Genomic DNA, 70,875 nt, shown 5'->3' with positions numbered 1-70,875 from the left:
CACGGCTAGTGAGTGCCATGCAGACTGTGAGAAGTCATGTTATAAGTTCCTCTGACCAGAGGAATAGCCCAGAGAGGAGAACAAGGTTAATTTAGGGTTTAGGAAGGTGGATTTGAGAGCCAAGAGACAAAGGAAAGGCTTGGACAAAGTTCCCAGAGAGATGTGGGAAGACTTTGCGGCCACACTTGTGGCCATAGTGGATAGAACGTTAGAGTATGTGTGTGTGTGTGTGTGTGTGTGTCCCATACAGGAAATAGTGAAAAGGATTTGATTTATTATTGTGAAGGGTCTAAATGATATGAGACTTTGAACGAGGAGCCACAAGGTTAGTTCCTGTACTACAGGTACCAGGAAATTAAGGAAGGACTTTTCAAAATACTATGTACTCCGATCAGGGTCCTACAGCCAGGAACAAAACCCGACTTTCTTTGAGGCTGTATTCTGGCCCCAGTGTTGTTCCCTTCCCTGCCCCCTCCTCCCTCCACACGGGTGGTTAGGAGAGCTACCTGCCCCTCCCTCAGCCTGACAAGTACACGCTCAGAAGGTTTCAAAATGTTCAACACGTCTCCCTCTTTGATTCAGACAATATTTAACTACACTGAGTCTCTTGGGTGGTGAGCCTCCAAATTTCCCTTGTCTTGCAGGCCAGGGTAATCATTTCGGAAGTTTGGTGCTCGAAGGGCCAAGAGGGTGAAAAAAAGAGAGGAAGGTGAAGGCCCAAGGTATAGTTCTGAACGCACGGGGTCCTGGCTTGGCTGCCCAGAGGAGTCACCATAGAATCAGAGAACTGGTTGCCAGGGGAAGGAAAGAGGTCCAGCCGGCAGAGGACAATGGTGGCAGTGGTTGGCGGGGGGCAGTTTAGGAAGTTTTCCTGGGGTGCAAAAATTGCTAGTTCCGTTTGTGGCTGCTCCTAATATAGCAGTCTGCTTTCCCCTCTAATCTCGGTGTGGCCACCACAGCCTTCCAGCCGCCGTGTCCCAAGGGCCCATAGGAGCTGCTGTTGAGACAGACAGACACCCCCTGCGCCCCTACTGGTTTTGCTGGGCATTGCAGTTTGGACACCCCCCCCCCCCCCCCCCCCCCCACACACACCAACCGCCTCTTTTTTTGTCCCCAGAAGACAAGTTTTCATGAGCCCTGGCTTGTATTCTGTCCTCCTCAACTTGAAATTCTTCCACTCCTGGCTGGAGAGCTAATCCTGAAGCCTGAGAAGACACTGAAGAGGTGTGGGCTGAGGGCTTCAAGCTGGCCTTCCTGGGAAAGGAAGGAGCGATTTCCAGGCTCGGGACCTGGTCCCCGCTGTCACACTGCAAGAGGGCCTTCATGCGGGTGGACAGGAGCAGAGTTGAGGGCGGGGAAGAGGGGACGATGGCGTCCAGTCTGCACGGGCCCTCCAGGCCTGGGGCCCATCACCAGTCTGAGTGATGGCTGAAAGCAAATAAGCTGCCATTACCCACTTTTTTCACAACACCAAGAAACTGGAAGAAACTGAGTCAGTCCCTATGTGTGTATTTCCACTTAACCCGCCAGGAATCTTCTGCCTCGCTTTATGCAAGAAGCTATCATCGTCGTAATCAGGAATGATGGGTAGGAAAACCATGCTAATTACGTCAAAACAAAACCCACATTTTTCAGATTTTCCTCTTCTCATTCAGCAACCTCTTCTAAAAAGAATCAGAGAGTCAAATAACATTAGCTGGTTCTTCCTCATTTTTTAGGACCCCTCGACAGTTGGGGGATGCCTGGAGACCAGCCCCGGGGTCCTCTTCTAATCACCGTGTAGCCCCTCCCGAGGGGGCCATGGATCCAGCCCCCTGACTTTCCGGCTCGTCCTGTGATTGTTCCCAAATGCCTCTCCCAGATCCAGACCACCAAGTACCACTGACATCCATCACCACATGCACGTCTAAGAAGCAAGCCCTCCCTCACATTTCCCTCACCTTCCCTTCTTCAAAGCCTTTCCTCCTAGCCTCTTCATCACCCTAAGTCAGAACTATTTCCAGCTGCTCAGGCCTCACACCCTGAATTCATCCTACATCCTTCTTCCGCCCTCACTTCGTATCTAAACCATCAGCAAATCTTAACTTGTTCTATTTCCAAAATATACATTCCTCTCCCCTCCCCCCTCTACCATCCTGGGGCCAGACGTCATTATCTCGATTCTGGAGGGTTATGGGAGGCCCTGAGCTCACCTCCTCAAGTCTATGGGGATCCTTTTGTGACATGAGTCAGATCAGGGGGCTTCCCCTCCCCTGACCCTGGCCTTCTCCCTCTGCCCTGCCAGCCGGACCCTATCCCTAACTCTGCTCCAGCAGCTCTGGCCTCTTCTTGAACAAGGCGGGCACATTCCAGCCTTGGCAGATAACTGCTGGGCTGGAGCCCTTCACTTTCTTTCTCAGTGTCTCCACTGAGTATCACCTTATCAGAAAGACCTCCTGGTAAACCACAAAGCCCACACCCTTCAGATGTCTCCTGCTGCTTATCCTGTCATCCCTCAGCATTTTATCTATTCCTTTGTTTGCTGATTGTCTGTCAACGAAAAACCCCAGCCCCAGCCCCAGCCCCAGAATATAAGCTCAGTGAGAGGGAGGTCTTTGTTTGCTGCTAAATCCCCAGAGCTTGGCACTTAGTAGGTGCTCAATAAACATGTGTTAAGGGGGATGGAAAGGCCCTGAGGTCACTGGGGCCAAATGGATCACTTTACACATGAAGATACCAAGACCAGAGAGGACACGTGTCTAGAGAAGGCCACTTAAGGAGATTAATAGCTGTGTTGGAACAAAGGCCCAAGTGTCCTAACGAGGAGTCAGCTCTAGTATATTGAAGCCCACAGCCAAGAGGCATTCCTACACGAATAGCCAATACACGTTTGTCTGTGTGTATAGTGCACTAGTTAACTTGATTGTATAATAGACTCCCATGCTCATATTCTGTCTTACTCCATTTTGTGAAATTTTGTGAAAAATGCTGACCATTAATTGAACTCCATGAACTATTTCTGGGTTGTGACCTGGACTTTGAAACTAGTACTCCATGCTACAGAGTTTAAAAAAAAAAAAAAAAAGAAAAAGAAAAAAAAATCTTTCTACACCTTCTCCCATTTTTATAGTACTAAGAGACATGGCCAATGCACACACTCATTAGTTTTAAAACTTTTAAAAGTGCTGTAGGAAAATGATCTGACAGTAATTCCATAGTGGATGTGGCCATGCAAAGCCGTAAAAGAAACACCTAAGGTCTGGTGTCCTGGCTCTCCCAGCTCATGTATATTAATCTCAAAATGTCATCTGATTCCTGATTCTATCGCTGTCAGTTTACAGTTCTGAATTTCATGCTATGCTGTGTCATATTCATTTGCTTGGTTTTGTGTCTTGTTTTCCGCGGCAACTCAGGCTTGTAAATTGCTGCTTTGTGCTTACAGTCAGAACAGTGCATTCCAAAAGGGGGCAGGCGGAATGGCGAGGGTTTTCACATAGCTGACTTTGTTTTGACAGTGATGGTATCTGACGGAGCGGGAACTGATTACAGCCCGACACCCAGTCGCATTGTACACGCCGACTAGTCACAGCTGCTGGGGGTGGGAGGTACACAGGAGTGTGGGGGCAAAAGACTGAGAAGCTGGTCAAGCCCAGGACAGGGAATACGCAGTTATGCAAGGCATGGAGGTCAAGGTCATGTTTAAAATCAAGTCTTTAAAATAATTGGCTCCGGCATAATAACCCTCTGGTCTAAATTTATCCCCCTCCTAGCTCTCACAGGACTGACAGCAGCTACTGTCACCAGTCAGGAAAAGTGGAGAACAGGGTCCAAATCTGTGTCTAAAGGAAATGTCAAATGAAAGATGGAGAAGATTTGACCTGGCTCCTTCCATGTTGTGGGATGCCCCCTGTCATGGGATCTTACTGCAGGAGAACATGGTTATAGAAGACTCAAGATAAAGTCATCACCTTCATATTTATTGCTGTCGTCAGCCACGTGGCTGGGAATTTCCTTGGGAGTGTGCCCCCCTCCCACTCTGCTCCAGGCTCTTCTCACATTGTTGGGGAGAAAGACCGGGTGAGATATGAGACCGGAGTCCTCGATATTCTCCACCTGTCTCCCCATCCATTCTCTGCCCTGCTCTGTGCCCTCTGTTTGCTGTGCCCTCTGTTAACTGTCACACCGGGCTCCCTGTTCCTCTGGCTTCCTGTTGGGCTCAACCAATGGGAGGCACTGGCAAGACATTCCAGGTCGACTTGCTTCCCCCGCTGCCTCCCACCACATCCACACTGCTTTGCTCCCCACTGGACTGCTCTTCCAACAACGGTCACGGCCTTTGCTGCTCTGGCTTCTGTGGGGAAGCCCTTCTGTCATGGCTAAAGCTGTCAAGGCCTCAGGCACACCATCAGCTCCCCTGATCCTCTGGGTCTGGTCCTATTTCTGGGCACCTGGCCATTCTGTGTTAGTTCCTTCACTCTAGCCATACCTTTGTAAACAGTTCCTTCATGAAGCCCTTATTCTCCCCACTTCCTCCAGTTAAACACGTCTGAGTAGGCACCTGCTGCCTGCTGGGACCCTGATAGGATGGGCTCGCTCTCATATCCATGGATGCTCTGGGCCTTGCTCGTGCTCTGAATCTCACCGAGGTCCAAGCAGGCAGAACACTTTGCGACCTTGAAATCTGACCTATGCTCCCAGCACAGGCCTGTGGTTCTCCCTCTGTATCTATTCAGGTCCTGCTTTTTTTCTCTTTCTTTCTTTCTTTTTTGGATAGTTATCAGCTACTAAACACCCAGCTGAAGGAATCTCTTGATTTTGTTACACAACTTTGGGCAGGATCCGGTTGGGTCAAAGCTCACGTTGGTCATTCCAAGTTTTTCAGGCCTCGTTCCTTTCCAAGGGCTGGGGAGAGCTGGAAATGTGCTGGGTGCCAGCTACTCCCTAAGGAGAAGTAGATTCTCAGGTCTGGAAAGAACAGGAAAGGTCATCTGGGCCAATCCACTCCCTCTGCAGCTGGGAAAGTAAGATCCAGGAAGAAGAGACACCCTTGAGAGAGACAGGATGGGAATTCAAAGGCCCTGAATATTCGTCATCAGATCTCAGAGTTGGAAGGAGGACTAAAGGTTGCACCACCTGGCCACAGTCAACAGCGAAGTTCAGGGCTCTGCTGGTTACAAAGGGGCACTGCCAGAGCCACAGTGGCCCCTGGCAGCCTCCCAGGCTGTCCCTAACCAAGGACAGTTCAGACAGCGCTCTGGGGTGCGATCTGCAGTGAAGACACACCAACCATGTCCCCTCTTCTGGCAGGGCATGCTCCCTGCCCGCAGATCGGCCCCCCCAGCGCAGCTCAGGTGTGGGTGGGCGGCACAACCTTCCAGTTTCGGGGACTCAACCCCAGGCTGCGCACTGGCTATGTTCCCGACCCAGACTCACTTCCTAGGTCCACGTCTAAACCAGCTTTCCCAGCCCCTGGGGGCTAGATGGGGCCTTGTAAATCATCCTTACCCACAGAAACAAGTGAAAGTGATGGATCACTGCCATCCGTGGTGGTGGGGACAAAGCTTCACTTTCTCTTCTGTCCATCTGGCTGGAAGCAAAGGATTCCAAGATGGTGAAGTTAGCAGAGGGGTCCAGCCAGGATGCCGATCGAAGTCTCTGGAAGAGAGCTGTGTGGGAATCCTGCCGCACCAGCGCCACCTACATCTTACTGTTAGAGGAGTGGGAAATAAATAAGTCTTTGTCGCCCCTAATATTGAGATGAGGGGTGGAGGAAGGGGGGAGCGGCAGCTACTGCCAAGAGCCCCGGCTAATACAGAAATTGAGTCACTTTTCTGGTAACCCCTCAGTTCCTCAGGCTTGATCTTTGAGAGACATCTTCAAACCCTCCTGTCTGCCCCTCATGGAAGTCTCATTCCGCAGTGTCTCCCTCCCACCCCTCCTCTCCCGGCTTCCCCTCTCCCCTGCCGCTACCACCTGGATGGCTCAAAGGGCCTTCTAGAGGGTAGTTTGCTTCCCTTGGAAGCTCCCGCCAACTCTGCCAGAACCATTTCTTTATGGGGCCCTCTGACCCTCTTCGGTCCTCAAACAACACACCTAGTTTGCTCTGGGAATTGCCTGGATCCCCATGGTCATCTCTCGGCCAATTTTCTTAAAGCAAAGTTGCTAGTGAACAGCAGTATTCTCTCGGCAAAAGCACACAGAAGGCTCCATTAGCTCCTTTATTGTTTTAAAGGGACAATCATTTAGGAGCACTATTTACAAGTTTTTGATAACAACAACAATAATAGCAGTGACAGAGATGATAACCCCACCTTTTTTTTTCCATTGTAGAAACTTCCAGTCATTCACCCTATCAACCCCTTAAAATAGTCCTTCCTATCTCCACTCTTCCCTTTTGGGACATGACCTGGGTTTCTATGTCTAATCTCCAAGATCCTAGGGTGGTACCCATGTAGAGATTTTTTTTTTAATTGCTTCAGGCCATAGGGGAATTTTCTGCTGAGAAGACAATGAAATTTGTGCTTTTTCCCACCCTTCTGGAGGAAGAAACATTTCAGGGGGCACCCCACCTAAACATCCTGAGCATTTCCAGCAAATCTCAGCAGATGATGAGATGGGGCAGGGGGAGAAAATAGGACGGTTGAACCTGTAATATGGTAGGGTTTTGTTTTTTTTTTTTCAGTCATTGTAGGTGGCCAATTACAATAGATTAGCCTAGTCTTTTACTAGTTTCTCTTGACTAGCTCTTGAGTTCTTAAAAGGGCAAAAATCTTTAGCGAGATGATTATATATGACTATGGGATGGTGCCTTAGTGATGAGAGAGGGAAGGATGGAGTCAATTATTGACTAATTATCCACTGGCCTCATGGTCAGGTTAGGGTCATGGAAAGCGGGCTGCCAGAGTCAACAGACCCGGGCCTAAGCCTCAGCCCTGACACGTGGTGTTATCACTCATAAAATGAGGAGGTTGGTCTACACCGGGGCTTTTCACGCTTCTGTGTGGACATAGATGGCCTGGGGATCTTCTTGTTTGTTTTGTTTTGTTTTTTTAATTAAAAAAATTTTTTTAAGATTCTATTTATTTATTTGATAGAGAGACAGCAAGAGAGTGAACACAAGCACAGGGAGTGGGAGAGGGAGAAGCAGGCTCCCCACTGAGCAGGGAGCTCGATGCAGGGCTCAATGCCATGACCCCGGGGTCATGACCTGAGGTGGAGGCAGACGCTTAACCACTGAGCCACCCAGGTGCCCTGAGATCTTGTTTTAAATGCAGACTCTGATTCAGGAGGCCTGGGATGAAGTCCAGGTTTCTTCACGTCTAACAAGCTCCATGTGACACCAGTTCTTCTGGCCTGCAGGTCACACTTTGAGTAACAGAGGTCTCAATGGCCAAGGTCCGTTTCCTCATGTTCTGTTTTTGACACACGAGTAATCAGTTTGTTCACCACTCAGCTGCCAAACTCCTTATAAAAGGTAAGTTTATTTGACCCTTCAGTGGCTTCCATATAATTCAGAAAAAATCCAATTTTGGCAATGTAGGCCTACAAAGCCCTAGATGATCTGATTCCCCCCACCTCATGACTTCTCTGACCCCATTTCCTATCACATCTTCCCTTCGTTTATATATATATATATATAGGCCAGCCACACTGGCTTCTTTGCTGGTCTGCTCTAGACTCAGAGTTATTGTTTTTTTCCCCAATATATTTAGAGAGAGAGGGACAGAGAGAGCGACAGTGGGCACAAGCAGGGAGGAAAGGGAGAAGGAGACTCACCACTGAGAGGGAGCCCCATGTGGGGCTTGATCCCAGGATCCTGGGATAATGACCGGAGCCAAAGGCAGACACGTAACCAACTGAGCCACCCAGGCACTGGGACTCAGAGCCTTTGCATGTACTGTTCCTTCCACCTGGAATACGTTTCCCCCAGTATCTGTATAGTCTGATCTTTGCTCAAATGTTGCCTTATTAGAAAGACCTTCCTGATCCCCCTATAAAAATTATTCCCCCCACCCTACCATTCTGTAACTCCTTACCTCACTTAATTTTTATTCATAGCAAATATGGCCATCTAATATCTTGCATATAGGTTTTGCAGTCAGTCATTGTCTTATTTATTCATTGGCATATTTGCTTTGATTTTTGTGTATTTATTGGGCTATATGTCTATTGTTTTCCTCTCCCACTAGAATGTGAACTCCATGAGAGCAGGAATTTTATCTACTTTGCTCACTGCTGTCCCCCAGGACCTGAACAGACCCAACCATCACTTTTAAATAAGTAAATGAATAGATGAAAAGTGGGATAAGGATAGGCTATTAAAAAAACTAGGGTCCTATGCTGTCATTTGATCCATCGGCCCCCTCTTTGTTTGCAAGAAAAGCTGTGAGTCCCCAAGACCCTGGAGACTGCCAGAAAGAAGAGAGCCGTCTGTAAGGAGAAGGGCTTGGGGTTCACCTTAGCCACAGAGCTGTCTCTCACCTGACTTCCCTTTGCAACCCCTGTCACCTGAGACGTGTCCAGACCCTGGTGTGGGAGTGACTGCAGCGGGCCCCCATTCAGATCACCAAACTAACTCTCATTACTCTATTCTAGGGGCACCATTAGCCTCCTGATTTCCATTTGACTTTGCAAGCGGTCTCCCCACGGTGAGAAAGAGCAGGCTGGTCAGGCTGACCCAAATGCCCGCTTCACCTGGCATTTATACGTCTCATTATAAATTAATCATTTGGCATTCTGCTTGATCCCCTCCGGTCTCCTCTGAGTGAGTCAGCTTTCCGAGTCCCATGAACATTGGGGCCCTGAAGAGATCAAGTTTCTGAACCTTCAAGGCCAGACCCTGGACAGCGGTTACTTCTACACTGGGTTTCTACCCTGTGAAGGTGCTCAGCAGTGGGCCAGCTGGGCCTTCCCAGGCACCACCCACTATTCCCACAAGATCTGTTTAGCATTTTTCCACAGACCCAGCAACTCCACCTAGAGGAGTTTGTGCCAAGGAGAGAGTTGGATAAGCTGGAAAAGGCATACACAGAAAAATTGTATTGCCATCCGTCTTCTTCCTCAGCTACCGGTGATGGTGGTGGTGGTGGTGATGGTGGTGGTGGTACATTTGCAGGCCACGCGGTCCCCAGAGTGCGGGTGGGTGCTGGAGCCCCCCAGTGCCTGCCTCAGAGAGCACCTGTGGGAGTTAGTGGATGTGGTAGTATCTCTCACTATAATTGTGAGGGGAAGAGTTCGTGACAGGGTGGCAGTTGTTTAAGTAATCCGTACCCCAAACCGGAGTCCCGATCATGCAACAACAGCTGGCCTGCCTGAGCTGAGTCCTGGGCCAGGCACTGGCACCATCCTTGGTTCTGGCTGTGGCTTTGGGCATGGCGGGGGTGGGTTAGCAAGGTCAGATGGGCTCCAATCACTGCCCTTTCCTTGAGGCCTCCACCTGGAGCATGGTAGCTTCTCCAGCAGACCAAAAGCCCCCTTCTATTCCCCTTCCCAGTGGGGGGCTGAGGGGGAGACAGTAGCACCTCTCCCCCCTCACCCCCACCCCCGCCCTCACTCTCTGAGGAGCCTTCGTCCCACACTCACTCTCCTCACCACTAGAGAGGAAGCAAGCTACTTTTAGTTTCCAAACATGATTCACCCCCAAGGGTGACCAAGATGACCTCTCTCCCTGAAGGAGGAAATAACCCCCAAGTTAGCAAAAACCTGGGAACCACTAATCCCTCAGGCAGGGTCTGGCTCACTGTATTAAGGTGTATTCATACAGCATATTAAGGTTTATCATGAAACCGTTAAAGTGAAAATAGAGATCTATACAAATCATGAACAAAAAAAGAATGTGACAAAACTGCACATTCTTAGACTCTCGTCCCAATTTTACAAAACCATGGATATACAAGTGTAAACAGACGTGCTGGAGAAGTAATTGAATGATGCTTCTTAAAATGCTGACAATGGTTATCTCTGGGTGGTGAGATTTCTGCTAAGTCTTTTTTTATTCATCTGCATTATTTAAAATTTCTTAATGAGCATGTTTATTTTATAAATAGGAAAAAACCGACTCTCAGTTCATAAGAAAAAGCTTCCGTTCAATCTGGAATACTGTAACATTCAAAATGCTGGAGCAGCAGCTGGTATGTGGTACCCCGGAAACGGGGTTGAGGATGGCATTCGCCCTGCCCCATATTTGCAGGATCAGCGTGCCCTGATCAGATGACCTCCATGGTAGGTCTTCCTATTTCAGGAATCTGTGATTTGAAGACGCCAAATAGTATCTCTAGATCAAAACTATTTATAAGAATCATTTCCTTCATAATGAGCTGGAACTTCCACAAACTGCTTGTATGTTTAGATGACATCATCTCTGAGATTTATGTGAAATGACTCTTTTTCCTTGATGTTATCAAGGAGCTTCAGCAGTTGAGTTCCTTATATTTCTTTGTGTTTAAATGATATCCGAAGTAGCTGTCATTTGTCAGGGTTTAATTGTTTCCATGATTTTTTTTTCCTGGTAAGTTTCCAGATATTGCTGAAGAGATATTATGAGACCAGCAAAGATGTTGAGAGGTGGAACCTCCCTCCAAGTTCCAGGTTCCAGCCCAGCTCTTCCACTTTATTTATTTATTTTTTAAAAGATTTTATTTATTTATTTCACAGAGAGAGAGAGATCGCAAGTAGGCAGAGAGGCAGGCGTGGGGGGTGGGGGTGGAGCAGGCTCCCCGCTGAGCAGAGAGCCTGATGTGGGGCTCGATCCCAGGACCCTGGGCTCATGACCTGAGCCGAAGGCAGAGGTTTAACCCACTGAGCCACCCAGGCACCTCAAGTTTATCCTTTCCTAGAAGGGACGCATCAGCTGAAACCTTCAAAGCAAGCCACACAAAGCCACTTTCCTGGGCTGGACAAACTCTTTGCTTGCTACATGTCTACCAGAGGCGCGGCGGCCGGATGTACTCTGTGACTTTAAATGAATTTCGAGCTGAGTGGGAAGGGGTCGTGAAATCACAGAATGATTCTCCACTGAGCAAAGCTAAAAAGAAATCTACATGGCATCGTGGAGTGGGACGGAAATAGTCTTCTCGCTCTTTGTAAACAGCCATAAGTACGCATGCGTGGTGATACGCCGAGGTCTGCAGGAGCCAGCATGACTTTGGAGGGTGGCAGGCTACAGTTCAATGCCAGGGCACCTCGCAGCTGTTCTCCTGACCTACAGGACAACTGAAGACCTTAACGGTTTTCCTTCTCATCCCCTCCTACGCACCCCCCACCCAGAGGGAATGATGCGGGCGGGGGGCAGCTGGGAGAGCTCACATCTGAACACGGGGAAGGAGGCGCTCTCTCTTCTTCCTGGGACATCCAGGGGGCAGGAGCCACGCAGGCAGGCATGCCTCTGTTCTCAGTGGAGCTCACAGCACCTGAGCCCTGCTGCTTCTCAACAGCTCAGTCAAGGTGAAAAGGAAAGAAACAAGGGCTTCTGTTTCATTGACACAACCTTTGTTCTCATGGTGCCATATGACCAAGTCTACTTTCCACCTGTAGCTTGTTCCTCTGTGATGATAACATCCAGCTTCTCTGGGGATTGGAAACATGGTTATTAAGTGCAGGAGTCTGTGGGCAAAAGTGTTATTTTAAAAGTGATGTCCCCTGGCTTCCTCCAGCATTGTGTGGCATTAAGGCAGGGTCAATGGCTTAGGGGCGGGACGCCTGGACATCTGTTTCCTTGGCCTGGCTGTGTGTCTGGACCCATTGCTCCCCAGGGGCTCTGCCCTTTAAAATAAGGGACTTGACCTCTGTACAGTGCTGTCTGCTCTTGTCTTTCATGACTGAGTCCAAAGGCTGGAGTGGCCCCGTGATGCATTGCAGAAAGTGAACCAAATGGACACCTGAGTTTTTACCCAGCTCTTCAGGGGAGCTCAGAAATGAACCTGTCCTCCTTCTTCACCCTGACTATACTATAGATCTCCTGGGGGACCTTGTAAACCATACCACTTCTCAACCTCATGTGGACCCATTGATTAAGAATCTGAGGGTGAGGTCCCTGCTTAGGTATTGCTTAAAAAACTCCCCAGTTGATTTGAATGTCCATAGGAGCCTGAAACCACTTAACCCTTCATGACAACAGGCCTCAGCAGAGAGACCCAGTTCCCAGCACTGGCCTGTTAGTTGGCAACAGAGCTGGGACTGGAGCTCGAAGCTTGCGAACCCCAATCCTTGAAAAGGACCGAGAAGTGATCAATGGAAATTTTTATATTCCCCATCTATGAAAACTCTTGGGTATCCTCAATAAACATCACTCCTAATCCTAAAGGTAGTGATGCAGGGACATCTTCACAGGGGGAGGGCAGCTGGACTAATTTTCTGAGTCACCTTACCTTTGGTGACCTCAGTAATCACAGGTGCTACTATCTCGATGGACAGAGGAGCCCTAATTCCCAGTGAAGTACAGCCCAGCTAAAAGCTGAGGGACAACGGATAGGAATTAGCCACGAGAAGCCACATCTTTTAAGAAAATCTGCTCCCGCTTCAGCGCACTTTTTTTCTGAGAGGGATGTTGCTTGCTTCCCTGCCTTAGGCCCAGGTGGAAGGCCAGCAAGTTTCTGAGGCCTGTGGGCAGTCGGTGGAGCTCAGAATCAGAGAGAAAGGCCAGCAGGCAGTGTAATGTCCATCCCCTACATTCGAGCTGCTTCTCCTGCTAGCTGACACATGGAAGGGCCACCCAGCCTCCAGCCCCTCATCTCCCACAGCTGTGAGGCCTCACCAGGGCCCCTCCTCCCTGTCAGGAATAAGAAGCTGTGGGGTGGTTTTGATATCCTGCTTCATCTTTTCCAAGCTAAGAGACCCAAGATCCTGTCACAACAGAAAGAACGGCTGGACCTATAGTCAGCAGGTCTGGTTGGGGTTTTGCGTATTTACTTTACCTGCTAAGACCTTGGGTTGACCCCTTCATTCTTCTGAGCTTTTGGCAACTCAACTTAAAAATGGTGGTCTAGAGGAGCGGCGGGAGGAGGGGGAGGAGGAAGCGCACGGAGGAGGTGGGCAAAACGTGACAGGGGAGGGTCAATAAAAAAAATGGGGACCTGGGGCGCCTAAGGGGCTCTGTTGGTTAAATGTCTGCCTTTGGCTCAGGGGCTCAGGTCATCATCCTGGGGTCCTGAGATCAAGCCCAGCAGTTAGCTCCCTGCTATGCGGGGAGTCTGCTTCTCCCTCTCCCTTTGCCCCTCTCCCTGCCCTCTGCTCCTGCCCATTGTGCATGCCCCCTCTCTGTCTCTCTCAAATAAATAGATAAATAAATAAATAAATAAATAAATAATCTTTTTAAAAAAATGGGTATCAAACTCTGCCCGACTTACCCCTCAGAATCAAGACAAAGATCAGCAACATCTTTAAGCTACAAAGACTGCTTGAGTGGGGGGCCTTTATTTGGGGGGAATCAAGGCTTGGATGGGAGTACAAATACTCAGAAGGGCTAATGTTGCAGAGAATGAGGCATTTCTGCCCAAACATCTGCAGTTGGAAAATGGCTTCAAGGGATCCTTGTTTAGGTCTGACCCCATCATCGTATTTATGGGCTCCCTGAGGGCACACCATGGGACTGACTGAGAGAGGCCCAGCACAGGCCCTGTTTTCTCCTAAGTGGCAGAAGCTGTCCTAGGGCCAAGGCCCTCCAAAGGAAGGCTACATGCCCCTGTGCTGTTGCTAAGCAAATGTGATGCTCTTCACCCTATCATTATTGTGCTTGGTACATGGAAGATGCCAGACATATTCATTGAGTGAACTGATCCCAATATAAGGTAAAGCCCATGCTCCTCCAATACTCTCTTGAGATCTGCAGCTTGTTAGGGCAGAAGTCACAGATATGACTGAAGATTAAATTAATTGGGGGGAAAAAAAGATAGCCAGGGGTGCCTGGGTGGCTCAGTGGGTTGAAGCCTCTGCCTTCGGCTCAGGTCATGATCCCAGGGTCCTGGGATCGAGCCCCACATCGGGCTCTCTGTTTAGTGGGGAGCCTGCTTCCCCCCGACTCTCTCTCTGCCTACCTCTCTGCCTACTTGTGATCTCTGTCAGATAAATAAAAAAATAATCTTAAAAAAAATTAAATTAAAAAAAAGAGAAATAACCAAGCAAACTGCTCCAATTATAGAATAATACGTATGTATCTATTGTGGCGAAGAAGTAGGTATTACAGGTATGTACTACACATGCACAACCAAAAGAAATAAGAACACAATTCTGTTGCAGAAGACTTTGCTAGTGACAGTTATTAATATGTGCCTCAGACCACGCTGGCCTCGGCTGTAGGCAGGACAGAGAAAGAAATCATCCACAGTGTTACAATTGGGGTGAAAGACAGGATGGTACCTGGGGAGACCGGAAAGGACTGGAGGAGGGGGAGGTGTTGGAGGAGGGAACTGGGAGAACAAGCAGGGAATCACGGGACAAATGGAAACTCTAGGGCACATATGATTAAGTCCCGAGAGCCGCTGCTTAGCGAGACTTTGCTCTGTGTAAGGGCTAAACGCTCTGTATACACCATCTTATTTGCTCCTCATGGTAACTCCATGAGGAAGATATTTTTATTCCCATTGTACATGTGAAGGAACTGGAATTCAAGTGGTCACAAAGCTAGTAAATGGCAGGAACAGGATTCAGACTGGCCTGACTCCCCCCAGTCCTTGCCCTTCTGTAATCCAGCAAGAAGGAAGGAACTGCTATTGCAACAACATAACGGGAGAAAAGACAGGATGAAAACAAATCAATGAACGTTTTGTTTATGGATTCTGAGGTGTCATGAATTAACATAGAAGCTCAGGTGGGGGTGGGAGGGATAGAAGGAGTAAGAACGGAATTAGAATTGTGTCATTCTGGTGGCCGTCGGGAGGGTGGACAAGAGATCAGTCAGGAGGCTGTGGCCATGATCCGGGCTCAGAGCGAGAGGCCCACTGAGGGCCCTCAGGCTTTGCCACTTAGTCATGTGGTCCGGGGGCCAGCAAACTCTGAGTCACATAGAGATGGTCAGAAATGCAGACTCTGAGCCCCACCCAGACCTACTGGTTTAACTATGTTTTAACCTGATACCCAGCCAATTTTAACGCACATTGGAATCTGACCAGCATTGCCATGAAGGACAGGAGCTCCGCCCGGCCCTCACGCTCCTCCTAGAGGTACACATCTTTTTTGGATGATAGATCCCTTTGAGAATCAGAGGAAAGTCAAGGATCCTCACCCTTGAAAAAAGTGCTGATGCATACCAACTGTAACCTACAACTTTAGTGGTGTCACAGAGCCTGGAAGAGAATGAGGACAGCTGCTGGTTTGTAAGGAATCTCTGAATCTTAATTCATTGATAATTTAGTTGGGTAGCCATGGTGAGGAGTTTGCAGCTAAAAAAAATTCAAGTCTGAAGTCATGGGTTGTCATCTTAAGAGACCTCTCCAGAGCCTGGACCAGACTTCCGGCTCCACGGCTGGGGCAGAGACTGTTCCCATCGTACCCACCTCCCTGGCATTGTTCTCCAAATCCCCCGGGTGATCTGAGCAGATACCCTGGAGCAATGAAACCAGGTCCACCCCGGCTTCCTCGAGCTGGATGGGGCCTGCCTGCCTCCTTTTCTTAAGTCCCAGAAAAGACAAAATTAGCCTCACTTTTGTTTCTTTTCTCAGGAGACTCTACATTGTATCTCAGGAAAGGATTATTGTGCTCTGGGGACCCTATCTTATCGTGGGGTGTGGGGGAGGTGATGAGTGAAAGGAAAATGGTCTTTGACAAATTGGTTCAGTGTGGCCAATCACGTGACTTTCTAGCACTACTGCTCCAGTGAGGGTATTGTTTTGGCTCCCAAATATTTAGCCAAGCAGGAGCCCGGGAAGGTTGGGGAGCGGTCAGAGGCTTGAGAGCATGATAATGCGGGGAAAGGACTGATTTGGGTGACCCTCTGGCATTATGTGGAGAACGGTGATACCCGGGAGGCTCTGGTCCCACAGCCCGAGTGCCTTATCACTCCCTGAGTTCTTTGGAAAGGTCACTGAGGGTCACTGCCTGAATGCAGAGAGCTGGGCGAGACCCCTTCCGAGGAATCGGGCTCTGGAGGCTCCTCTGATTCAGTAATTACCTGCTTCCTGGCTGGACAGGCTGCCCGGCTGACTCCTCTGGGGCCTGAGGAAAATACTCTTTTACCTCTCACAGTGCACAGGGCTCAGAAAAACAAAACCATGCCCAGCAAGGCAAGGAGCAAATGTGACTTGAGCTGTCAGAGCTAAAGGCTTCACACAGAGAATTCAAGGCCTGACCAGGCATTTGCCCTTGTACGACTTTTCCCCCAAAATGCCTGCGTCTCCAGGGAGAGAACGTTCCCGCTGACCTCACTCAGGCTCACTCAGCCTGACATCACGGGACTTTCAGGAGATGAGGCCACAGCAGCACGTGACAATGTGTGTTATCGATGGGGAACACTTTTCCCCCGTGCTCATGTGGTCATCTGTTTGATATGCCTGTGGGTGGAGGTGGGCAGAGGGGAAGGGAGTGTCCGGTCACCGGCGACAGAAAAGAGCCATGAGGTCATCGGAGCCCAAGGCTTTCCTCACTGACCAGCGGCAGCAATTGTCTTCCTGGCTTGCTTTCCCAGGGGCTCACCTCCGCTCTCATAGAGGGTGCTGATATTGGGGTTCCTGCTTTGGACATACATTGTCTTCCATCTGAAAATATGTTCCAAAAGCCAGATAGGAGAGATATTATTTGGCAAGAGATTTAAAATTTAGCTTGGAGAATTGCACTGTTGTTTCTAGATCCTGATGCCCATACTCTGTTGGATTCTCCCTGGGATGCCCCACTCCGGGGCCTCGCACAGCTCCCTGCTTAGGCATGGCTGAGTGGGCAGCCTTCCACCCACTTTGTCCACACCCTCCTCTCACTAGGGGCCTCTCACTAGTTTGGGATTTCCCCCCAACTCCTCCACTCCCAGAGCCACAGACTCAGCAGAATGTGAGAATGTGTATGATAAGCAGACCCCCCCACCCCCGGTGATTCTGCTGTGCACTGAGTTTGGCGATCATGGAGTCGGCTGATCTCAAAGGTCGGATTTAGCTCCAATATTTTAGTATCAAAATGTTCTGAGGAATGGCAGCCTTCAGGGAATAAGCACACAGCCATTGGCACGGGTGAGTTTTAATAACCATTAGGTGTCAGTCTTCCTATTTCAATGGTTCTCTACCTTGGCCGCATATTAGAAATACATGTGGGGTTTTTAAAAACTACACATAATATGATTTCGAAGAAGAGATTCTTTTCTCTTCTCTAAGAAGCAAAAAAGCGCCTCAGGATCCCTGGCAGTATTTCCGGTAAAAGGGGGCCTGTTGGGCACCTGGTAATCTCTTGGGGAATCTTCCTCATGAGGGTGAATAGCTTGGGGCCACAGAGAACAGACAGGCTTCTGAACAAAATGGGGTGTGGGGACCCCAAGACTCACTCTAGTAACTTCTTTTGAAAGAGTAGCCTCAGGGGGCGCCTGGGTGGCTCAGTGGGTTAAAGCCTCTGCCTTCAGCTCAGGTCATGATCCTGGATCAAGCCCCACATCAGGCTCTCTGCTCAGCAGGGAGCCTGCTTCCTCCTCTCTCTCTTCCTGCTTCTCTGCCTACTTGTGATCTCTGTCTGCCAAATTAATAAATAAAATCTTAAAAAAAAAATAAAGAGTAACCTCGGGGCACTTGGGTGGCACAGTCAGTTGAACATCGGACTCCCGGTGTCAGCTCAGTGTGTGATTTCATGGTCGTGAGATCAAGCCCCTCGTTGGGCTCATGCTCAGCACGGACTCTGCTTAAGATTCTCTCCCTCTGCCCCTCCTGCTCATGCGCATCCATTCTCTCTTTCTGATAAATAATTTATATATATATTTTTAAAGATTTTATTTATTTACTTATCAGAGAGAGAAAGAGGGAGAGAGAGCACAGCAGGGGAAGCAGCAGGCAGAGGGAGAAACAGGCTCCCCGCTGAGCAAGGAGCCCAATTTGGGACTCGATCCCAGGACCCCGGGATCATGACCTGAGCCGAAGGTAGATTCCCAACTGACTGAGCCACCTAGGCATCCCTAAATAAATATTTAAAGAAAAAAAAAAAAAGAGAGTAGCTTCATTGGGGAAGGGGATAGGTTCGGATCCTTAGAGTCCAGGATGGTCACAGAAAAGCTGTGGGTGCAGATGGGTCTCCGTGGGGAAGAGGGTGGGAGAATGGAGAATCTGGAGCTGCCAGCTGCAGGGGCTGGATCCGGGTCTGACTCAGCACCATGAGGCCAGCCGGTCTCCTGGGAGGAGGCTATGTAGGTGAGCTATTTTAGGAGACCCAGTCAGGGTACCCTCGGCCACTGGTAGCAAAGGGGGAGGCAGCTGACCCTTCTGGAAGGGCCGCAGCTGGGCCTGAAAGGCTGCCAGGACCAGGGGCAATGAGGGCAGTGAGAGGCTCGGTGTCCAACACTGACACCACGAGGCAGCAAGAGGTCACGGCAGAAGTCACGACAACGGCTAGTTTTGTCTTTGCTGCTGTTTGCCCAGTGTTAATCTCACTGCCTTGCGCTTATTCATTCATTTAATAATAGCCAGGAACAGTTCTGGGAGAGAGTCACAACCACCCCTATTGTACAGAGAAGGAAACTGAGGCACGGAGGTTATACAGAGAGTAGCTGGCAGGCTGCGAACCCAAGAGTCTGGCTCCAGAGCCCACTCTCCTAACCGCAGGCGGCCATCATCACCGAGCCCTCACTGTGTGCCCTTATGTTCTCTGAGCTTCTTTAGCCTGGCTTACAAGGGAAGAACTGTTTTTATTCCCATTTCACAAATGAGGTAAGTGAGGCACAGGAAAGTTAAGTGGTGGACAGTTCATTGCCCATCCTCTCCCTTCTGGGAATGAGGCCCGACTAGTGCCACCTAACCCTATCACAGCTCCTTCACTTTGGGGACCAGCTAAGCCTTTAGGGTTCTCGGCACCCCCAAGTGAGGTGGGAATCTTTTATAGGCGATGCTGAGCTTCCCGCAATACAACGTGTGCGGTCCTTAGGGAGAGAGTGGAAAAGCAAAGTGGATGTGACGACATTTCTACCTCAGTTTTGTGAGAGCAGACTGTACCAATCTCAGGGCTCCTGTCCCGGATTTACTGAATCAAAAGACACGAAAGGTGGGGCCAGTAAACCTGGATTAAAAGAAAACCCAAACCAAACCCCAGGTGATTCTGGTGCATGTCCAGGGTTGAGATTTACTGCCTTGATTTCACAGTAATATTTTACAACCCCTGGCAGCAGTGATTCTAGGATACGCTGCTAGCTTTCAGATCGTCTGGCTAGAAAGAAGCTGCCTGTAGAAACTGAAGAGAGGGGAGGAGCTGGTGAAGGATGGGGGAGCAGAGAATCAAAGTCCACGGGCCTCCAGACTCACCCACACAAGCGTGAGGTGGAAATCATCTGTTCTTCAAACACAGCCTCAAATACCTGGTTCTCAGTGAACACTTCCCCTGTCTGGGCCCCACTCTTCCAGCCTTGTCCCCAGCCAAAGGACTGCCACCCTGTGAGCCCACAGCGCAAGCTTCCCTGAGACCACTGCTTGCCTCATCCCTGTCCCTGCTCTGGGTTCTCCAGCCCCAGGCAAGACACACAGTCTCATGGCATGGGGTTCGCGCACTCCCCCAGCCGCCTGGCAAGATATCTGGGATGCAGAATCTCTCAGAAAGTGCTAGCTGAGGGAACACAAGGGAAGGAAGAAGGGCAGAGTAAAGACAGGAGATAGAAAAGACTCAAAGAGCCATAAGGGTCACCATAGAGGGACGATGGCTGGTGAAATCTGATTTAGTGTGCATCCCTTGAGCACGTGTGACCTTCGCTCTGACCCACTGCAGGCACTCAGCCTCTCCAGGCATTCGTCAGCCCAGAACTGGGGATAGAGTACACAGAGAGAGGGGAGTACATTTATGATTTCACCAGGAACCTCATCTTAGGTCTGCAGATGCTTATAACAACTCTGTGGTAAGTTGGGTAAATGTTAATAATCCCATTTTACAGCTGAGAAAACTAAGGCTCACAAGGCTAACAAACATGTCCAAGGTCACATGGCTAGTGAGCAGAGGACGGGTTAGTAGATTCTTAAGTCTGGAAGAGCCCTGGCATATCTCCCAATCCAAATCTCTGGGCAACGGTGCATCTTCCCCAAAACCTCTTCGAGGAGGGGTTGGAGTGGTGGTGGTGGAACTGGGTTGTAGTCATTCTGGTGTCTGGGAGCTCTGCACGTACACGACTCACTCAGTTCAATCCTTTCCCCCTTAAGCCCAGTCAAAGGCTCTGCTCTCCCTGTTCTGCTCTACCTCACCCAAGAAGCCAAGGCCACATCTCTGACTGAGAGAAGGCCCACTTGCCCTCCCTTGTAGCTCACAGAACCAGGGTCAGCTCAGCAGCTCCCTCTCTCCTCTCCCTCCCTCAGGCCAGCATGGGAGAGTCACCACTTGCCTGCAGGGATCTATTTTCTGGTGAAGGGGTATCAAAGGGGTGACATCTTCTGCTCCTCTTGGTTTGCTCTGGAGAAAGGGAGCATCTCAGAGTATCTCAATCCAGCCTCTGCAGAAGTTCAAAGAAACTTTACTCATACAATCTCAGAATAAAAGTGCAGTCAAGGCCTAAAAGACATCCAGGTGAGGTGGACTCAAAAGGCAGTGGGGGAGCGACAAAATGAATTGCTTCATGCCTACAAAGTCATGATGATAACTGATACTTCACTGGCCTTTAGGAGCTGAAAAGGCCATTCATGGTCAGTTTGCAGTGTGTGGCACCCAACGAGGAGGCAGGTCAGAGAGGAGTGAACTTTCTTAAGTAGGAGAAGAGCAGGAATCAGTCTCACTGATGAAGGTTTAGAATATAGGTGTGAGGTTCAGTGGGGTGAGGTCCAGAGCCGATGACCAAGAAAATTCCTGAGACAGCTTTGGTGCAAGACAATGGATTATTAAAGCACGGGGACAGGACCCGTGGGCAGAAAGAGTTGCTGCTCAGGGGTTGGGAGGGGTGGCAGGTTATATACAACAGAGTTGGGGGAGGTAAGAAAAAAGGGAGGTTTCAATAGAACATTCATACGAGGACCTACAAGATACCCAAGGCCTTCAGACCTTGCCATTGTCAGATTAAGGTTGTTTTCCCCTCTAGCAAGGTATTAACGTTAAGATAGTTGGGAGATTCCTAAGGAATGTCCCACTCAGGAGTGGGGGTGGGGAAGGTTGCAGGGTATCCGCTTCTGCTTTGTCCTCAGCCAGCCTTCTGTTCCCTCATCATCACAGCCGGGGAGCGGTGGGACCAGGACGTGCCCGCGGGCCTTCTGCATCCGAGGTCAATGACTTTGCCCTGTGGCAGGCCAGGGCAAGCCCTACTGGGGACCTCCGCTCAGGCTGCTCCCGCTGGGATCGGGCGGCAGCACTTCTAAGCCTGGTCCTTTATTGTGTATTATCTTATCTCAATAGGAAAAGGCAATTCAGGGGAAGAATTTCCTTGTCATGGTGCTCAGGGCTTTCCATTGTCCAGCTTTCTTAGCTCTGGTTCATCCCCAGGGTCTGACAATTACTCATGTCCCTGGAGGCGCCTTATCAGGGGTGTCGAAGATAGAAGACTTATTTTTTTTCTCAGGACCAGACAAACTGGAATCTGTCCATCCCCTGTGTCAGGACATCATCCCACAATTAGCGGGCTGTGACTCCAGCCACACAGGGAAGCTGCTTGAAAAACAGTCCCTAGGAATCCACCTGGTTGCTTTGCAAAGCCCGGAGGCTTCAGGGTCCTCCACTGACTGGCAAGTGGGATGGACAGCTGGACAGCCGGACAGCCGGACAGCCGGACAGCCGGAGAGCCATCTCTTGGTGGGGCTACCTATGAAAGGCTTTACTCCTGTACCCTCCCCGCCCAACTTTTGACGCAGGAAGACTTCAAACCTACAGAAAAGTTGAAAGAATCATACAACAAACATAAACACTGTTCACCCCTATTCACTCGTTGTTCAGTTTATCTCCTTTACTGTATCTCTCTCTTTCCATATACATATACACCTGGAAATACATACTCCTCACTCCCCTCAAGCCATTGAAAAGTTGTTGTGTAAGGGCCTGCCCCTCCCAGAGGAACTAGCATGTGGACCCTGGAAGTAGGGGCGGGGCAGGCCGGGTGGAGACGTCCAATCGGTGTGGCATGGGTATATCCACTGGGTGAATTAGGATTCAATTGGCTACCTGTGTAGGGGCGGGGCTCAACCACCCCCATAAAGGTTGGTCTGCGAGGCTGGTGGAGGAGAGAAGAAGGAGAGCTGTCAGAAGAAGAAGAAGGAAGGAGAAGCAGGGGAAGAGTCGGCGGGAGCAGCAGAGAGAAGAGTCGGCGGGAGAAGAAAAGCTGTAACAGCTCTTGTAAGAGCTATAAGTGCCCCCAGCGCCCCGAGCCACCAGCGGTCAAGATGCCAGCGGTCCTAACGCTGGCGGCCCTGAGCCGCCAGCGGTCCAGACGCCAGTGGAACCGCGCCACCAGCGGTCCCGCTCCACCAGCACCCCGACGCCTGCGGCACCGAGACGCCAGTGGCCCCGACGCCAGCGGTCCCGCCCACACATTGCGACCCTCGGCAGCGGCGCCACGGGGAACGGCCTAGACGGCAGCAACCTCGAGGGGAACCCTGAGCCACTGCCTCGCCAGAGCTGTGTCATTCCGGGGAGCAGCTTCGTCTGGGAAGAGACCTCCTCGGTGAGCGGCCCTGCGGGAGCAGCATCATCCGGAAAGAGGCTTCCTCCAGAGCCGCTTCACCGGAGCAGCCTTGTCTGGGGAGCGGCCTTGCCAGAGCAGCCTTGTCAGAGTGGCGTCATGGGGAGCAGGGTCTGTCATCGGTGTTGTCCTCCTCGTCATCGTCACGGTCATCCTCGCCTCTTCGTCATTGGGAGCAGCCTCGTCCTGGGAGCGGCTTCCTCCAGAGTGGCCTCTTCTTGGGAGCGGCCCTGTCCGGGGAGCGACCTCACCAGCAGCAGCCTTCTTGGGAGTGGCCTCTTTGGAGCGGCTCCAACTGGGGAGCGGCCTCATCTGCAGAGCAGCCTCATCCGGAGCAGCCTTCTTGGGAGTGACCTTGTCGGAATCATCGCCGTCGTCTTTTCATAAGAGATAGCCCTGACCGGTCAGTTTGATTTTTGATGCTTGGCGTGAAATAAAGCTTTGTTTGATTTTCGCTTTATATCAGTCTCGTTCCTTTGATCACGGACCCTAACAGCTGAGTCATGATGCTTCTCTCCTAAACAGCTGGGCATGTGTATCCTAAGAATAAGAATTTCTACATACACACAGAGAGCAAGATAAAAATGCATGCACAGGTGTTTATCAACTTGGAATCTACAGCCAGGGAGTTAGATGTAGAAAGAATCAGCCTTTATTGGAAAAAAAAAATGCATGCACAATATACAGTACAGTTACATATGGATTTCCCTTTTTCTAATGTTTATGCAGATTTAAAATTTTTTATTTATTTTTTAAATTTCTTTTCAGTATTCCAGAATTCATTGTTTATGCACCACACCCAGTGCTCCATGCAATATGTGCCCTCCATAATACCCACCACCAGGCTCACCCAACCTCCCACCCCACTGCCCCTCCAAAACCCTCAGACTGTTTTTCAGAGTCCATGGTGTCTCATGGTTCGTCTCCCCCTCCAATTTCCCCCAACTCCCTCTCCTTTCCATCTATTTAGGGGACCAGATATGTATTTATAAGTTTCTTTATTTTGTCTAATTATATAATAAATATATACTAATTGAAAAAATGTAGAAAGCATTAAAAGTATAAAATTCATAAACATATCCATGACAAAGTTACTTATACATTTGTGAGAATGAGCAAGGCATTCAGGCAGTGAACTAGATGATTTTAAGGTAATTCAAGGTCTAATACTTCAGGCTGTGGTTCTCCAATCTTTCAGGTTTTGGGGTTTTTTTTTAATCTTTTAGATTTAATGGTGAAATATCATTGCTTCATTGAAGTTATGTCTAATCTGTCCCAACAGTGGGTATGGGGACTTGACAACTTTTTAATTTTTTTTCTGTTCAAAATAGTTTTATGAGAACATCTCATGCAAATAGATCCGTTTTAAAGTAATTTCCTTAGGGCAGTGTTTCTCAAAGAGTGGTGCTGGACCATCTGTAATGGATTCAGTCACTTGTGGAGCTTGGTAAAGATTCCTAGGTCTTGCCGGGATCTAGGAAATCACAACCGGGGTAGAGCCCAAGAGACTATATTTGAACAGGTGCCACACATATTGGAGCTTTGGAATAGACATATTCACCACGTGCAATTACTAGTTAGAAGGAAAGCCTATGGACAGCTCTTTTATGGCCAGGATATCTCTGGGAAAGGCCAAAATGGCTGCAGTAGGTGAGGGCCCTTTGTCCAGTTGTGCGTTTTGAAAATTCCTCAAACTTGTGCTGGAGATGATGCTCCAAGTGCTAAGTCAGTGATGACCCCGGGAGGTGTAAGAGGATGAAGGGGAAAGGTCAAGTCCAGAGTACAGGAGTGGAACTTACCAGCCTGCCTTGAAGGAACATGTGAATTGGACCAGGCTGGATTCAGAAGCTGGAAGCTGGTTTAGGAATTACCACCTAACCAAAGAAGCTCTGGCACTGGAGGCTGATCCCTTAGCAACCCACAGGATGTGAAGACAGTTCTTTATACACAGTGCCCATTACACACGTGAAGCAGCTCTTTCCTATTAGCCCGGAATTCGTGCAAGCTGGAGATAATCCAGCTAAGAGAAAAAAGTATAATCTTAGAATCTGAGAGCCAAAAAGCGTGTTTGAAATCAAACCTAATGAGAAAACTACAAGCAGCAGGTTAAAACTGGTAGGAAGGGGCGCCTGGGTGGCTCAGTGGGTTAAGCCTCTGCCTTCCGCTCAGGTCATGATCTCAGGGTCCTGGGATCAATCCCCACAACTGGCATTCTGCTCAGCAGGGAGCCTGCTTCCACACACACCCCCACCCCTCCCCACTCCCGTCCCCCCGCCTGCCCCTCTGCCTACTTGCGATCTCTCTGTGTCAAATAAAGTTAAAAAAACACACACACAAAAAAAACTGGTAGGAAGAGGGAGGGGGAGGAAGGAGGAGGGAAGGGAAGAACGGAAGGTGGGGGAGGGAAAAGAACAGAAGAGAAAAAAGGAAAAAAGAAAGAAAGAAAAAGGACCGTTGCTTGAGAAGGGCTGCTGAGGGCAGAGGGGAGGAGCAGGGCACTGTTCTTTTTCTCCATAAACATTTTGCTACAACCTGATTCTTTTTTGAAAACAAACATTACCCGCACTATCTTTATTTTTTTTAAAAAATGTATATTTAAAACACAAGACTGATCTACAGTATACCGTAAAGGGTGTCAAGTGGTGTCAACTACGTTAGTCACGGTAACATCTTCTCAGAGCGATCCCCTTAAAACACCAGAATGGCGATCCTGACACCAGCAACCCCTAGGCGACCCTCCCCAGTCCTCGCGCGGTTGTCGCGAGGCTGGAAACCGCGCGCGGCCGAGCCGGAGGGAGGCGGTGGCCACGGAGTGCGCACGCGCTGAGCCCCGCGGCACCTCCCCTCCCGGAAGTGCCCGGCGGTGGTTTGAGCGGACCGCGGGACGCTGGGGTTTGGCAGTTTCTCCTGGAGGAGGTCGGCAGTAGGAGGCAGGATTCAGTTCTGATCGGGTCCGCAGGGGTTGAGGAGGGGCAGGCGCCCCTGACCGTCCCCCATAGGGGCTAAGCCCTGCTGTAATCGCAGCTGCAGACTCCGAGGACCCCGGAAGAGAAGAGCAGGGCCCTCGGCCGCTAGTGCCGGCAGCCGGTAGAAAATGCCTGGCGGAGTCGGGAGAGGGTGATGCGTTCTCCAAGGAACAGATTAGTTTGCAGTGAATCTGAAGGCACTTAAAAGCTAACGCGCTGTTGACGTGTCTAACCCAGAAGAAGCAGTCCAGGATGCCTGGTGCCTTGTTTAGCTTTCAGAGTTTGGTAAGGAAAAAGCAAAGCCGATGTTCTCCAAATCATTCGATTTAGCACCATTTCTTGAACTTCTTTCTTGTTTAAGAATGTCCCTCTCACCTGATGGTGACCTTTGGATTTCTACCGGCAGGATGTGTAAGCTTGAAGAGATCTGCGTCAGCCTTGCGCCGTATCTGGGCTTGTTTCAAGGCCGAGGCTTCTCCGCCAAAGCATTGACCTGAACATGGGGCGGGGTGTGTGTGTGGGGGGGTAACATTGTAAAGTAGGAGAGAGTAGACCAATGCCCACATCGTTGGAAAGTGCTAAGAATGATCAAGTAGGCACGGAAAAAGAAGTGGAGACAATCTTGAAAGTATTCTGAAGTCAGTCTTGAGACACTCCTAAGACATCAGTATCCTTTTCCTCAGTGATTGAGCCAGGTCCTTTTTCTCACACTGTGGAAAATATTTTTCATATTTCCTTCAATATAAGACATGGTTTAGCAAGAATGTGACTTCACCAAAATAAACTGCCAATAATAGAGCCTCTTAATAAACTAAATGAACTCACCAGAATCCCCAAGTTTGGAAGCAAGGTGGCATAGTTTTTGGTTTTCAGTATTGAAAGGAATCTGCAAAATTTTTAAATGTCAAATCCCATGATCCCTTCATGTTACAAAGACAAATTTTATCTTCATTGGATAGCAAAATCCAAACAGAACTATGGTTATATATTGAATCCCATTTTCTTTTTTTTTTTTTTAAGATTTTATTTATTTATTTGAGAAAGAGACAGACAGTGAGAGAGAGCACGAGAGGGGAGGTCAGAGGGAGAAGCAGACTCCCCACGGAGCTGGGAGCCCAATATGGGACTCGATCCCAGGACGCCAGGACCATGACCTGAGCCGAAGGCAGTCGCCCAACTACTGAGCCACCCAGGTGCCCCTTGAATCCCATTTTCAAAGTAAATCTGAAATTTGTCTTAAGAGAGTTTATAAAGATGTCCATCTTCTGTGGAAAACAAATTCACCAGCACATTCATAGAAGGGAAGAAAGCAAGCTGGCCTTTCATTTTACAGATGAGGAAACTGTGACCCAGAAAGAAAAATGACTTGACAAGGATCACGCCAAATCAGATTTGGGAGTTAGAGCCCAGTGACACGCCTTGCCGGAGTGCCTCTCCTTACTCTGTAGGGGCTCATATCCCATGGTAACAAACATGATGTGAGTGTGGCCTCAGATGTTGCTCACAGGAGATATGGAGATAGTGGTTTTTCAGGATCTAGACAGGATTTTAAGAAAGTCTTAGTGATCAGAACTCTCCCTAAAGGATACAGACATTAGAATATACAATAGTGAAATCTCTCTCTTTCTGGGAAGATCTTAAGTGGGGGCTACATAATCATTTATTAGGATTGTCGAGGGGATTCAACCCTCTGAAGATCATTCTATTTGTGAGTCTGATATTTTTTGTTACTGACAGCCCTTTGAGCACCTAAGTGCCCAGCAGGTCTAGGGAGAATGGAAACTAATCCCTTTTCAAGGTTACTTTGAGAGTTAGGTATTGTGTTATGCAGTTCATGTACGTTGATTTACTTAGTCTTCACAACAGGCATTGTAGATAGGTATTGTTTCACTCAGTTCACAAAGGTTAGGTAGCATGCTCCAAGCCATGGAGATAGGCAGCACAACTGAGGCCACATTAAACCATCACTCACATCCAGATGAGTGGGTGAGAGAAGATGATGACGGTTTGTTTCCCAGCCTTTTCCCTTGTACGTAACCCTTTCACTGCTCAGTGAGTCTTCAGGGCAAGTAACTCCCATTATCCTCCTGGTCCAACAAGGATGAGGCTGCAGTGGAGGCCCAGGACAGGAAAACTCCGACTAGGAGAAAAGAGTTTGGGTTGGCACCTCTTTACAAAGGCTCGGGGGTTCCAGAGCTTTACATAACAGACAGGTTCTTATTGAACAAGGAGGCCAAAGTTTGCTTCCAAAATTTTCCATTTAATAGTTCACTCGGTGAAGAGACTTCTTCAGGATTCAGCTTTAAGACAAGATTGGACCACAACATGAGGAACTGGTTTGTGAAGGAAGGCTGGGATGATGGGAACCAGGGAGGCAGACAACATCTGGGACTCAGGTAGTTTGTGCTGCTTAAATCAGCGAGACTATTTGATGTTCTTGGATAAATGGCCATTTCATCAAGACTCGGGCAATTTCTGGTACCCCCTGGGAGCATGGGCCAGCCTCCTCTTGAGAGGAGGATATGCGAAAGGTAAATTCCAGAGATGGCATCCTATCCCTGGGCCTTCTTGCCTTTCTAAAGATGAGCCCACCTTCTGCCCTGCTGCTATCGCTCCAGTTAAATATGTTCTCCATGTTCATACTGTGCCCATGACTACATTTCTGCTTCCTGAAAAGGTGTGGCCTACCAGAGGCATGTCAGTCACCTTCCTACTCTAGTACTGGTCATGGCTGCCAATGAGCCACAGTATTAAGTGCTAACTCCCTTGCCTGTGTGGTCTGATTCCTTGCCAGCCTCTCTACCACCTAGCCCAGATTGCGCCATCCATTCCGGCCACATCAGCTTCCTCTTTCCTGGACTGGATTCCATCCCTCCCTGGGTCCAGTCCTCTGTAGGATTTCTTCTGGAATGCACTCTGCAGCCCATCCCCCATTCAACTCTTATCTCCTCTCCAAGAACAGCTTCCATGGTTAGGAGCACAAAGCAAAACTGGCTTTGGCAAACTCCATTTCAAGACACCAAGGGATCAGAGCAGTTGGATAAAGGGGATAAATAGGGTGGCTTTAAGTTCACTTCTAGCTCAGAGGCTACTCAAAAAATTGAGATCTCCGCTGAGGTCTGTGGAATCCCCTTGCTTTCCTGAGGCACCCCCTTCTTCATGCTGCTGGGATTTAAACTACCCCTTTGGAGAAACTGGGTAAGTGCAACTAAGTCACACAGGCTCTGAGGGGCCAGCCAGGAGCAAAGCTATGTTTCTTGACATGCCTTCCAGTTCCCTTCATGGCTGGCTTTTGTGGCTGTGCTGGGATTCAGGCATCTCTGCACTCCACAGTGAGATGCTGCAACTCAATCATGACTTACTCACTCCAGTAAATTTATTCACTCCCATCTCGGCCCCATTCCCTCCAACCTTCCCCTCTCCCGTGATCATGGTATCAAAATAATGCTAAAATGAGAAGACTGTGCTTGAATTTAACACCTCCCACCATGCCTCTTTCATGTTAGCTCCTGAAGCAGACAGGCCTGCTCACCTGCAAACCCTGCCCAGCACAAACCTTGGCTGGTTGGAGCAGCTCCTGGTACCTAGAGCAATGAACTTAGCTTGCCCTTTCAATAACCGTGATCTCACAAACTTTGGGTCGACCAAGCAGTCCCATCTCCAACTTCCAGCAGAAACCTCCAGAAGCAGAAAACTTTGATGGGAGCCAGGTCCCATCAGTACTGGTGAGGGTGTCTAGATCTGCATACGGGCCCATCCTTCTCATCTCCTGGGGGTAGCCGGGACTTGAGGAATGGGGCTCCGTGGAGATCCAAACATAGGAGGTGCTTGTTAGATGAACTCGTTCCTGGCACCTAGCAGAGATGTGGAGGATGGCTGAATCGGAAAGCAAAAGGAAGAGAGGGCCCAGTGACCTTTAGGTGAAAGTTTCTACTTCAAAGAGTGGTCTGTGAACTTCTGATCTTCAGACCAAACTGCGAATGCCCAGGTCTGTCCACGGGACCCGGAGTCTTCGCTCTGTTCTGAGCCACAACGCAGAGCAGCCAAGCTCAGTGACCACACCCAGCTCCTCAATTTCATGAGCCACCTCTGCAGAAGCTGAGATGCCTGCCATGGGGGTCACTGCAGGTTGATCCCTGCTCCATTCCTGACAAACGTTTGGCTGAGGGCTCTGAGCTGATGGCCTTGCATTAGGTGTTCTTCGTCAGATGTCAAGACCTCTGGCCCCATGGATCCCCTGTGTGCCTGGGATCCGAGCATGTCTACGTTGTCTTTGTTCCCTTTAAGGTTTATGTCTTCAGGGTCCCACTGTAGAGAAAAGACACAAATGGTACCTGGTTGGAACAGATGCTTCCCATCTCTTACAATGTAGCGCCACGGCTAACAACAGCTCCAGTCTTGGTTCTCACAACCCAGGAACAGACAAGGAGAAACAGTAAGGGCAGGTTAATCAGGACTGCGTTTCTAGGAACTCATGGGACACATACAACTTTAAAGCAAGGAGTTAACGGACAACCACCCAGAACCGACAGACCCACTCCCCACCCCCCCTTTTCCATCTTTACTCTAGTGAGAATGAGTCATGTTCCTTTTATCCCAAGATTTCCCACCTCCATGCCTAAGTCATTCCTGGAATAGATCAGGCAAATTCAACCCATTCTTTATGGCCCAGATAGGTACCTCCTCTTCCAGAAGCCTACTCTGACTGCTTTTACCCATTGAGCTTGCACACCCTTATTTCTTTGTATTGCCTGTACAAGTCATTTGTAGCTGAACATGGGCACTGCCTTGTCCTTTTAGGTAGAGGATGAGTTCCTTATGAGCAGAGCACCGGTCTGCCCTTGCCACCTGGCCCTCCTCCCCACCACGCCATTTCCTCTAAACTTGAGGCTCAGCAGACTTGTCCAAAGCAAACACTTAAAACTTAATTGAGAAGGTGGTCACTGCCAGTGATTATTCTATTATTCTGACTCACACAAGTATGGGAAAGCTTCGGAGCAAAAGGCTGAGAAAAAGAAGCAAGTCATATAAGCATTGATGATACATGGTTTGCAAAGTCCTCCTCTTGTTCTCATGTGACCAAGGAGAGAGAGAACTTTGCATGGGGCCAAGAGCAGGGAATTCTTGGTGAGTCCAGCCACGGAGGCAAGCGGGGGTTGGACTCAAGTCTTCCCTCTGCCACTAACTTGTTTTCTCTTCTTTGGGCCTCAGTTTTTCGATGGGTAAGCTGGGGTATTGGATCAGCAACTAAAAAGGATCTCTTTAATTTCTGAGTTTCTATGACTGATAACTCGGGAGTGACAAGGTCACATTTGACAGTATGAAGAGACCCAGGAAACAACATAGGAAAAGATCGTGTCTGCCTAGGCCAGATGATCTAGCCGGGCAAGGAAACAACCAGTCATGGCATGCCCTCCAAGAAAAACACTCTGCCAGCTGCTCAAACTTAAGCTCAATCCAACAGTCCAGTCATAAGGGTCCTAGATAAGGTCTGCAGGGCTCCCTGAGCTACTGAGAGAAATGCCCGCAGCATGCCAGTTATAAAATACAAAATGTGGCTTTGTTTGAAATAGGAAGAGCCCAATTCAATTAGTGATTTACTGATAACTGAACTGAGTTCCACTACTTGGTGCCTAAAAAAGCATCATGTTAAAAAGGCCACCTCCTCCCGTAACCCCGTGGGCCAAGGACTAAGCTGATTGGGTTGTTGCAGCTCGGCCCCCCACCCCTGGCCCGTACCTGTTTGGGGCTGTGCCAGCCACCTCAAGCGCTAACTCATCTATGCTTGATTGCAGACGTGGACGGGAGATAACAAGCAAATCCCCAAAGAGTCCCCCGCTGGCCCTGCAGGCTCCATGGCCCAGGTGCCCAGGGGCGGAAGTAGGGGCCTGTTCCATTCTTTGAGGGTGGATGGTATGCTTTGTGATGAAGGCTGATTTCAGGCTCAGGCCCACGTTCCAGATCACAGCTCTTGGAGCGGGCTGTGATCAACCTCACCCGAAGCGCCCAAGGTGCTCATTAAAAAAAAGACGGATGCCGGGCATCCACCCTCGCCCCTCTCTGGTTTGGGACCTAAGGTTTGACATTTTAACAAGTGCCTCGGGTGATTTTTAGCCGCCGTAATATTTCAGAATCACCGCTCCAGCTCCCGAAAGAGCTTCTCCAGAGTTGTTCTTTCTACTCTTGACCAACTCAGCGGCCACCAAATAGCCAGCCTCTTCGATCAGGTGCACTCTTTGAAGTGGGTGAAGCGTCTGAAACATTTTAAATCTCTTCCTTCCGAATTCCTGGAAGACTGCATTTTGAAACCTCATCTTAAGCAATGAAAACATTTGTGGAATCCAGGCAAAAAGAAAATCTGAGCAAAAGATGATCTCCACCCTTACCAGAAAGAATCCTGGGAGATGAGCAGCACAGGTAGTTGTCATCAGACAAGCTCAGCTCTCCCCTGCAGGCCAGGGAGGCGTGGACACAGCGCCAGCTGCCCCGGGTCCCAGAGGGACGGTGTGGGGGGATGCAGCCGGCCCCCAGCACCACCACCACCACCGCTAACCTGCCGCTACTAGGCTTGTGCATGGGCTTGTCTGCCAAACCATGCTTCTCCTGGGGTTCCACATCTTCTGAGTCCCTACCTGATGATTTGGGGCACAGCAGAAAGCACTTGGAACTGAGAGAGGCTGGAAAATCCCCTGATCCTTAGACTTGCCTCTTGTTTTCTTTTTTCTTTTTTTTTTTTTTACCTAAAGGAATGTGGCATGGGCCGGGCCATCCAAGAAGGGCTCACAAAAACAGGAAATGGAATCAAGCCACAGGACATCCCTTCTGGAATAGAGAGAGTATGATTGTCCGTACCTGCTCCGAGTTTAGGGCTTCCCAATACTTCTGCTGCAGAATAAAAAGAGAGATGGAAACAAGTGTTGGCGAGATTTCGCCAGCGTCACAGAGCAGAGCAGAGCAGGGCTCAGCGCCAGCACGGTCTGCCAGTGAGCGAGGCGGCAGGGCCCTGCAGTGATCTGGGGGCAGAGGAACAGAGGACTTGAGCAAGCAGAAAGGCAGCAGCTCCTGGTGGCTACAATCTAGCTAAATGATCAATAAAATAATTGCGATAATTACAAAGGGCTGCAGGTCCTTGGAAAAATTATAATCTGTACTAGATTTTAAAATTACTATTATTAGAAATTATTATCAAGCATAATAATAAATCTTCCATTTATTAACCACGTGGCTGAGATGAGTCAACTCAAACCCATAAAACTAAGAGAGATGCAAATAAAATCCCCTTGAAAATATAGAGTATTTTCTACCACCAAGATCCAGTTTTAATTAGCCTTTACTGCATGGGTGCTTCCACCCCAAGGCTCGAGTATGTCTGACTCAGGTTCTGGAAGTTTGCAGGATGGTCTGCTCTTGTTCATCCAGCACCTCATGCAGTGCCTGGGAGATACATGTTTCCGACATAGAGTTATGAATCTGCAGGTGTCCGGCAGACTTCTCCGTTCGTCGAATAGCTGCCTATCTGCACAGTCCGGACGATGTGGCTTTGTTACATTACAACAAAGCCTCTACTGTTCAATTCTTTTAAATTCCATTAAAAAAAATTTTTTTTAGGAACATTTGTGTAGCTCAGTCGGTTAAGCATCTGCCTTCAGCTCAGGTCATGATTCCAGGGTCCTGGGATCGAGTCTGGCTTCAGGCTCCTTGTGCCGTAGGTGCCTGCTTCTCCCTCTGGCTGCAGCTCCCCATGCTTGTGCGTGCACACACACACACACTCTCTCTCTCTCTCTCTCTCTCTCAAACAAATAAAATAATATCTTTAAAAATTTTTTAAAATTTATATTATTTTTAAAATTATTATTTTTTTAAGTTGAAGGTCCAACAGTTTTTTTTTTAAAAGATTTTATTTATTTATTTGACAGATCACAAGCAGGCAGAGAGAGAGGAGGAAGCAGGCTCCCTGCAGAGCAGAGAGCCCGATGCGGGTCTCGATCCCAGGACCCTGCGAACATGACCTGAGCCAAAGGCAGAGGCTTAAACCACTGAGCCACCCAGGCACACTAAACAACTCTTTAATTGTAGATTTTCAACCACATACCAATAAAAGAATATCTAATGAACACCCATGGACACACCCTGCTTTATCTGCTCTAGCTCTCCAATTTTTTTATTTGCTTAAGTATTTTAAAATAAATAATTTCATCTGTAAATATTTCAACATGTCTCTCATAAAGACATTTTCTTTTTTTTTAAAGATTTTATTTATTTATTTGTCAGAGAGAGAGAGAGGGAGAGAGAGCAAGCACAGGCACACAGAATGGCAGGCAGAGGCAGAGGGAGAAGCAGGCTCCCTGATGAGCAAGGAGCCCGATGTGGGACTCGATCCCAGGACGCTGGGATCATGACCTGAGCCGAAGGCAGCCGCTTAACCAACTGAGCCACCCAGGCGTCCCAATAAGGACATTTTCTAAAAAATCCTAAGAACAGTGCATTATTAGACCTAACAAGATTTGTGATAATTCCATGGTATTCATCTTTTAATGACAGTCTGCTGTGGGAGGGAGACATAAACTGAAAAAACAAAACAAACAAACAAACAAAACAGAATTTTAAAAAACCAGGGTGAATTGGCGAAGATATGAAATTACTAAAATGATAGTTCAACATACTGCGAATGAAAGAAATGTTGGGAGGACACAGGGGTTGAAAAGTGAAACAACTTTTACAAATGAAACAGAAATAAAAAGAAATGAGAGGGGCACCTGGGTGGCTCAGTCGGTTGAGCCTCTGCCTTCCGCTCAGGTCGTGGTCTTGGGGTCCTGGGATTGAACCCCACATTGGGCTCTGCTCAGAGGAGAGCCTGCTTCCCCCTCCTTTCTGCCTCTCTGCCTACTTGTGATCTCTCTGTCAAATAAATAAATAAAATCTTAAAAAAAAAAAAAAGAAATGAAAGAAAAGTTGCTAACTTTTACCTTTCTTTTGGAAATACAGATGTTCATGCAAAGTAGCAATAGTAATCTGATTTTACACAGTGAGGGGCTGTGTTTGTTAAAAAAACATTATTAAATGCAGAAGAAGAATCAAATGCAGAAGAAAATACGAATATTAATGGGAAAACTGGTAACCTCCAAATAAAAGTCTGTAGTTTACTTAATAGTAATGTACTAGTGTTAATTTCTCAGTTTTGACAAACAGCATTCTTGTGTAAGATGTTAATATTACAGGAAACTGGGCAGAGGCGCACAGGATCTTTCTGTACTACCTATTATTCCAAAATTTGAAAAGCTTATTTAAAGCCAAGCAAACAAACAGGACTAAGAGCCCCCCAACTGGATTGGTAAGAAAGCTTGAAATTTCCTTTCCCAAACTTCGCCATCACTGTCTAAAATTTAAGAAGAGTGCCCTCTAGTGGCAGTAGTAGTCGGGATTTCTTCTTAAAGTTCCTTCTTAAGCCAAAAATGACAGTGTGCCCAAGGATGCAATGAACCCCAGTGTCTCTGAGAACTCTCTCCACATCCCCAAAAGTGAAAATAAATCACATATTCTGGTGCTTTCCCCATGTCAAGAGCAAAATGTGTTAATTTCTGTGTAGGAATTTTTTTCAAAAACAAGATAAATTAAAAAACAAACAAAATAAATTCTATCCCATAATTCTACTCCAAGAGCCTCATGAACAGTATTGAATAGCCCTCTGAAATACACACAAACACATACACACACAAACCAAAATGTGCAAATGGCTTTTCTCCCTTATCGTCAGTGGGCATTACCACAGTCTTGAAATTGTCTTTAGGACCCTGAGTTCATCACCTCCATGAACCACAGCAGGTAATATGTCAGTTCAGCTCCTTTCTAAAGGCACACTTTTTCGTGCTTCTGAAATCAAGAAGCAACACATATCCCCCCACCTACAAGGCACGGGGCAACTTTTCCTTTGTTTCTGTAGGCTTTGAGGTGTGTCCTAACCATTGAGGAAACACGGTCACTTTCCAGGCTTACATTTTAGACTGCGTCCTCTTACATTTAGGGAGAAGTGACTTCTCCCAAGACTGGGGAGGTGACATGGTGTTGGACTCAGGACCAAAGATGATGAAAATTTTTGTTTCTTCCAATTATAAAGTGTTAAGATTGGCCAGGTACCACACTAGCTACGATTTTCTCCTAGAATTCATTAAGTGAATTTCCTTTTGAACTGGAACCTTACAGACTTTTAAAATTTACACCATATGCTTCCAAATGGTACCCTTTCTATTTCTCTAGTTTGTTAAGCTGTTCTATAGCACCTACCCTAGATGGGGCAGGGTTTCACCTCCCCACGCCTTCCTCCTCCCCACCTGCCCGAACTCTTCCTGCCTCCTCCACAATACACGTTTACACTCAAGGTTATGGTGCTGCACAGGACCTTAAAGACGGCCTGGTCCAGAGCTGGGGTTTCAGAGTGAGCATTTATGGGAACAGTACATCCGGACCTTGGCGGAGCCTCACTGCCCTCCCCAAAATCATTGTCTCCACTTTCAGAGCAGGCCCAGAGAAAGGATGAGTGCTGCCAGACTGAAGCCACAGCCAGAAGCCCAGAGGGCATACCCAAGCCCGCCTCCAGCCTGCTTCCCACGACGCTGTGTGGGGCACACCAGCTGCCCCCACCTGATCCTCCTAGTTACTCCGTAATGCAGGTAGCGCAAGTCTCAGGATTCCTAAGTACAAAAGAAGCTGAAACTCAAGCAGTCCAGTGGGGGCCCAAGGCTGCCTGGCAGGTCAGCAAGAGCCCAGAGAAGACCGAGTCTGTGCTGTGTCCTGCACAGCTCATTTCCCTCTGGGGTCCAGGGGAGCCTCTCTGCTCACCCTGGGGGAACTTGCTGACTGGAAACACCTTTCAGGAAGTATTCTTTCTCATGGTCTCATTGCAAGTGGCACCCGCTGTCTGGGTAGGACACAGTTCCCTGGAGGGCAGAATGCATGTTCTGAACTTGATCTGGATCTTCGGTACTTATTGGAATGTCTGGCCTCCTTCTTCATACTTACATGTGTTTCCTTCTAAAATTAGCACTTTTATAGCCCATTAATATAAATACATATTTTTAAAAGGTATGTAATAAATGTATACATAAATATAAATTTATATATAATAAATATGTATTTAAAATATATTTTATGGGACGCCTGGGTGGCTCAGTTGGTTAAGCAGCTGCCTTCGGCTCAGGTCATGATCCTAGTGTTCTGGGATTGAGTCCCACATCAGGCTCCTTGCTCGGCAGGGAGCCTGCTTCTCCCTCTGCCTCTGCCTGCCTTTCTGTCTGCCTATGCTCGCTCTCTCTCCCTCTCTCTCTGACAAATAAATAATAAAATCTTTTAAAAAATAAAATAAAATAAAATATATTTTATAAGAATTTAAATATATTTTATATATGTGTGTACATATACACACATACACACACACACACACACACACACACACACACACACACATAATTTTTTTCCTTAAAAGAATGATTTGGTCTTCAGAAAAGCAAACATCCAAAGGAATCTGTCCTGGTCTGCTGGTGCTGAAAGCAGGGTTTGGAGAGGGAATGAGCGGTCTCAGTTGTCAACAACAGCCTTAAGCACAGAATTAGAAGGGACACACAGGGACTTGACCCTCTTTAGACAGAGCAATCTGGCGTTCGGTACTGTTCTTGTCCCCCACACATGTACACACAAGTGTACACAAGACACAGACTTTGTTCCAAAGCCAGAAACAGCCTCTTCTAAAATTTCTACAAAGCTTCTTTCTCCAGATCGATGGCATTGCAAGGGAGCACAGAGGGAAAAATGACTAGACATTCTTTCATCACAAAGCTGGACTTCAATCTTTTCTTCTATCCCGGGGTGGGGGAGGAAGGAAAGGAGAGGAGAGGAGAGGAGAGGAGAGGAGAGGAAAAGAAAGGAGAGGAAAAAGGAGAGGAGAAAGGCACAGGAAGTTTCAACAACGGGGGAAAGTCAGATGCTGGCTACTCTAGAAAGGGAAAAGGCCACTCCCAAAACCCCTGCTCCTTCAGGGCCACAGCCCCCACCGCAGACCACAGGGACATTCACCCTTCCTCAGCATCTGCTCAGTCTGCCCTTGGTGGCTCTGCAGGAGCGGGCTGCCTCATGCTGAGTGGGCGAGTGAGCGAGCGAATGAACCCATGGATCCTGTCTCTGTGCAGCGTGCCTCTCTTGTGGAGATGTCCAGAAGCCCACACGGTCCAAACACATGGCCTCCCTCTAGGGTCATGGGTCACACTGAAAGCTCTGGCATCATCCGTCGGGTGCCCTGACTAACCCAGCCCTGCACATTTGAGGAAAGGTGAAAATAATCCGAAGTCTCCCTCCCCGTGAGCTCACCCGCCTTATCTGTCTCTGTCTTATCTGTATTTGTTCTGCTGTTACTGGATTTACTTTCAAGCCCCAGTGTTTTCTGGCCCTGAGCACCCAGGTGGAGCACAGGGTGGGCGGCAAGAGTCTTGTCTCCTCTATCAACTGGGAATGCTGGATAATGAGCCTGGTCCTGCAGACCTCCCTGGTAGGAGTCCCGGCCAAGGCACTGCGGCAGTTAACAGCAGGGTTTCTGGGCCAGACAGAGCTGGTGCCGAACCCCTCGTCTGCTCCCTCTTATTTTTATCATTATTATTATCATTACTATTATTAAGAATGCTTTCTTGGGCAAGCTACTTAAACTCACTGAGTTCCAGTCCCCTCTTCTGGAAAACAAGAATAACAAAGATAGGGGCACCTGGGTGGCTCAGTCAGTTAAGCATCTGCCTTCGGCTCAGGTCATGATCTCAGGGTCCTGGGATGGAGCCCTGCGTGGGCCTCTCTGCTCAGTGGGGAGTCTGATTCTCCCTCTCCCTCCACCCCTCCCCCACTAGCTTTCTCTCCTGTTTTCTCTCTCTCTCTCTCTCTCTAATAAAAAATAAAAACTCAAAAAAAAAAAAATAACAAAGGTACCTGCCTCAGGGCTATTGGGAGGATTACACGGAGCTTGTAAAGTACAGAGCACGCAGCGTCCGGCACGCGACTCGACTCGCGTGTCCTCGGGGTCAGCGATCACAACCATCATCCTGACTGATGGCGTGCAGGCATGGAGTGAACTAAGTGTTGTGGGGATGGCCCCTGCTCCCCTGCCTCCCCAACGCTGCGAGAAGTAGGTATTCACCATGGTTGGTATGTGCATGGTTGGTATGGACCTACAGCCACCCTCTGAGAGTTACAACATCATAAAGCACCACTGGAGAGATAAACACATCACCTTAACCACACAGAAGGGCTCCCAGGCCTCCATGGTAGGAGCTGGGATGCCATTCACTCCGGGGTATGAGGGGACAAGCAGAAGCCATCAAGACAGACACAGACAAGGTGGGGCAGCTGAGGGCACGGATCCCACAGCTGTTGCACTATCTCCCGCTCATCTACTGAACCATCTGTATTGGGAGTTTTCCAATACGTTTGATCTGTTAGCATATGTATCTAGTGAAATTCTAAGTTATTTCTTTACAGGACGCAGTCGCTTTGTCATTTGTGGTGTGTGTGTGCTTTTGGGAGTGAAGCTGAAGGACTGTGCCATGGGCTGGGCTGGGGCAAGGGAGCTTCAAAAATTATATTCCTTTTAACATAGGCAAAAGCCTTCCTTGCCATTTGCTTAATTTAAAAGTGTGACCCTAACCCCTTTATACTCAGATAGTTTCAAAAAATCAATGTCTAGAAAGATAGAGGTAATAGAATGGGGGAAGGACAAGGACCACAAATCACAGAATGGCCCAAACCTACCACCAAGACAAATTTCCCAATTTTTCAAGGTCAGTGTCCAGTCCTTACGTCAACTTTGACTGCCTTTGTTTCCACAGAGCAAATACTGCTCCTGGGTCACGCCAGCCCCTCCCTGACCCATTGACTTAACTGTCTTTTCCTCTTCACTGAACACACTTAGCCATCAGGCTCATTCTCCCTACCTCCCCACCCCCTCGCCCCGCCCAGCCTTAGATTTCTGCCAAGACTGTTAGATCCAGGCTGCCAAGCCATGTGCTGTGGGTGTCCTACAAATTCTGAGACTGGAACCAGGAAATAAACAATACTGAATGACATGGGGATACATAGACCCCAAATGGTGCTCAGTCTGGTGCAGAACTCCTCACTCAAAACCCAGCCCTCAATGACCCGCTGTATTTTGGGAATCAAGGAACAGAGAAATGTGAGTGCAGCTCAGGCCCTAGTCCCAAAAAAACTCATGCCCAGCCTGTTGGGGAGACAAGCCCCTACAGCTCACCAGAGGACACAGCCAACAATGGAAGTTGTGTAAGAGAGGTCTATGTTCTGGCATTCACAGGAAGGAGCCATTAATCTCGTGTGTGTGTTGGCGGGATGAACCGTCACCCAGCAGGTGACATCTGGGTAGGCTTCTGATACATGGGCCAGGAAGAACCCCAAGGAGAAAGGCCCAGAGGCCTGGGTACAGGGAACAGTCCATGGCCAGGGTGGACATTGAGGTAATAAGGGTGGAGGTCGAGTCCCATGAGGCTGGGGTAGCCGTGAAAGGTCTATAACCTCACACTGAGGAATCTGGACTGTATCCACAGATCAGTGGCTCTGAGTCTTTTGGATTTTGGGGTCCACAACGAGTTCAAGTTTAGGGGATTTACCCAGGATGGCTAACTGAACTATTTGGCCAGATAAGGCCATTAAAAAAAACCCAAACCCAAAACTCAACACAACTACCACTTGCATTATCATCATCTTATAAAAGGGCACTTTAACTACCAGATCGCAGACAAACGCCAGAGGAAGGACAGTCCTCCTTTCCCCAACCAAGACCTACCAAAGATGGCGGCCACTCTCCCGTTGCCATCACATGCCCACAACACTGCCCTTGTTCTCATTTTCCGTAGGCAAAGGGAAAACTTCCTCCTAGTTGGGAACCACAGCTGGGAACCACAGCTGGGGGCCCGACAGTGACCGAACAGCCGGACCCGAGAGTTACAGCCACTTCTGGCATCCAAAATATGACCTGTGTTTTGTTCAGAGATCCAAAGACTCAAAATGAGGCAAAGTTTGCCAAAGTGCCGGGCACGGTGCCCAGCAAGGGGCTCCTGTATGCGACCCTGATAGCGCCATGCGGGTAGCGGGTGCTCCTGTCGGGGAAGAGATGCTCCATGGTCAAACGAGTTCGGGGAACACTCAGACTCTGAAAGTCAATCGATTACTGGTGCGTTTTAAGACTGGAACATGCGGATGACTCTAAGACAGCACTGCAACACGCCCTGAGGCCCTAACTCATCTGACGTGGGAAGCTCTCAGTCCCACCCGGCGTGCGCGCCTCCGGGGGCGAGAGCGCCATGCGTGCTCACTCACCGTCCATTGGGCGTGCGCGCCCCTGGCGGCGGGAGCGCCCTGCGTGCTCGTTCACCGCCCAGCCAGTTTGAGCTTAGCGTGGGCAGCCTCGAGAACAGCGGTGCAAGCCCCGTGGAGGCACCCGCAAGTGGCAGTGGGGGACAGCCATGCACCTGGCGGGTGGCAGCGTGTACCTCGAGGTCCGAGTTGATGGAGGAGACCTCGCAGGAGCTGCTGGAAGACACGCGGGCCCGGATGACCTGAACGGGAGGGTACGAGGGGGGCTCCTCTAGGGTGGCGTCTCCAGGGCTCATCTGTCCATCGCCGGGCAGCCTGGTGGTGCTGCAGCTTGCCTGCAAGTTGTATGGGGAAGGGCAGGCAGGGAGGCTTAGCTTGCTTTATTTTTGAATTGTCAAAGCATTCCAGTACTCTAGTATTCAAAGGGGACAAGGGGCGCCTGGGTGGCTCCAAGGGTTAAGCGGCTGCCTTCAGCTCAGGTCATGATCTCAAGGTCCTGGGGGTTGAGCCCCGCATGGGGCTTCCTGCCCTGCGGGGAATCTACGTCTTCATCTGCCCCTCCCCCAACTCATGCACTCGCGCTCTCACTCAGATAAATAAAATCTTTTTAAAAAAGGTACAGAAGGGTGTAGAATGCAAGGTCGGCCCCCACCTGCATGCGGAGCCACCCAATTCTCCCCAGGAGCAGCCAGGCTCGGGTTCCTGATCTCTCCATATCCAAGCAAATGCAGATACACAGCTCCCTAGCTCATGCAAGGTGGCAACCCATCTACACTCTCCTAGGCACCATGAGTTGTCACTTCACGATATGTCAGGGGGATCGTTCTACAGCAGTGGCTTTGTTGCTCTTTCTGTTCCTTTCGTGGCATCCTGTAGGTGTTCCCAAACTGCAAAACCGTCCTCTACTGACTGGACTTTGAGGGCATTTCCTATCTCTGGCTTTTACAACATTGGCTGCAGGAAATTCTATTGTACATCCAAGGTTTCAGGGTACTTAAAGGATACATTCCTAGAAGCAGAATTGTTGGATCAGAGAGTATGAGCTTTTGTGATTTGGAGAGCTACTGCCAAAACGCACTGCATGGCCTCATACCCACCAGCAGCTCTGGAGGGTAAAGTGAGGAAGAAACTTGCAAGATTTCTGTCTGTCCATCCGTCCGTCTGTCCATCCATCCATCCATCCATCTCAGGAGAGAGTTTCCCTCCACAGGGCTCCGGGGACTCTGCTGGAGACCTCCAAAGCCCTGCTGGCCGGGATTTCAGAACCAGGTGGGATTTGGATCGTTCCATTGACATACCACAGGGGAACAGCCTGCCTTCTAGAACCACTTCTTCCACAGTGAACCACACACCTTGGCAAGAAACGCATCCTCCTGGAGCCTCAGTTTCCTCATCCAGCAAAGGGGGTAGTATTCCCTGCCTTGTCTCCTTTGAAGGGGGCGCGGTCTGCAGGGCTAAGATGTGAATGTCCCGGACACGTGAAATTGGCTACTCATACTGGGCCCCAAATCACACAGGGCTCCAGCCCCGGGTGGGTCACAGGCATGATTTTATGTGAGAGTTGGCTAGACAGGTGCCCCAGGCAACAACAATGTTAGAGTCTGTAAATTCCTCAGGGCCCGATGACACCTGAACTGGGTTTTCAAATATTCCAAGTCATTGATCCCCATGACCCCACAGCATTCAGCCCCTGAGCTCACCCTAAACTTGGATGCATCTCCTGGGAAACCTCTCCCTGGGCCCAGTGCCAAGGAGGGACTGCTGGGAAGATAAGTGAGCATCCCTGTGGGCCTTGTCTACTCCCAGACAGCTGTGCAGACAGGACACACAGCGATGCCCATGGCAACAAGGGACCTAGTTAGTTCATCACAACCTTGTCCCCCAGGACATTGTCATGAAAAAAAGAAAAAAATTGGCTAACTGAGCAGGGCATGAAATGAGCACAGAGAACATGTTCTCCTTAAAAAAGCTCGGGTCTGGGGTGCCTGGGTGGCTCAGTGGGTTAAGCCTCTGCCTTCGGCTCAGGTCATGATCTCAGGGTCCTAGGATCGAGCCCCGCATCAGGCTCCTTGCAAGCTCAGGGAGCCTGCTTACCCCCCTCTCTCTGCCTGCCTCTCTGCCCCCTCTCTCTCTGCCTACTTGTGAACTCTCTCTGTCAAATAAATAAAATCTTTAAAAATAAATAAATAAATAAAAATAAAAAAGCTCAGGTCCCAGGCTCAGGCAGGCTTAAAAGCCATTCCTATGCTTTCTATGCTTTCCTAAGTATGAGATCTTGGGCAAGTTACTTAACCCTCCCTGTGCCTCAATTTAAAATCATAATACAACAGTTAATTATTCAATAATAATAATAGTTATGAGAATTTGCATTAATAATAATTTGAAAGCCAACCATTGGGGTGCCTGGATGGCTCAGTAGGTTAAACAGCTCAGGTCATGATCCCAGGATCCTGGGACTGAGCCCTACATTGGGCTCCTTGCTCAGCGGGGAGTCTGCTTCTTCCTCTCCCTCTGTCTGCTGCTCCGCCTGCTTGTATGCTCTCTCTTTCTCAGTGTTGAATAAATAAAATCTTAAAAAAAAAAAAAAAGCCAACCATTTATCAAATGCTTACTTGGTGTCAGACATTATGTCAAGTAAGAGGCAGTGTTGCCTGGGGGTCAAGGGCACAGACAGGTCTGACTCCTGGTTCTGCCATTGACAAACTGTGTGACACTGAGCAAATTGCTTAACCTCTCTGAGCCCTGTCGTCCTTATCTATAAAATGAGGTTAGGGGTCGGCTGTGAGGTTTACATGAGTTCATGTACAGGAAGCACTTAGATCACAGGGATCACTTCTATGGCTGGTTACAAAGCACTTAGTCCAGTAATCTAAGCGCTATGACTAGCATAAGAAGCATCATGGAAGCGATGGCTGTTACTACTGTCTCAAAGACTGGCAAGTAGTTAGCTTTCAATAAACACACTGGGAGTGGTGGCCCTAAAGCCCAGAGAAGCAGCATCCTTCCCCAGACTGGACCTCAGGGCTCAGGCTGGCTGCTGGGAGCCGCCTCAGCGACAGAGGGCAGTGGCCCTCTGGTGGACACAGAAGGAAGAAGCCAAGGGGGTGTATTTGCTCAAAAATGTGCCAGATGCCTCAGTAGAGGAGAATAAAGGAGGGACACACTTTTCTTTCACGGAGTCTGTTCTGCAGCAGGAATCCATTCAAGATTCAGGTGCTGGAAGGGTTAGACCGAATGCAAGCTTTGCACTATTATTTTTCAAAAGTTTGATAATTTAAAAATTTCTAGTGCCAGATGTTCCCAGATGCTGCCAGGTTCCCTGCTCTCTCCCCAGACTTCCCATCCTAAGAAGGGTTTAACAGCCTAGGTGGGCTCTTAACTGTGAAAGCATGCTCTGTATCTCTCTGAACAGTACTGGCATCCCGCAGTTACCTGTGCCCACTTTCCACGGAGACAGAACAAAGAGTAAAACCCATCTTGCAGGCCCAAACTCTTTCTGAGCACCAGCCCATCCCACGGGGGCCACTACTACTGAGCTCCAAGCCTGCTCCAAAACGTCCAAACATCCTTTACCAAGGGCCACATGCAACAGTGGCTGGGCAAACAAGATAGAAGGAGGCAAAGTTTACATCTCAGAAGGAGACAGGCAAAAACAAAAGTAAAAGATAGTGAGAAGTGCTTTGTAGAGCATTTAAAAAGGCAATAAAATAGAGATATATTGGGGCACCTGGGTGGCTCAGTGGGTTAAAGCCTCTGCCTTCAGCTCAGGTCATGATCCCAACGTCCTGGGATCAAGCCCAGCATCGGGCTCACTGCTCAGCAGAGAGCCTGCTTCCCCCTCAAAAAAAAAAAAAAAAAAAAAAAAAAAAAATAGAGATATATGACAGGTGGAGGCTACTTTTGAGTGTGTAGTCAGGGATGGCTTTTGAGAAGGTGACATTTATTATTATTATTATTTTTTAAGATTTCATTTGTTTGAGAGAGGGAGAGAGAGAGTGAGAGCGAGCGCAAGAGCAGGGGGAGGGGCAGAGGGAGAAGCAGACTCCCCGCCCGAGCAGGGAGCTCATGCGGGGCTCAATCCCAGGACATGACTTGAGCCAAAGGTAGACGCTCAACAGACTGAGTCCCCCAGAGAAGGTGATGTTTAAACTGAAGTCTGGAAGACCGGAAGGAGGCACCATATAAAAGCAACCTGGAGGAAGAGCATTCTAGGCACAGGAATGGAGAGAAATCCCAGGCAGCTAGGAGGAGTGAGTGAAGAGGGAAGAGAGTGGGGAGGGAGGGAGCGCTGGGCTCCAGGGTCTTAAATTTTCTTCTGTATCAGATGGGAAGCCAGGGGGTTTGGGACCAGGAAGGAGCACGATGTAATTGCCCCTTCTGACTGCTGACTACAGGTGGAGGCGGTGGGACAAGTCTGACCCTGGAGAAGGGAATGAGGTAGGAGGCTGCTGGCTCTATTTTAAAGGCGGTATTTAGGAGACTCACACATGGAGTGGACATGCAGTGAGGGGGAGAGAGGAGTCTGAGGCTTGACCAACTGCCAGGAAGAGGACGGGGGAGGGAGAGGACATGGCAATCCCAAGTTCTGTTTGGACATGGCAAGTGTGGGATGCCATGTGGTGACACTGTCGGAACTGGGACTGAGGGAGGGGAAGGCGTCAGGACGCACACCGGGGATAGCACAAGAGCTGGCACAGAGAGCTAGTCTGCCCCCCAGCACTGCCTGAGTGACGCCTCTAAAAGGCACATATAACCCTGAGTCTCTGGTCCTGTTGCCTCCTGGACTCTTGCCCCTCAGGATGACAGGCTCCACAGTGGGACAATCTCTCCCTTGCCTCCTCTCCAGTCTTTCACCTGGCCTCCACTGAGGCCTTAGAGAGCTTCTTCCTCCTTTAACATGCTTTCTTGCCTCATTCTGCCCATCCCGCAGCTAAAGTGTCACCTCCTCCAGGAAGCCTTCCACAACTATTTCCCCACCCTTCTCGTCCTTTGGCTGTGGGCCACAGCCATGTACCTGCTGCACCGGCTCGATGGTCAGCTCCAAGTAGCGACTGATGGCTGCCATTGTCCTGAGTGATTTGCAGGGTGGAAGTGTAGTGAGCGGCACCCAATCTGAATTCTTTTAAGGGGAGGTGGGGAGACAAAAACAGAATTCTTAGGAGACATTTTTCCAAAAACAAGGTCCCATTTTGTTCAAAAGAATCCCTAAAATATTTTTTCTGTCCTTTCATGCTACATTTCACTTTCTGCTTCCTAGAAGATGTTATCTTATCTCTTTCCTTTTTTTTTTTTTTTTTTAGGATTTTATTTGTTTGAGAGAGAGAGTGAGGGGGAGAGGGTAAGAAGGAGAAGCAGACTCCCCGCTGAGCAGGGAGCCCAGTGTGGGGCTCCATCCCAGGACCCTGGGATCATGACCTGAGCAGAAGGCAGATGCTTAATTGACTGAGCCACCCAGGCATCCCCTCTTATCTCTTTCTTTGAGGTCCCAGTAGGTCAGTGGTTCCCAAACTTTGTTGCACAGTAGAGTCACCCAAGCATTGTAAAAAAAACAAAACAAAACAAAACAACAAGCTAATGTTTAGCTCTGCCTACCTCCAGCAGACATTTTGATCCATTGGTAGGGGTGTGACCTGGTGTTTCAAAGCCCCCCAGATGATTCTAAAGCATGGCAAAGTCTGGGAATCACTGCAGTAGGCACTAAATAAATACTTTTGTAAACCAGTGGTTCCCAGACATTAGTGTGCATCAGAAGCATCCAATGGACGCATTAAGACACCCTCAGCACTTCAAAGTTGGCAGAGCTGGTGGAGCCCTAGAATTGCATCCCCAACGAGTCGGTGGGCAGTTCCGGTCCAGGGACCACATGTTGAGGACCACATGGAAAGAACTACAGAAGAGGGGCGCCTGGTGGCTCAGTCAGTTGAGCATCTGCCTTTGGCTCAGGTCATGATCCTGGGGTCCTGGGATCGAGCCCCACATTAGGTTCCCTGTTCAGTGGGGTATCTCCTTCTCCCTCTGACCCTCCCCCTCCCCCACCATGCTGTCTCTTTCAAATAAATAAATAGAATCTAAAAAATTAAAAAAAAAAACTACAGAAGACATTGCAAAGTCTCTACTTCCTTCCTTCAGAACACCAAGACACACGGGGCTCTCTTTAAGCACATTAGCTCCCTTTGGGGATACAATTTCCTAAGTTTCTAGAATGGAATGAAAATAACCTCCTGTTAGAGCCTTGCTGGGAACATGGAGCTCTGGGCCGAGCACTTACAACAACTCCTCTACCTTGGCCATGCCCCACTACCTTCTGTTCCATGAACTGAATCAGAGTCCCTTGTTAAACCTAGAACGTTCGAAGGAGTGGGCCAGTTTGCTCAGTCTCATTTACGCTCTCTGAGAGAAAAATGAGGATAGTGAGGAGCCCAGGTAATAGGCAAGATTTCTTTCCTCAAGGAATTATCTTAGAAAATAAAATCTTGGGGTGCCTGCGTGGCTCAGTGGGTTAAAGCCTCTGCCTTCAGCTCAGGTCACGATCCCAGAGTCCTTGGGATCGAGCCTCACGTCGGGCTTTCTGCTCAGCAGGGAGCCCACTTCCTCCTCTCTCTCTGCCTGCTTCTCTGCCTACTTGTGATCTCTGTCAAATAAATAAATAAAATCTTGTAAAAAATATATTTAAAAAAAGAAAAGAAAATCTTAAAAAAAAAAAAAGAAATTATCTTAGAAAAGTGGGGGCTGCTTTGTTCCAGTCCTTATAAGCACTGCTGTATCATGAGGTGACTTCTCAGTTATTGGGAACCAAGGACTTTTGACAAAGGTAAACTGTGTCAGTTAGGAGAAGAGAAGCTCTGCCTACTTATAGAGGTCACCTTCTCGAGTCAGTAAAAGGGGACAAACATATGTGCTGGTTTGACGTAATTGTAAATGGCAGACACGACCATAAACAACACCTTGAAAGGCCAGCTGTTAGCGATACCAACTGAAAAAAGACTGTGTTAGTGATGGCGATGATGCACACGTCACGGACGCATGTGAAAGTGGGAATACGTGTTTCTCCAAACTATGAGGGCAAAATCATATTATTTCTAATTTAACCTGTTAATTTACTCATATATATATGGACGTAAATTGCTAAAGAGCATACATGGACATTTGACTATTCCATCTACATTGATAAAAATATATTAAAGTTATTAAATGATCAAAAAAACTTAAAAAAATACGTTGTAATTGGAAAAGCAGAGAATCCTACGGGCACCCTTAGTGTTGGGCAAAAACAGTTCATTTTTTTTCTTTTTTTTGATAAACAGTAGTTTTTTAAAGTGCCCAAGTGTCCTAGTTCGAAGGACATCCAGCCCCCCGTGGGACCAGCAGGTTTCCAGCTGGCAAGACCTTGCCTCCTGGCTTTCTTCCTCTTTCTCTGCGCAGGTCAAGAGGGCTTGGGTGTCCGGGCTCTCTCTGGCTCCCGGGGCAAATCCCAAGGCCCGTCTCATCTTGCTCTTCATCACCCAGGAGAGGAATATGATCTGAGAGGGAGAGTTAAGGTTCAAGGAAGCAGAGCATTTCAGCCGCCCATGTCTGCCTTCACCTCTGCACCCCGAGGGCACCCCCCCTCCATGCCCAGGCTCTCTCCCTCATGGGATGATTCTGCCAGGGTGGGCCCCAGAACAGACATGAGCTCATTTAAGAATGGAACCAGGTCAGGGCGTCTGGGTGGCTCTGTGGGTTAAACCTCTAAGTTCGGCTCAGGTCGTGGTCTCAGGGTCCTGGGATCGAGTCCCGTGTCAGGCTCTCTGCTCAGCGGGGAGCCTGCTTCCCTTCTCTCTCTGCCTGCCTCTCTGCCTACTTGTGATCTCTGTCTGTCAAATAAACAAATAAAATCTTTAAAAAAAAAAAATAAATGGAACCGGGTCTGACTTTCTCTACATATCCCTGGCAAAGACCCAGTAGCCAGCAAGACCCTGCCTCTAGAATTTAGTAAATACTCAGCAAATACTCATTAAACAAAAGCATTTTGAAAACATCTTCCTTGAAGGGCTTGGCTTACAGGGACAGTACACGGAATGGATTGAATAGTGTCTCGCCACCCAAATTCATATCCATCTGGAAATTCAGAAAGTGGCTTTATTTAAAAATAGGGTCTTGGAGGCCCTGGCTGGCTCAGTCGGGGAATGAGCCACTCTTGATCTGGGGTGGCGGCGGGAGGTTGTGAGTTCGAGCCCTGTGCTGGGTGTAGAGATTACTTAAAAATAAAATCTTTTTTTTTTTTTCTTTAAAGGGTCTTTGCTGATATAGTTAAGATAAGGTCATAGTGGGTTAGGATGGACCCTTTATCCCATGACTAAAGTCCTTGTAAGAGCAGAGGACACACAGAGATAAACGAAGGGAAGAGGTTTTGTGAAGACTGAGGCAGGAGATAAAATTATGCTACCAGAGCCAAGAAGCATCAGGGGCTATCAGAAACTGGAAGAGGAAGGGAAGGTTCTCCCCCAGAGCCTCCAGGAGAGTGTGGCCCTGCGTGGACTTCGGACTCGTAGCCCGTGGAACTGTGAGAATACATTTCTTTTGTCTCAAGCCACCAACTTCGGGTAACTGAATATGGCAGCCCTAGAAAACAAATATAGTCCATGAGAAAAATCACCATTTTAAACTATTTCTAAACTATTTATGATGAATCCACACGTTTTCATACACAAATTACCCACTGTCTACCTCTCTATCTGCCCACCGTCTGTGCTTAGCTTGCCCTTGAGGCTCTCACGTCAAGGTCCCTGGAGTGTCCGTGCGTCACGCAACACCCTCTGGGGAACCAGAAGGGTGCTCAGCAGTCACTAACAAAGGGCAGCCCCTGTCAGTGTTTATCTCTGCGTCCCCAGCCCAGGCTCCAGTGCCAAAGACAAGAGAACGGGGATGCTTAGCCCTGCATGGCAGGTCGGCTTGCAAAGCCCATTCCTAGCCTTGTAGAGAAAGGGCAACGATGAGGAAAACAGGTCTCTGGGAGGGTGGGGCCCTGCCCAGGGGAGTAGCAGCAATGAGACTGGTGCATGGGTCTTCTGCTCCCAGGGCCAGGAACCTGCACACTCCCCCTCGCTGCTCCGCGGTGCTCCAGCCAAGAGATCATTCCTTCTCTTACTTGTACATCAAGGAAACAAAATGCAAAATTGCAAATAATTGCAATTGCATCTATCTGCCCCAGGACTCAACCCTAGTCCCTGGCCCCTGGGAGAGAGCTCCATCTAGCAAAAGGTAAAGAGGGCACCACAGGGACAGGGAGGAGATGAGACACGAGCAGTCGAGCCTCCTAGGCCCCAGGTGGATACAGAGAGGTCCAGCGCAGCTCGACCGAGGGATGTCAGGAACCAGGGCGTGGCCCGAAGCAGGTACTCGGGCCGCCGGTCATGGGCCACTATGGCCGAAGCATAGAGGAGGCCAGCCAGGGCCGACAGGAGCCGGGTCCACAGGTGGATGGAGGGAAACGCCTTACCTTGGCACTGGACAGAGAGAGGAGGGAGCTGGGCAGGGGGGAACACTGTCACTCCCCAGCTTCCTCAGAGCTGGGTTCTAAGACCTAGGCTCTTGGCATGGCAGCCCTCTCTCTGCTCATGGCTGGGTCCTAAAGGTGCTGCTTTAATTACACTTTTGCTCAAGCTGCTTCCTTTGCCTGGTGAACTCCTATTCATGCCTCAGAACCTGGCTTAAACTCAACTCTGAGAAAACTCTCATACCACCTCCACCCTAACGGGGGTGAGAAACTCCCACTTCCAGGCCCCATGACACATGATGCATCCCAGCAGACAGAGGGCTCCTGAGAGCGTCCTTCCCATTTCAGCATCCCTGACACCCAGCACTGGGGAGGGGCTCATGAATGTCACCTGGGAGAATGGGAGGGAATTAGAAGAATTCTGAATAGCCAGGGACTGACATCTCTTCCTGAGACCGTCAGTGCTGAATCTGGCCAGACGGGAAAGGCCAGGAACATTAGAGATAAGGTCCTGGAAGTTTTGAAGTCAGGGATTATTTTTGGAGAATGAGTAATGACAATATTGATTTAAAAAAAAAAAAAGGCAAATAACCCATATTCAATATTCATATGTTAAATACCCTTTGCAGGTATGAAGTCACTTTAGATATACATTTATATGTGTATCTACAAATGCTACATATTTATAATTATACATAATCACAGGGTATATTTAAATTTATATAAATATAAATAACATATAATTTATTTCACTTATTAAATAACTGAATTTAGAGATATACAGGCTATGATTAGAGAATAATAAAAAAAAAAAAAAAACCCAGAGGAAAAAGCAAGGTTTGGCTGATTTTTCCCATTTTTATTTTAACTCTGGAAGAGACTGCTTGGGAATGTTTCGTTTCCCTCTGCATTTATTCAAGTTTGGTTCCCCAGGGCTCCCTGGTTTTTTTTTTGTTTTTGTTTTTGTTTTTTTTTTGGCCATGCCCGGAAGACTGGTTCATAGAGACCGCCAGTGCTCTGGCTGGGGCAGGGGGTCCCTGACCCTCCAGCCGCCCCTGACTCAGCCCAGGAAGCAGCAGTCTGCACTGCTGTGATGAGAACTCCTGGGGGATCCCCCAGCCTGCCCAGCTCCATTTACTGCGGACACTGAGGGCTGGAGAGAGGAGGTGACTTGCAGGGCCAGCGCTGGGACCTGCCTTCTGCCCCTTGACCTTGCACCTGCTGCTGTTTAGGGTGACACCAAGCCGGGTGAGCTCTCTGTTGTCACTCACGTGTCCACCCACTCCTGGCTCCCACTGACCTCAAAACTCAGTCTCTCTTCACTGTCAGCACAAGAGCCTGTGGGGCTCTATTTGCTGGCACGCTGGACACACCATGGGTGCTGAGCACCCACTCTAGGTTGGAGTAGGCTTGGTGACTCGGGATGTGGCAGGTTCAGCACCTGTGGGCTTTGTCTGGCTGGTCACAGAGAACCCAGGGGCGCTGTCCAGCCCCGTGGCTGCCTGGCAAATCCGCGCTGGGGGTTGGAAGCAGGTGGGGCATCCTGCAACGGCGACACTCCCAGTGCTGCCGCAGAGGCCATACTGGTCAGGGGGTGTGTCACTTCCGGAAGAATGGGAAACTTCCACCAAAGCCACCCAACCATTCTGTTCCTCAGCGCCCCCACCAGGGGTAAATTAGAAGCAGCTTATAGGGGATCTAGCATTCACAGCCACGCTGGCTAGGCTTCCCAGAACACCTAAACCCTGATGAGTTTCTCCCTCACAAGGGCTTCTTAGCTCTGAGCTCTTCTGCCTGGGACCAGAGACGGTGCCTCCGAGACTGCCCAATCTAATCCCTAATACGACCTAACTCTATCTGCCTGCCAAGGGCTATCAGGCTTGAATGCCTTTAGTGATGGGGAGCCCACTACCTCCTAAAACAGGAATAACGATACTGATCACTTTCTACATTCCAGAAACTATGCGAAGCATCTAAATTATAAATGGGATGCCCCCCCAACCCATAATCTCTTTCCAGTCTTGCTTTTGATTCTTTTCCCCAAGACCACAGAGAACAGCACTGCTCTTTCTGCCCCGAGAAAGCCCTTCTAATTCCTGCTTCCACAAGCTTCCTTTTTCCCAGACCAGATTAGGTCAATCATTAACAAGTGTCTTCTGGCACCTACCACGGGTGGGCTCCAAGCACCTGCAATACAGAGGGAATGAAACAGACCAGACCACTGCCCTCAGGGCGTTCGTGTTCTACTGGGGACCAACAACTTGGTTAATAACTGAAGGAGCTAACTTCAGGCTGTGACAAATGCTGTGAATAAAATGAACAACAGGAAGGACACAGTCATGGGGCTATGTTAGGTGCCTGATGCAGGGGTTGACTTGTTTTCCCCTCTCACAAAAGATGCTCCCAACCTCCAGAACCAGTGAACGTGGCCTTCCAGATGACCATGTTCAGATGAGGCCATTAGGGTGGACCCTTGCTCAGTATGACCATGTCTTTATAATAGGGAAACTGAGGCACAGATACGTACAGAGGGAAGGCCGCATGAGGACACACACAGGGAGAAAGAACGCCGTGTGAACCCTGGAGTTATGGAGCCATCAGCCGAGAAACTTTCCAGAAACTTGGGAAGAGGCCTGAAAAAACTCCTTCCCTAGCACTTCCAGAGGGAGCTCGGGCCTGTGGCACCTTGACACTGGTCTGCAGGCCTCTAGAACCTTGAAGCCTGTTGTCCCAAGTTTGTGACTCTTTCTTACGGTGGCCCCAGGGCACTGATACAGGCAGGCACTGCACCCGTCCCTCTGAAGGTCTTCGAGCCCCATGTCCCAGGGGTTCCCACACTTCCCTCCCCTGATCTGGAGTCGGCATGCCCAGGGGGGTTCCCAGCCAGCCCCCCAGGCTTCTGCTTTCCACAAATGACCAACGAAGCAGCTGCCATCCCCGAATCCTATTCTCCTGGAACTGCTATTAAATGATGTTCTAGGGAAAGTGATTTTTTTTAGAGGCAGTGAGGAGCCCATTACGCTCACCTTTGCCTCCTCCGGGCTTCCCTTTGGTTTGGAGCCACGCTGAGGCAGCCCTGGCATCGCCCTCCGCCCCCAACTCCCACCCCCACCCCCACCTGGCAGTGTGACGTTTTCACCCTCACTCATTGGAGCGGCGTGGGAGCCCTTTCTCCTTCTGAAACCCCAAACATTTGATTCTATCTTTCTCTGAGCGTTAAAATATCCTGCTTTGCATTTCTGTGTCTTTCCACGAGACTGTGAGTTTCCCAAGGGCGAGCACAGCATCTCAAGTCACGGCTGCGTCTCCTCCAGAACCGGCCAACACAGGGCTTCCCTCAGCCTAGATGCCCGGGAAGTTTCTCTGGTGAGATGCTCCCGGAAATCCAGAACCCTGGTGGCTGTGTGATGCTGTCCTCTGAAACCTTCTCATTTTCCTAATAGCATGTCTGTTTACTGAACCCCAGTGCCTTTTCCCTGACAGCCTGCTTTTCTTCACTATGGAGAGAACACAATGGGTTCTCCCGTGAGAGGCCCTAGCAGGCCTCATGAGCTCCTCTGCGTTGGCTGACCAGCCCCTGCACGTGTGGAAATGCACACATACACACACAAAATACACAAGTGACACAAGCCTCCACCCCAGGATCTAGAGCTTGGAAGAGGCTCCCAAGGGCCCTAAGACCTGCCACGGTAACCCACAGTCCCAGCCCCGACCCAGCCTCACGATTCTGGAGAGCGGGGGGATCCGGGAAGCCCAGGAGCCGAAGACAGCAATGCCGCCCAGCAGGTAGCCGAGGACTTCAGTATTGTCCTGTGGGAACAGGTGACACACTCAGTGGCCTAAGGAGACAGCCCATACATCCCAGACCCATCCTTTCCCAATTTTAGTGGTTTCCTCCCAATGACGGCAAGCCTGAACCCTACCCCTACCCAGAGCACTTGCTGGGACCACGAGGAGGGAGGGGACACACCCACCCCCATGTCCTCCGGGGCTCAGCCTCACCTGCAGCAGGCTTTCCAGCAGCCTCCGCTGGGACCCTCGGACAGGGCCTGAGGCCTTTGGGGTGGTGGCCCAGAGAGCCCAGCCTGGTCCCAGGCTCAGCGGCAGGGCCAGAGCAAATACACTGGCCCTGAGCCGCTGCCTCCTCGTCCTCTCCTGGGAGCCCCGACCTGCAACAAACAGCAAAATGCCACAGGCTCCTGGGCTCTAGAACTCGACGGAGAGCGACATGTGCAAACCAGCTGTCAGCCCAGCCCTGATGCCAGAATGGGTTCCCAAGTTGTTCTGTGGGCCAGATCCTCCCCACCCTTCAAGGCCCCATGGCTGTGCCTCCTCTTTGGAGAAATCCCTCCTCCCTACCACCCCAGGCCATGCACCCTCACGACTGGTGCTCTTCTCCTTGCTCGGCCCTCTTATAGTGTTCTGTGTTTCACATGTATCTGTGCACAGAGTAGCCTTCGCAAGACTAGAAGCCCTGAGGGCAGGGCCCATGCCCCAGCAGCTTCTGGAATCTCCGCAGAGCCTGGCACAGAGCAGAACTGGCCCAACCTTAGGGAAAGCACCACCATGCTTGTGCTGGGACCCAAAACTGAGCAAAAAAGGAGCACGGTCTTGGAAGTCTCCTTGAAATATAAGACAGATAGTCCTCCGAAAATTCTTTTTTTTTTTAGATTTTATTTATTTATTTGTCAGAGAGAGGAGAGAGTCCAAGCAGGGAGAGTGGCAAACAGAGGGAGAAGCAGACTCCCCACCGAGCAAGGAGCCCAATGTAGGACATGATCCCAGGACGCTGGGATCTTGACCTGAGCTGAAGGCAGACACTTGACTGACTGAGCCACCCAGGCACCCCAGTTCTCTGAAGATTCTAGTAAGAACATGTCCCTTCTGGGCAGTGCTGAGCAGCTGGAGACATCTTACCTCACCCCACTGAGGCAAGCACTCCCTTTCTGGACACAGGTCTGGGCACCCTGCTGCCCCTTCTCAGGAAGGCCCAAACCCACAGAGTCAGGGTGACCCATCCCCGCTCAGTGACTTGCAGTCCCCCCTCGGCCGAGGTGGCCCACGCCCACTCCTGGCATCCATTTCCGGAAGTTACGGGGCTTTGTTTGGCCATCCTGGACTTGCACCGTGAGATAGCGCTGTACCTCCCCTCAGCCTTGTCCCATCCCACCTCCTGGCCTTTGCTCATACGATCCTTTTCACCTGGATTATCTTTCCCTGCGGCCCCGTTCCACGGTCACATCCTTTCCTGACGCCTACGGGCCCCGCCTTCCCTCTGGTTGCGCGTGGCGTGTGCACACCGCCTCACCAGTGGCACGGATGGTTCTATAGGGCCATGCCTCCTCTCTGACTGGGGTCGAGGAGCTCATTCTTTTGTCTGCGCCCAGCAGAGGCCCAGCTCAGGCACGACAAGGAGCACAGGGCCCGCTGATGAGAGAGCGGATGAACACACAGGAGCGAGGCCCACACACTCACCGCGATGAGACTTCCACTGGCAGCCGCAGATGGGGAAAAGGAGGAAGACAAAGTTCACCAAGTCAGCAGCGGCGAGGTAGGCACCTGTGAATACCTGGGAGAAAAGGAGACAGACTCTTGGTGCTCGAACGTTCTCCAGCTTCCGCAGCCCCTCTCATCCTGGGTCTCCTCTCCCACTACTGTGGTGATCCCAACGAAGCCGCCTACTGACCCCAGGAAAGTCTGGTTATCAACTCCACTGAACTGACGAGGAGCGGGGGACAGGGGGTGGCATGTGAGTGACCGATCCCTCGGGCAGAGGCCCACCAGCAGAACCAGCCCTGCCCTTCTCACTCCACGTTCTTCCCAGTGCATGGCCAGTCTCTGCTGTGGGACTTTGGCCCAACCACTGGCCTTCTTTGGGCCTCAGTTTCCTCCTCTGTAAAATAGGGATAGTAACAGTGCCTCCCTCAGTGCTAAGCAGATTACATGAAGCAATACATGGAAAATGCTTAGACCAGCACCGCGAGGAACGGACAAGGCTCCTACCTACCAAGGCACCAGCTACCCTGACAGTGGAGTCACTGGTTCACAGCAGACTCTGCAGGGGTGCCTGGGTGGCTTAGTGGGTTAAGCATCCACCTCTTGATTTTAGCTCAGGTCCTGATCTCAGGGTCATGAGACTGAGCCCCAAGTTGGGCTCCATGCTCAGCTTGGAGCTTCTCTCCCTGCTTGGGATTCTTTCCCCTTTCCCCTCCCTTTGCCCCCACCCCCCACTCATGTGTGCATGTGTGCTCTCTTCTCAAAATAAATAAATAAAATCTCAAAAAAATTAAATAAATAAAAGAGTAGATTATGGAGTTTGACTCTGCTGTTTAGTGGACCTTGTAAAAGTTATTCAACCTCTAAGCCTGAGGATCCATGTGTGTAAAACAGGGATAAGGAGAGAGCCCAGGTCATAAGATAATTTGAGGATTAAATGAGACAAGTCCTCAGTGCCAAGTACACAGTGAAGTATTTACTTATTTATTTATTTATTATTTTTTTAAAAAGATTATTTATTTGTTTATTTGACAGACAGAGATCACAAGTAGGCAGAGAGGCAGGCAGAGAGAGGAAGGGAAGCAGGCTCTCCGCTGAGCAGAGAGCCCGATGCGGGGCTCGATCCCAGAACCCTGGGATCACGACCCGAGCCGCAGGCAGAGGCTTTAACCCACTGAGCCACCCAGGCACCCCTACTTATTTATTTTTAAAAGATTTTACTTAGGGGCTCCTGGGTGGGTCAGTTGGTTAAGCGTCTGCCTTTGGCTCAGGTCATAATCTCTGGGTTCTAGGATCAAGTCCCACATTGGGCTCCCAGCTCAGCAGGGAGTCTGCTTCTGTCTCTCCCCCTGCTTGTGCTTTCTGTCTCTCTCTCTCAAACGAATAAATAAAAATTTTTAAATTTTTTAATTTTTAAATTTTTATTTATTCGTTTGAGAGAGAGAGAGAGCCGGCACACGTGAGTTGGGGGGAGGGGCAGAGGAAGAAGCTGGCTCCCCGCTGAGCAAGGGCTTGATCCCAGGACCCCGAGACCATGAATTGAGCCAAAGGCAGATGCTTAACTGACTGAGCCACTCAGGGGCCCCTCAGAGTGAAGTATTTAATAAACGTCAGCTATTATGACCCGGATGGAGCTGGGCCTCCCTGTATTCCGTCAGCGAATGAGAATGGGCACCAGAAACAAAAGGTTGTTTGTTTGTGACACAGTATTATTCGAAGAAGGGTTAGAACTCTCCCAGTGTGTGTCGCAGCCATGAGGTTGCCTTCCATCATATCCACCTGGGTGGGCACCAGCCTATTGGGATAGGCCCTATTTACACAGATTCGAGGGCTTAGACCTTGGGCAAGCTTGACATTGTTTATCACTTGCCCCAAAGCCTGCGTCACTGCTTGGGAAAAGCATTCAGCCGCCCCTGTTGAGCTGAGGCTCTGAACACAATCACCACAACCATCCCTGTTTACTGAGCATCTGCTCCGTCCCAGCTGCTGTTTGAAGTGACAGGGATAAAGTAGTGAGTACAAACTCTTGCCCCTGGGGAGCTGACCCTCTAGTATGGGTTAGCATACCATAAAGCAGCAAGCACAGGAAGTAAGGAAAGCAGAGGGTGTATTGAGGGTCAACTATGGGAAAAAACAGAGCGGGGTGAAGGGGCTGGGGTCCCTGTGGTGGAGGTAGGGCATGGGTCTGCACGAGGCCTCACCGAGAAGCTGACCCCTAGCAAAGCCTCGAAGGAGTTGAGCAGTGAGCCACGTGGTCATCAGGGCAAGAGCCCCGGACAGGGGCAGAAAGACCAACAGGGCACAGGTCTGAGGCGAAAGCGCCTCTCGACGGTGATGGAACCAGACAGAAGCCACTGTCACCTGTGGGCGTGACGCACCTGGATCGTGAGCTGTCTGGCCAGAATGGCCCCGATGGTGTCACACAGGCTGCTGAGGAGGCAGCAGGCAGCACACAGCACTGACTGGTCTCGTCCGGATTTCTTCACACACCTCAGATAGAGAAGCCTGTAGCGACAGATAGGGGAGTGGATGGGTATGGACAGGACACAGCAGCCAAGAGTGGATTCCCAAAGCAGGTGTCTGAAAAGGGCACTTGTGACTTTGTGTCCCTGTGAAGCACTCTCTCCCCAGGGATTCAGCAGGTATTTTTGAACTTGGTTCACAGATGGGAAAATCAAGGATCAAAGACTGCAGCACGAGCCCATGGCAGGAGCCAGACCTGCCTCTCTAATGAAGAGGAATTCCTTTCCTCCTACAAATCAGGCCAACTCAAGTTCATGACCTACCACTCAGTGCTGACAAACTAACTGTCAGGTTTGATTACTGAAAGGAAACATGCCAGTTATAAAAGTAATTGCCCAAATCAAAAAGGCAACTTGTTCCTTTCAAATTCAAGTGAAATCCTTCAAAGCTGTCTGTCCGTGCAGAGGGGAGGCCTGGCTTCTGTCAGCCCTTGCCTAACTTAAGCATGTTCTTTACACACACACAGAGAACAAAACTTCTTAAAGATGCCATGGCACTTTGGGCTGACTTCTCCCTAGGGGCCCCCACTGCTGTCTTCTCTCCCTTACTCCCCTTTTCCTGCCCTGCCCTGCCCCTTTCCCCCGGAACCAGCACAGAAAGGCACAACAGCCTGGAAGGGGTGAGAGATCTCTCAGAAACACTGGGTTGGATATCAGAAACACTTTGTTCTAGAAGTTTCTGCGCTACATTTTATGGAGAAACTGAGGCACCCCTGCAGCTCTTGTTTCATTTCCTTCAACCACAAGGTGTAACTCACTCCACGTCATCAGGACTGTTTGGCTGGTTCTGAGGGCCTGCCCTGGGGAACAATGGAGGAAGAGAGAAGGCTGCTGGGTGCCCAGTGGTTTCCTGATCTGCCAGCAAAGCCCAAAGCTCGCAGTGAGAACAGAAACCTTCCATTTGGGCTCTGGGCTCCTGACACCAATTCAAAGTCTAAGAGCAAAGACTCTAGAGACCCTCGGACTCCGATGAGAAGCAGTTGATTTCAACCCTCACATTGGAGAGCTGAGAAAAGATGGGTCTATGCTGACTAGGTGAGTTCATGGCGGACCCTCTGGCTTCACAGGTGGAGGCTTTGCTCCCTGCTGTCAGGGGAGGGGGATCCCCGGGGACCCTACCCCAGGCCACACCCAGCTTGGAGGACATACAATCCCTGAAGACAAGACTGGGCTCAGGGAGGATGGTGTCCAGAAAGGAGGCGGGCTGAAAAACCAGAGGGGGCATTTGCGGGGGTCGGGGGGAGGGCAGCGGTTACCTAACCTCTCCCAACCCGAGTTTCCAGGTCAGGAAAATGTCTAATAAAGCACGTAGGCTGCCTCATTAGTGTCCGCTGGACAGTTTAATCCTCACAAGCCTGCCCCTTTCTATAAGGGTCTGGGGGTTCCGTTCTTTCCATTCACTTGCGCAAGTTAGTTAACCTGTCAGAACCTCCAGAACCCTGAGTGCATGGGAGTAATAACAGAATGAAGTGAGTTAATAAATGCCACACTGGGCCCACAGTAAATGTTCTAAGGTTGGTTTGTTTGTTTTGCATTCCAGTGACTGGGTAGGGGCGCTGCCAAATTTCCACAGCAATATCACACGAGGGAGTGGAATGTCCGCGGGGTGCCCAAGCTGAGCGGCTGCCGGCCTCCCTTGGGGTGCTGCTCCTTTCTCCTCTGCCAGGAAATACTTGGGTAGCACCAGCTGGGGACAGGGTGGCCCGAGACCTGGAGGCCATCCTGGGCCAGACTTCAGCCAGCTTAGGACCCAGGTTACGGTGACCACCTGGCCAACGGGCTCCAGATGCTGGACAGGGCAAAGGCTGTGGTTAGAGTCAGATCCTCGCCCGTCCCCCTTGCAGATCAGAGGGCCTGGGGCAAAGGGAGGCCAGAAACGCCGAGAGCCTCGTCCTAGGTCCTTGCCTCTGCCAAAGGCAGGTGGCAGGGCGGGAGCAGTAATAAGGATGTTTAATGAGCGCTAATGATACTAAGAGCTTTACTGGGACTAACTCATCTAATCCTGCCATCCGACCCATGAGTTATCAACCCCATCTACGTGAGGAAATCGAGGCTCGGACAGCTTGCCCAGCTCACACCGCCAGTCGGCGAGGAGACGCTGACAATAGAACCCCCGACTCTCGGCTGCCGCCCCGGGCCCCACGCACTGCACAACCCAGCCTCCTCCCGCTGGCCCCGCGCCAGCCTCTCCGTGCGCGGAATCCGGAAAGAAGTCCTGTCCGACTCCAGTCCGCCCCCGAAGGCTCCTTTCGATCGCGGAGCTGCGCTGCCTCCTGCCTCCTCCCTCTCTGCCCCCTTCCCTCCAGGTTTCCAGGAGGGAGCTGGTGGGGGAGGGGGAGGTTAGCGCCCCGCGCCCCCCGCGACCGACCCAGCCCCCACCCCCGCGCCGCCCGGTCCCGTCCCTGTTACAGCGTGTGGGCGGCGATCCAGCAGGAGGAGGAGCAGATCCACAGGCCGAAGGAGATGCAGACGCGGTGGCGGGCGAAGCAGCGGTCCAGGTAGTCCCAGTCCCAGAGCGCGGACGCGGGCGCGGGGCTGACCACCTCCCCCATGGCTCTCCCGCTCCGCCCGGCCCGGGCCCCGGCCTCCCGCGCGGCCGCCCTGCGCCCCCTTCCTCCGGCACGGTGCCCCCTGCGGCGGCGGCCCCGGCTGAGCGCACGGCCGCGGCCCGGAGATGGGCGCTGGCGGCGGCGGCGGCTCGAGGGAAAAGTTTCCGGGACCGCGCGGCTCCCCACCCCGCGCGCTATTGTCGGGGGTCGGCGGGCCGGAGGCCGCCCCCCAGCGGCGGGAGCCGGCAGCAGCCTCCGCACAAAGGCTGCGGCCCCCGGCGCCCGACAGCCGCGCCCGGACGGACCCCTCGCGGTCACCCCCCGCCCCCCGCCCCGGCGGCCAGAGCCGAGGGGGTCACGGTAAGGCACTCTGTCCGCTCACTAATGCACTCCATTTTCTGAGCCGAACAATACACCTTATTTTGCGCCTGGTGCCGCGCTTGGGTGCTGCGGCTCCCGGCGGGAGCGGCAGGTCTGATCCTAGGGTATAATGGACCGGGGGTGGTGGGGGGCCAGGCAGAGAGACATAACGCACTCCTACCCCGCAGTCCCCAAGCCAGACTTCCAGAAAGTCACCCTGGAAGGTGCCCCAGCGAGCCGAGGAGGGCGGTGGTCTTGGCCATCCTGCTGTCCCCTCCAGCCACATTGCCACACAATCAATGCTGGTACACACAGAGCTGTACTTGAAAACAAGCTATTATCATCTTAAAATTTCCTCTTTGATTTTAGTAAATTTGCTTAAACAAGGAGGTGACCCTATCATTTAGTTTTTTTTCGTGTTTTTTTTTTTGTTTGTTTTTGTTTTTGTTTTTTTAAATAGCAGCCTTACGGACATCTCATTCATATACCACAAAATTCACCCTGTTAAAGTTTACAATTCAGTGGTTGTTAGAGTGTCCACAGGGTTGTGCAACCACCACCACTATCTCACTTTACAACATTTTCATCACTTGCCAAGAAGCCAGTACTCTTAGAAATTACCATCCCCTCCACAATGGCAGCCTTAGGCAACCACAAATCTACTTGCTGTCTCTGCAATTTTTCTGTTCTGGAAATTCTATTATTTATTTAGTTAGTGAAAGGTTTTATTTATTTGTGTGTGAGAGAGAGAGAGAGAGAGAACTCGCAAGCAGGGGGAGCAGCGGGCAGAGGGAAAAACAGGCTCCCTGCTGAGCAAGGATCCCCATGTGGGGCTCCATCCCAGAACCCTGGGATCATAACCTGAGCCAAAGGCAGATGCTTAACAGACTGAGCCACCCAGGTGTTTCTGTTCTGGAAATTCTATCTCTTCTTTCACTCCACATAATGTTTTTAAGGTTAATCCATGCTACAACCTGTGTCAGAACTTCCTTCCTTTTTATGGCTGAATAATATTCTGTTGTGTCGATACATTACATTTTATTTATCCGTTCATCAGTTGACAGACGCTTGGGTTGTTTGCTCATTTTGGTTATTATGAATAATGCCTCTGTGAACATTCGTGTAAAAGGTTTTCAGTTCTCTTGGGCGTGTCCCTAGGAGTGGAACTGCTGGGGCTCCTGGTAACTATGTTTGAGGTTTTGAGGAACTGCCAGCGGTTTTGCAAAGTGGCTACATTATTTTACAGATTAATTTATGTTTAAAGTTCTGACCACTCACAGGAGAAATGAAACACTATTTGTCAGGTATGTCAGGCTAAAGCTGAGGACACAGGTTTTTTGTTGTTGTTGTTGTTGTTTTAAAGATCTTATTTATTTATTTGACAGATAGAGATTACGAACAGGCAGAGAAGCAGGCAGAAAGAGAGGAGGAAGCAGGCTCCCTGCTGAGCAGAGAGCCCGATGCGGGTCTCAGTCCCAGGACCCTGAGACCATGACCTGAGCCGAAGGCAGAGGCTTTAACCCACTGAGCCACCCAGGTGCCCCTGTTGTTGTTGTTTTTAAAGATTTTATTTATTTGAGAGAGAGTGCAAAAGAGAACATGAGCAGGATAGGGGGAGGGGCAGAGGGAGAGGCGGACTCCCCACTGAGCAGGGTGCAGGACACCGGCTCCATTCCAGGACCTATGCGGAAGGCAGACGCTTATCTAACTGCCCACACAGGTGCCTCTGAGGACACGTTTTTGAGAAAAACAATCAAGTCCCTACGTTCATGGTGCTTACAGTCCAGTAGGAGAGAGAGAGACATTAAAGAAGCAATAGAATAGGGGTGCCTGGGTGGCTCAGTGGGTTAAAGCCTCTGCCTTCAGCTCAGGTCATGATCTCGGGGTCCTGGGATCGAGCCCCACATCATGCTCTCTGCTTGGCAGGGAGCCTGCTTCCCCCTCTTTCTCTGCCTGCCTCTGCCTACTTGTGATCTCTCTCCCTATGTCAAATAAATAAATAAAATCTTAAAAAAAAAAAAAAAGAAGCAATAGAATAAGTAGAAGTCAAATGAAAATATGTTATTCAATAGAAGGGGCCAAAATCAAAATATGGAAATGACTAAGACAACTAAGGCAAGATTAAAAGTTTAAGTTAAGGGGTGCCTGAGTGGCTCAGTGGGTTAAAGCCTCTGCCTTCAGCTCAGGTCATGATCTCGGGGTCCTGGGATCGAGCCCCGCATAGAGCCCTGCATCGGGCTCTCTGCTTGGCAGGGAGCCTGCTTCTCTCTCTCTCTCTGCCTGCCTCTCTGCCTACTTGTGATCTCTGTCAAATAAATAAATAAAAAATCTTTAAAAAAAAAAAAGGTTAAGTCAAAAGGAAAAATCTCCCTCGCTTTTTCTCAAATACATAAAATCTTTAAAAAATAAAGGAAAAAGAAAAAATATAGTAGCCGAGTTTCTCGTAGGCTATAAAAAACACCCATAGTCTGCAGGCCCGGCCTGCTGGTTCTTTGTGGGTTCTTCTGGCGTATGTGTGGATACTGACCTGCGATTGCCTGGATCCCGGGTTCTTCTGGTCACGTGGCCTACCTACTGTTCCCAAAAGAGAATCTGTTCCGCGCACTATCTCGCTGAAATGAGGACATACCCTGCCTATGTCCTGTCACCCTCTCACAGGGCTCCTGTAGGGTAGGGGCTGCCTTGGGCTCTGCCTTGTTGAGGCTTAAAGACATCAGAATTTAATTGGTTTGCTTCTTATGAAGACTTCTCTGTCCCTCAGGCTCAGTATAAACCCTTGGAGGCTGAGCCCGGTTGGAGAAATTGCTTCATTCCTCCCCACCCCACCCTGGACCGATTTTGGACCCCTCAGTAGTTCTTTGTTCAGGCGGTTAGTTCTCAGCCTTTTCAGTAAACTCTTTGAGAATTTGGAGAAAACCTCATCCGCAAAAAATAAGAACATGTGTGCACACCCACGCGGTTGTTCATACAATCTTAGGAATTTGTGGAAGTCCTGAAATGCAACTATGGATTTCATGAAGGATGAGACCCCAGACTAAAAACCCTTCATTTGAGGGGTTAAGCTCTGAGTCCCCTCTCCAGTCCGTGGGGGCGGTGAGGTGTGGGGACCCCTCAGCTGCCTGTCAGAAAGCACCCCTGCTGAGTCCAGCTCTCTGGGCAAGAGTGCTTGGAATCGGCACTGATCCATTTCCTGTTGCTCTAACAGATGAGCACAAACTGAGTGGCTTAAAATAACAGAAATATATTCCCTCCCGGTTCTGAAAGCAGGTTCCGGGGACCACAATCAAGGGGACTCTAGGAAGGGAATCCATTCATTGTCTCGCTCTATCCAGCGGCTGGTGGCTGCCAGCGCTCCTTGCTTGAGGCCTCAGCACTTAACTCCATCTCTCCTTCTGCGCTCACATCACCCTCTTTGTTCTGCATCAGATCTCCTCCCTCTGCCTCTTTCCCAGAAAGACTGAATTTGTGACCTGCTCAGATCATCCACACTACTCCCCATCTCAAGATCCTTAACTGAATCACGTCTGTGGACTCTTTTCCCATATAAGGTGACATTTATAGGTTCCAGGGATTAGGACCTGGTATTTTGGGGGGCCACTATTTAGCCTATGACGCCGCCTTCCCACAGGCTTCCTGTGAGATTCTTATGAGAAACTCCGGCTTGTGGAGATGGCCCTCAGTGGGGGCGGACAGACCGTGGGGAGCTCTTGCCAGTTCCTGGACACGCTGGCTCACAGGAAAACACAATGGGAAGAGTGTGGGCTTTGGAGCCTCCCGAGGCAGTCTTCCCTGCCCAGGCTGCTGTGCATCCTGATCCTGTAGGGACACGAGCCACTGGGCCTGTACTCCTCCAATAGTTACTGAATGAATGAATGCATTTTTTAAAAAAAGATTTATCTATTTTAGACAGGGGGTGGGGGTGGGCAGAGAGAGAGGGAGCATCTCAAGCAGACTCCCCAGTGAGGGCATAGCCCAGTTCAGGGCTCAAGCCTAGGACCCCAAGATCATGGCCTGAAACCAATATCATGGAGCTGAAACCAAGAGTCGGATGCTTAACCGACTACACTGCCCAGTCCATTGATTTTATTTATTTATTAAAGATTGCATTTATGTATTTGACAGAGCAAGAGAAGGGGCGAGAGAGCACAAGTACGGGGAGAGGCAGAAGGAGTGGGAGAGGGAGAAGCAGACTCCCTGCTGAGCAGGGAGCCCAACCTGGGGCTCGATCCCAGGACTACAAGATCATGATCTGAGCCGAAGGCAGACCCTTAACCGACTGAGCCTCCCAGGTGGCCCCAACAGAATGGGTTTTTAAACAGCCCATACGAATAGGGTAGGTACTGTAGTTAGAGCGTGTTTAAGATCCTTTTGTGCCCCTACCATTGTGCGTGCAGGTGTGTTGGGAGGGCTTTTAAGAACCCCACGAGGGGGGCTTTGGGGAGTAAGCTTGCTTTTGGCACTAGGAGACAGGCCGGATGGCGGGCGAGCCACCCAGCCGTCAGGGAAGTGGGACTTCATCCGTTGCAACACTTGGGGTTATATAGGCTAACCCATGCCCTCCCTGCTGTGCAGACCCCTCCCAAATTCGGCCAGGACCTTCCAAAAGGATTTTCACTCGGTGGGCCCTCAGGAAGTGGATCAGTTCCCTTCCTGGGCTCCTTGGAGGCCCTGCAGCGGCCCCGCCTAGAAGCTAAAGCTCCTGTTTCTTTGGCCATTGTCCAGAGCTTGCCAAAAAGAGAAGCTAACACAAGCACCAGAACACAGGTCCTCCCTCCCCCACTTAGGCATTTCCTGTTGGCAGGAGCGGTGAGCCCATGGGCTTTGTCCTGGACAGGGAGGGGCTGCAGCAGACTGGACTTTGTCCTGCAGGGGCTGGGGCCACGCGTGCCTGGAGGTCCCAGCCACCAGGCGGGGTGAGGGAGGGGACACACACAGGCCCTCAGCTCAGCTGCTTTCCCTTCTGAGGACATGCTAACCCGCCTGCCAGCGTTCCTGTAGGGCATATTATTTAGAGGAAAGGTTTGTGGCTGCTACTCAAGCAGCAACACTAAAAAAGGCTCTCTGCCAGTGTGACTTACCTGCTAGGAAGACAGAGAAACCACTGCTCAGAGGATGCATTTTGAAATAATGGCATTTCCAAATCTCAGTCAGGCCCACTGTGGACACACTGGAGTGTCATGAGGGAAGCAGGTGGTAGGACTCCTGGGGCCCGGGGTTCTACTTAAAACTCTATCATCAACTCACGGCTGGGTCTTGTGAAAATTGTGCTTTTTCTTCCACTTCAAGTTCTTTATTAATAACATCCTGTTGCTTAAAGTCACTTACTTCACAAAGCTTAGAAGCTAGGCAGGGGCTAATGGAACTCATGGATGTTGTAACATTACATCAAGGAAAGCCTTACCTTTTTTTTTTTTTTTTTTTAAAGTAATCTCTACCCCCAATGCAGGGCTCAAACTCACGCACCAAGACTCAAGTCTCACACTCTACCGACTGAGCCAGCCGGGTTACTCACCTTTTTAAAGAGCCAACTAAATAGAATTCAGTACTTAAATATTTGCAACTCTTACTAATTTAACTCTTGCTAACTCTTGCAAATCTTGCTACTTTAGAAGTAGCCAAGATGTACAAATTATAAATGTGAAATCCACCCTTTTCCTCCCCTACTCTCCTGAAAAAATTCTCACCATTCTGACCTTTGATTATTGGGCTGGGCAAGAGTTAAGAGTCATTACTGTTAGCAGTTAACTTCTGAAGTTGTTACGAGTCACATTTTAAGTGCCTAATAGTCAACATTGGATGTGGTTACCTATAGAATAGCCCTGGATTATAGAACATTTATTTGCATTGTTGCCAGAAAGTTCTATTTGACAACCCCTGTATTACAACATCTATGGCAGCACTACTTTTAAAAATCAGAACCCTCTGGAGAATAATGATGTGTCTGTGTAGGTTCCCTGTTAACAGATGTACCACTGGAGTGTGGGGTATTGAGGGTGGGGGAGGTTGTGCCTACATGAGGACTGTCAAATATGGGAACTCTGTACTTACTGCCTAATATTGCTGTGACCCAAACACTGTTCTAGAAAATAAATTAAAAATTTAAAAAAACACAAGCCTGCAAAAACATCTTCATGTCCATCAATAATAGAACCATAAACTACAGCAATGACAGATTTATTACTTATATATAAGACTGTGGCCACATCTCACAATGTTGGACTGAAGAAGCCAGAGAGAGGAGGACACACTGTAGATTGTGTGTGTGCGTCATACAAAATCTGGTGAAAAGGTCAGAAAAGCAGTTACCCTGGGGAAGGTCAGTTTGTGGCTGAAAGGAGGCATGAAATGCTGACCCTTCCGTGTCTTCATCAAGGTGCTGGTTGCATCAATGTGTTGTTTGTGAAAAGTCAGTTTACCTATACTCTCACAATTGTGCACTTTCTGTATACATATTACACTTCAATACAACATTTACAAGATGTATTCAGAGTCTACTGTGTCCTGGGCACTTTTCACTTACATGATGCCTTTCACTTCTAGATTGTTCAAAATTGTTTTCCCTTCATATCAGAGTCTTTTTTTTTTTTTTTTTAAGATTTTATTTATTTATTTGACAGAGAAAAAGATCACAAGTAGGCAGAGAGGCAGGCAGAGAGAGAGTGGAGGAAGCAGGCTCCCCGCTGAGCAGAGAGCCCCATGCGGGATTCCATGGGGTTCGATCCCAGGACCCTGAGACCATGACCTGAGCCGAAGGCAGAGGCTTAACCCACTGAGCCACCCAGGCACCCCATATCAGTCTTTTAAAAGCAAAATCTTTCCTTTCTGTAGGGCCCTCAACTGGTCAATAGTATGAGGAACGCACGGACAACGAATGGTTAAGGGTGGGTATTTTGAATGATTTTCCTCACTTCTCCCCACAAAGAAGTTAGAGGCGTGGCATTAAGCAGATTTCTGGCTTGCTGCCACATTTTCCAGTTTACCTTCAAAGAAAGCATACGTGGCAACTGGCATCTTGACCAAAACCTTAACTTCCTTCTCGTTTCCTGAAAAGTAAGCAGACGACAGATGTATAGCAGGTTCTACTTTAAAAGGGCGGTGTATTTCTTGTAACAAAATGCTGGGAAAAAATTCAAAACAATAGAGATAATGTTAATGACTGGAATTTGTAAGTGGACAGTACTAACTGCTACAACGTGGGTGAGAATACCTAAAAAAATTGAAAGGACACAATTGAGACACATTGTGGGCAGAAGCCAAGATGAAAACAAAAGCCCCTTTCAGGGTGTCCTAGTTTTTGTTCTTCAGACTCTAAGCAGAGGACCTAGGTTTAGTTAATTTTCTTGACTGGAGCCCAACGTGGGGCTTGAACTCAACCTACGCTGAGATCACCGTTGGACACTTAACTGAGTCACCCAGGCATCCCTCAGGTTTAGTTTATTTGGGAGGCAATCCTGCACTTCTGCATGAAGCAGAAATGAGGGAGTGGAGAAAGTGAGGGATGGGAGAAAGGCCACGGGTGAGTTAGTGAGAGGATGTTGGTTGTGGGCAGGCAGGACTCAGTTCCCCTGAGGACACGGTAAGGCATGAGTAGTGTGTGCACCAAGTGACAGACGCTGGGGCACTTACTAACCAGCCCCGTTCTTTACCAGTTGGTGGTGGTTCTGGGGGTGTTATAGCCCCAGCCCTTCTAGACTGCCCTGTGTGCAGGCTGAGCAAGCCCTGTGGGGCAGGAGAAAGAAGTAGGGAATACAGGGCTTGTGGTGGAAAGACCTGCACAGGAACTGCCCACTGGGGCTGCAGGTGACCCCACCGTGGGCTAAGGGATGTGTAGTGGTGTGGGGCATCCACACAAACATCTCTTACTAGGAAGACTTGCTAGAAAATTGAGTCAGATGCTCTTCACAATTGTTCCACACTCATGAAGTTAAATACCAAAGGGTATAACATCCAGAAATAAGCCCTCATGTTTATGTTCAATTCTTGACAAGAGTACCAAAACAATTCAATGGGTAAACACTAGTCTTTTCAACAAATGGTGTTGGGATTACTGGATACCACATGTCAAAGAATGAAGCTGGTCTATCTACTTCATACCATATACAATAATACAAAATGGACCACAGACGTAAATTTAAGAGCTAAAACTATTAAACTCTATCTAAAAACTGTGTAAGAACATAGGGGGTAAATCTTAGTAAACCTTGGATTTGTCAACAGTTTCTTAAACTTAACACAAGAAACATAGCAACAAAAGAAAAAAATGGATACATTTGGAATTCAGCAAAATTAAAACTGTGTTCCAAAAGACACTATAAGAAAATGAAAAGACAACCTATTGAATGGCGGAAAACATTTGCAAATGACAGATCTGATAAGGGACTTACACCTACAATGTACAAAGAACTTTTGTAACTCAATAACAAGATAACTCAATTAAAGAATGGGCAAAGGATCTATCTTAATTGACATTTTTCCGAAGATGATATATAAGTGGCCAGTATGCACATGAGAGGATGCTCAACATCATTAAGTCATTAAGAGAATGCACATCAAAACCAGGAGATACCACTTTGTACCCACTAGGATGGCTAAGACAAAAAGACAGACAGTAACAAGTGTTGGCAAGGATATGTAGAAATTAGGGGCGCCTGGGTGGCTCAGTCGGTTAAGCATCTGCTTTCGGCTCAGGTCATGATCCCAAGGGTCCTGGGATAGAGCTCTGCATCGGGCTCCCTGCTAGACTGGAAATCTGCTTCTTCCTCCCCCTCCTGCTCCCCCTGCTTGTGCTCTCTAATAAATTTTTTTTTTTTTTTTAAAGATTTTATTTATTATTTGACAGACAGAGATCACAAGTAGGCAGAGACAGAGAGGGGGAAGCAGGCTGCCTGCTGAGCAGAGCCTAATGCAGGGCTTGATCCCAGGGTCCTGGGATCATGACCTGAGCTGATGGCAGAGGCTTTAACCCACGGAGCCACCCAGGCGCCCCTCTAATAAAATCTTAAAAAAAAAAAAAAAAAAAAAAAAAAAAAAAGGATATGGAGAAATTAGAACCTGTTGATGGGAAATGTAAAATGGTGCAGCCATTCTGAATAGTAGTTGCTCAAAAGGTTAAATGTAGGGCAGGTCCACTCTTAGATATATACCTGATTTAAAAACCTGTGTCCACACAAAAACTTGCACACAAATGTTCAGAGCAGCATTACTCATATAACAGAAAGTGGAAACCCACATATCTTTATTAATGATTTGAGAGAGAGAGAGAGAGCACAAGTGGAGGGAGCAGCAGAGGAAGAGGGAGAAGCAGACCCCTCGCTGTGTGCAGAGCCTGACATGGGGCTGAATCACAGGAACCCAGAACCCCAGGATCATGAGCTGAGCTGAAACAGACCCTTAACTGACTGAAGCCACCCAGATGCTCCTGGAAACCCAA

At 49.4% G+C, this 70,875-nt stretch overlaps 1 protein-coding gene across 3 annotated transcripts; it reads right to left on the bottom strand.

The window, feature by feature from the left end:
* Positions 1–27,995: 27,995 nt before the first annotated feature.
* On the bottom strand, positions 27,996–61,088 carry LOC111155073 (transmembrane protein 44). 3 transcript variants are annotated; one of them, XM_022515108.1, is made up of 11 exons: positions 60,946–61,088; positions 58,393–58,519; positions 55,994–56,087; positions 54,521–54,687; positions 54,242–54,328; positions 50,358–50,528; positions 48,435–48,563; positions 46,058–46,162; positions 41,220–41,378; positions 32,542–32,574; positions 27,996–29,997 (listed from the first exon to the last, which is right to left on the bottom strand). In XM_022515108.1, exons 1-11 carry the CDS (start codon positions 61,086–61,088, stop codon positions 29,809–29,811), a joined length of 1,404 nt encoding a protein of 467 aa, XP_022370816.1. In that variant the 3' UTR covers positions 27,996–29,808. The 3 variants fall into 3 exon arrangements, with proteins under 3 accessions (XP_022370816.1, XP_022370817.1, XP_022370818.1); XM_022515109.1 differs by having other exon boundaries at positions 32,542–32,571; XM_022515110.1 differs by lacking the exon at positions 32,542–32,574.
* Positions 61,089–70,875: the final 9,787 nt, after the last annotated feature.

This window comes from Enhydra lutris, unplaced genomic scaffold, assembly GCF_002288905.1.
Source record: "Enhydra lutris kenyoni isolate GAN:26980312 unplaced genomic scaffold, ASM228890v2 scaffoldscaffold39, whole genome shotgun sequence".
Classification (NCBI taxonomy): domain Eukaryota; kingdom Metazoa; phylum Chordata; class Mammalia; order Carnivora; family Mustelidae; genus Enhydra; species Enhydra lutris.
The sequence above is the reverse complement of the archived record's forward strand: the minus strand, read 5'-3'. Positions and strand labels throughout refer to the sequence as shown.

Bases quoted from the DNA above. Each gene is read 5' to 3' on its own strand.
- LOC111155073 (XM_022515108.1), bottom strand. From the start codon at position 61,088: ATGGGGGAGGTGGTCAGCCCCGCGCCCGCGTCCGCGCTCTGGGACTGG. The intron at 56,088-58,392 runs GTGCGTCACGCC...CTTTTCTCCCAG, and splicing joins CCAGACAGCTCACGATCCAG to GTATTCACAGGTGCCTACCT. The intron at 29,998-32,541 runs GTACGGACAATC...TTTTCTCTACAG, and splicing joins AAGCCCTAAACTCGGAGCAG to TGGGACCCTGAAGACATAAA.